Below are 63,517 nucleotides of genomic sequence, written 5' to 3' on the forward strand. Positions count from 1 at the left end.
TTTATATATAATTAAACAATATTTTTTTAGCTATCATATAGTTATGCCCCCATATAAATACATAGTAAATACATAGAACTGTATCTTACAACCTAACTGAACAGTGAATAAGTAATACTATTCAGGAATATTATTTTTTATTTTTTTAAATTACAGTTGACAAACAATATACTAGTTTCAGGTGTACAACATCAAAATAGTTATTAGAAATTTATATAACTTACCAAATGCTCACCCCATAAGTCTAGCACCCAGCTGACACCATACATAATTATTACAATATTATTGACTATATTCCCTATGCTATACTTTACATTCTCATGACTATTTATAATAACTGGCAATTTGCGTGTCTTAATCCGTTAACTTTTCCACCCACCTCCCAGCCCCCTCCCATCTCACAACCATTGATTTGTTCTCCCTATCTATGAGTTTGTTTCTGTTTTGTTTGTTCTTTTTGTTTGTTTGTTTTTAGAAACATTTTTAAGTAACTTCTCCCTGGAGCTGTTTCTGGCAGTTGAGCTCTCAGTCTAAATTGAATTCTGTTACACAGTGATATAATACAGAGACTAAATTCTCTCTAATAAATGTTTCTAGAATACTCAGTGAGCAGGAGAGGGTTTTTGTAATTTTATTTTTTAACTTAATTTTTTCCTAGGAAGATAAGAAAATGAAGAAGGAAAGGGAAAAAAATAGTACTGCTATGATTAGCACAAAATAATAATAATCTCTTCCAAACTGTTACTGAAAAAAGTTTTAGGTGAATGTGTTCTTGGGTCATAAGTAGACTAGACAGACAATTGCACAGACAAGAAATCCAATCAATTTCCAGAGGACAGCAATTAAACAGAACGAAAGTTCAAATAATTAGAGAGAAAATGGAAAAAACAGTTTCAAGGACAAGTGATAGTTTTGGGGACTACAAGAGTAAGATTCTCCCCTCTCTTTTCAAGAATATTCAAATGAAAAATTGTAGTCCTGGAAAGCAAATGAATCAAATCCAGAATTATAAAAATGTTGATTGCCATATTACTTATTTCCCAAATAAATCTGATTAAAATATACAGAAATTGATGTTTTATATAAGTTAAATTGACCACTAGAAAAATATGAGAGGAAAAACAGAAAAACAAATGGTAGAAGTTAGAATCTCTAAGGGATGAGGATAATTTAAATGAGAGCTGCTGTTTGTACATACTATATAGGATCATTTTGCCCTTAACATTTTTAGCTCTGGAGAGAAAGGAATATTTTAGAGATGGCAAAAAAAAAAAAAAAATTGTGCAAAAAATCTCCTGCTGCTCCTTCAAGTCAGTCAGTATGTCACCAAACCTCTGCAAGAAAGATTCTCTTCCTCCTCCACTCACTCCTGCAACCTATCATCGATTTTAGGATAAATTGCCCCATCCAATACAAGGAGGAGAAAAACAGCAAAATAAGTATATCTGTCCTACTTGGGGAAAATCTCATGAAGGTGGTTCATATTTGTTGTTGTCATCATTGCATAACCTCTACCCAGTACAGTGTCTACACATGATAGAATCACAATAAATCCTTGTTGGATAGTGAATAAATTTGTATAATTTGGCCACCCAAGTTTCCATGGTAGAATTGCATTTTGGTAACTACAGCACACTACTCATTTACCAGAGATGTCTGTTCTACCTGTCACAGCATTAATGTAAATTCTGTCACTGCAACTTGGCTGACAATTCTGCTCCATCCTCATTGCTTTGTCTGTAGGCCCTTTTAGCATGGAACTTCTTGTCTATGAGTGGCTGAGATTGAATTGACCCATTCTTTCTTCACAGATATTGTCGTTACTCTTCTATGCTATCACTTATCAGAACCTATGACAAACAGAATTCTCAGGAGTCCATACTGTCATGCTTTAAATCCCTACGCAAGATAGAGAAGTGGGACCATATCAAACTACAAAGCTTCTGCATAGCAAAGAAAAAAAACAGGAAAAAAAATAAAAAGGAAACTTATGGAATGGGAGAAAATATTTTAAAACCATATATTTAATAAAGAATTAATTTGTAAAATGTGTAAGGAACTCCTACAACTCGATAGTGAAAAAAAAATTAATTTTAAAATATGCAAAGGACTTAGTTTCTCCAAAAAAAGATGTACAAATGGCCAAAGGTATGTGAAAAGTTTCTCAACATCATTAATTAATACGGGAATGCAAATCAGAGCTACAATGAGACTTCACATTATACCTGTTAGGATGATTATTTCGGGAAAAAAAAAAAAAAGGTAAGTATTGGCAAGGGTGTGGAGAAAAGGGAACCCTTGTGCACTGTCAGTGGGAATGTAAATTGGTTCAGCCGCTATGGACAACAGTATGGAGGTTCCTCAAAAATTAAAACTAAAACTACTATTTAATCCAGCGAATCCATTTATAGATATGTTCCTCAAAGAATTGAAATCAAGATCTCAAAGAGATATCTTCACTCCATGATCACTGCGGTATTTATTCACAATAACCAAGATGTGAAAACAACAACCCAAGTTTTCATCCACAGATGAATGGATTAAGAAATGTGGTGTTCGTATACAATAGATTATTAGCCTTAAAAAAGGAAATTCTGCCATTATAGCAACATGAATGAACCTAGAGGGTATTATGTTAAATGAAATAAGGACAAAAATTACATGAGTCCACTTATATGAGGTATTTAAAATAATCATACTCATAGAAGCAGAGAATACAAAGTGGTTGCCAGGGGCTAGAGAGTGGGAGATATGGGGAGTTGTTCAATGGGTATAAAATTTCAGTTATACATAATAAATAAATTCTAGAGATCCGCTATGCTATATAGTGCTTACAGTACATAATACAAAATTGTGCACATCAAAGTTTGCTCAGAAGGTAGTTCTCATGTCAAGTGTTCTTATCACACACACACACACACACGCACGCACATGCCAAAAACAAAAAGACAAAAGAAAAATTTGGGAAGTGTTGGCTATGTCGTATGTCTATTACTTTGATTTTGTTGCTATCACAGGCTTTTGCATATGTCCAAACTCATCAAAGTGTACACATTAAATATGTACAGTTTTTGTATATCAGTTATACCTCAATAACCTGTTTTAAAACTTGTAAAAAAAAAAAAAGCCCTAGAAATCCAGAGATTAATACCTCTATCATCCCCCCTCTACCATGACTTCCACATTTGTACATGAGTGGTTAACAAAAAGATTTCACATAATATTTCCACAGCTATGTTTTTTACAAAATTGTCATTTCTTATATTAACAGCCTTCAGCAAAGTGAGTCCTCCAAAGCCATATAACTAGTACTTGAAAATTTCAATTTATATTTTCTGACTTGCACTTTCAAGTCTCTCTTACTTCACCACTAGTATCTTTGTGCATCTCAAAATCCAGAGAATAAGAACAAACCAAAAGTTTTAAAAAAATAGTCGAAGTAACGGTATCAAAAAAAAACATGAAATAAGATTGGTATTTGTGAAATCAGAAAAGTCACGTAGGCATAAAGGGATACCTGATTCCATCGGTGCGAAGGGACAATGCTGCACATGTGCCTTGTGGACACTGAGAAGCACCCATGGGTACTAAGGAGACAGAATTGTTAGCATATTCTTATGCTAACAAGTGACATTTTAGAGTTACCAATATTTTAAAAGTTGTGACCATGGCTTCATAAATTCCATTACCTATCAAAATACTCACCAGAGTCAATTCTCAAAAAAAGAGCAGAGGGGACTTTAATTTTGAAATTAAGAAATACAGGTAAGTATATCTCAACATTAATTAAAGCATGTGAGTTATATTATTTGCAGATTCTGAAAAAGAATAATCAGTACGTAGGATTGCTGTCAAGATAATACTTGGGGGAGAGATGGAGGAAGCAGGATTGAACAGTCAGGCTGTAATGCATTTTCAAGAAGGCCTTGGCAATTCCTGCAGGAGAGGCTAGAATGGTTCAGCTGGGTGAAGGGTCAGGGCCTACCTACCCTTCCATAGCTGACATTTGATGCAGTATGCTCGTGGGTGGGAGTGTGACCTTGGCTATGGTGCTTCTCTTCAGTCAGGGGCAGTTTTGGAAGAGGGCTGACAACTGAGACCTGTCATCTGGCAGCACTCCCAGGCTGGGGAAACAAATCCTTCTGTCATTGAGGGGGTTCTGGGAAGTGAAACACAGTATCTACTAAATACTGATTTCATTTATTGAACATCTATTAAGTGCCAAGCGATTTTCTTACATTATATCTGATTTTTATAATTTTTCAAGGGAGATATTTGCTCAGTACACTAATTTCCAAGGACATACAATGAATAAGAGTTCAATTAATGCTGGACTTCAGAACTCAGTTTAAACTAGTACCAGTCATGGAAAAATGCCCAATGAGAGGCAACCCATGACTTTGAAAAGAAAGACGATTAGCAGCCAGTGGTTTTTATCATACCTCTCAAAGTCCATGGCTCTTCTCTCACGTTTCATGTGAACCTGTCTTCCCTGTTAACAACCTCCGAAACAGCTCTCCTCCACTCCCTGATATTGCATTAGGAGAAAAGTTAGAATAATAGTCATTATTCAGGAGAGCTCTTTTTCTTTTCTTTTTAGCTCTCTAAACCAGGTCAGTTGAAGAGGGATAATAAGTTGTATCACATAGAGGAAAATTTCATCCAGATAAAATTATGAGGGCCAAAAGTAAACAAAAAATGCTGAAATTGCAAAACAGACAGAAATCATTTTGCCTGATAAGAAATTTCTCAAAGTGAAGGTAAACATTATTTGGAGACCTCCTACATACGTTTTCACAAGATGCCTGTGACACCAGCAAGTATTTTGGAGACAATGGCATCTTCTTCCCTGACATTAAACTCAAATGGTCAGAGATGTGTGTCTAAGATTTTTTTAATGCTCAATAATCTTTTAACTTGCCAAAACATTCTTTACATCTTTATATAGTTTAGCTAATCCAATAGGGGTTGAAAATACATTTCAATCGCATGAAGTGTCATGTTAATCTATATAACAGATGGCAGTGGCTATTTGTTTTTTATTTGTTTGTTTTTTCTCTTTAGACTTTGTTTTAATGGTCTCAAAATTCTGTGACAGCTTTTTGGTCAAGTTGTTTCCACTCAAAAACACTAATTTTAAAAACTAGTAACTTTAAAATTGAAACACACAAAAACCATAGTCCACAGAACATTCTCCTTTCCTTCTGAAGGTTTTGTGATGCACTGCAATCATTAACCAGTCTTTTACTATTAAACTTAAAGGGCCAATTGAGATAAACACTTTTGAGACCATTCTTCCACCACTGATTAAGACTGGGGTGGCAGGTATTGGGGATAATGTTCATTTAGCCTTCTGAGATTCAGGGCAGATTTGATGACTTTGCCAGCTCCAGCTGCCTTCTTGTACATTACATTGATGACACCCGCAGCAACTGTCTGTCTCATGTCACAAACAGCAAAACGGCCCAGAGGAGGATAGTCAGAGAAGCTCTCAACACACATGGGCTTGCCAGGAACCACATCAACAATGGCGGCATCACCAGATTTCAAAAGCTTTGGGCCATCTTCCAATTTTCTCCCAGGATGACTATCAATTTTCTTCAGCTCGGCAACTTAGTAAGCTATGTGAACTGTATGACAGTCCAGCATAGGTGCATATCCAACACTAATTTGGCCTGGATGATTCACAATAATCATCTGAGCTTTGAAGCCAGCTGCTTTCATAGATGTATCATTTTTGTTGTCATCAGCCATGTTGCCACAAGGATCATCTTTGGCAGACACATTCTTGACATTGAAGCTCACATTGCTCCCAGGAATAGATTCACTCAAAGCTTCCTGGTACATTTGAACAGACTTTACTTCAGTTGATTGGAGCAAAGGTGACCACCATGTTGGATTTGAGAATGCCAGTCTCCACTTGGCTCACAGAGATAGCACCAATACCACCAATTTAGTAGGCATGCTGGAAGGGCCAACACAAAGGCTTGTTGGACAAGTTGGGGGCAGGATGCAATCCAGAGCTTCAAGCAGTGTGGTTACACTGGCATTGCCATCTTTATGGGTGGTTTTCCATCCCTTGAACCAAGGCAGGTTAGCACTTGGCTCCAGGATAGTTGTCACCAGTCCAACAAGAAACTGGCACAAATGTTACCATGTCAGGGTTGTAGCCAGTTTTCTTAATGTAGGTGCTGACTTCCTTAACAATTTCTTAGTATCTCCTCTGGCTGTAGGGCAGCGCAATGGAATCCATTTTGTTAACATCAACAATATGCTGTTTCACACCTAGTGTGTAAGCCAGAAGGGCATGCTCACGGGTCTGCCCGTTCTGGAAAATACCTACTTCAAAATCAGCAACACCAGCAACAATGATCTGTACAGCACAGTCAGTTTGAGATGTACTTGTAACATGTTTTTAATAAAGTCTCTGTGTCCTGGGGCATCAATGATGGTAACATAATACTTGCCGGTCTCGAATTTCCACAGGGAGATATCAATGGTGAGACTGTGCTTACATTCAGCTTTCAGTTTATCCAACACGCAGGCATACTTGATGGCGGGCTATCTCATCTCAGCAGCCTTCCTTTCAAATTTTTTGATGGTTCTTTTACTGATATCAACACATTTGTAGATCAGATGGCCAGTAGTGGCAGACTTGCTGGAATCTACATGTCCAATGACGATGATGTTGACATGAGTCTTTGTCTTTCCCATTTTGGCTTAGATTTAGCAGTGGTTTTCACAACATGTGTTCTGGTGGCAAACCCATTGTGGGAAAGAAAGGGCAGTGACTATTCGTAGGCAACCAGGAATGACAGAGGAGAAATCTAATCTCAAATCATGTCACTTTTATTATAGTCCAGACTGTTATTAATTGAATGAGCTGGAGCAGGTATATAGATTTTCTTTTCTTTCTTTTATATTGTCATAATTTTGCCAATTTATCTCATAAGTTTGCTTTATCCAATAAGACAATAGACATGAAAATACAGTGACAATTAGAAGGTTCTTAAAATATCATTTAATAAATGGTAGCCTCAGTGGGTCTATCTATTGCCTATTGTCTAGTCATTGCTTATTGATTTATGAAACTGCCAGTATTGTGTCTTATTCTCATCTGATAGGGAACTTCATGTGGTATTAGAGCATGGGCTCTGGAACAGACTATCAGCATCCAAGTCTTTTTAGTAATACAAACTTGAGCAAGTTACTTAACCTCCTTGTACCTCAGTTTCTCTTGCTGTAAAATGGGGGAACAGCCTCATAGAGTTGTTGTAAGCTTAGTAAATTCAATATGTGTAAAGAAAGTCAATTAAAGTAAATAAATAGGTGTAAAGAAAAATCATGTAAAGTAGCTACCCTCTCATCCAGGAGAAAGGATCTTTTGCAGTCTGGCAAAGTCAGTTTCTCCCAAGACCTAGCAGTATTCAGAACTGTTGTCTACGGAAATAACAGGACAGATAGTGACAACTACAGTGACATCCAGTGGTGTTTAGCAGCAGTGACTTGGTCCTCCTGGCCATGCTTCTTGTGCTAAAAGATGCTCATTCTACTTCCTGGTCTTGACCCTATAGAGTTGCTTTGATTCTTGCAAGATTTACAGAGTCTAGTTCTCCAGGGAGTTATTTTGTAACTCACTGTTTTTCTTCCATATTATTCTACTTAAGATAATAATAGTCAGTTTCTGTTGTTGACAATCACAATTTCTAAATGATATAGTATTAATGACATATCAGAGTGCAGTGGAACAAGGTCCAGATTTGAAGTTAGCTAGGCCTGATGTCTTGCTTGAACTATTTACTACCTATGAATGATATCAGGTTACTTTCTCTCTGTGTACCTTATTCTCCTCATTCATAAAATTGAATTTATATATTTAGCCCATAGAGTTATTCTAGGGATTGAAATAAAGCTAGCATCTAACGCAGACTATGGCAAACAGGGTTTAATAATGGTAACCAAATAGTGATATTCAAACTCTTTTAGATGCTTTCTCTTTGTATGTGACCCTTCGATCACTGGAATATCCTCCAAGAATTCAGCCTGAACTGAATTCTGGAAATGTATTTGACAACATGCATTGCGGTGCAGAATCTAAAGCTTCGCTAAAGAAAAGCTAAATTATTCATATCACTTGTCTTTTTCACACCTTAAGACACCTTGAACTCTCCAAGTATGAATCGGAACTTTAGACTGGGTAAAAATAATCAGCTTACTGTTAGACAAGAATGCCTTTTACTCTATTCCTGGTTTCCATGGGGAGAGTTTCTTTTCTAAGTCTTTTTCCTCCTACTTAATCACTTTGCCTTTCTTCCCCTTGTTTCCTACAGAAATACACTTTCTCCCCCACCCCTACTATCTCCACAGTAAGAGGCCCTCCCAGTTCAGTATCACCTAAAATTAAGTAAGCAAATTTCCCCAGACATGGGACTCATGTAGTAGGTCCATCTATCTCTTGCACTCAGTTGTGTTCTCATACCTAGCTTTATTATTAAAGGTAATGGCTAAGACTCTACGACTCTCCTTTGTTTTATTCCTTAAACTGCTCAGAACTGCAGTAGAGAAGAGAGATGTTACTTATTACAGATCCCTCAGGAGCCTAGCACTTAAAAAGGAGGCTAAAAGTTCTGTTACTTAAAGATTCAATTGCCCTAACGAAATCTATTCAAACTTGATGGGTTGTATTTAGGAGATACTATAGACTCAGAGCTGCTTCTATAACAAAGGGTGAAGATGGCCTTGACTACGGAGTATGACTGGCAGGTGATTTTCTGTGGATACCATCACAAGTGAACCTACAGGAAAACACATTCGGCATGATTTATCAGACACTGAACTTTTAATACTCTCAGACAACATGCCATGAGAAAACAACAAAATTAAAGAAATTGAACTAACTTTTTGAGTACCTAGCATATGACAAGTCCTTAGCAAGAAAAGTATCTGAGAGATGAGAAAACTGAGCCTCAAAGGAATTTAACAACCTGTGCAAAGACAGATATGAAATAATAAGTGAAATGATTAAAACAACATTTTTGATTCCAAAATCTTTTCTCTTTAATGGTACACAGACACTTTTATAAATGAAAAATGGTCACCCTAGTAGGAAAGATAAGATTTACAGTTTCAGAAACGTGTATAATACCCCAATACCCCAAAATAACATTTTTTTAAAAAATGTAAATCAAAATAGTGATAGCCTAAAGCTCAAAATCAAGGAATTCAAGTTATAAAGGAAAACAAAGAATAAGGCTAATCAGGGATTTAGTAATAAAAAAGGAGAAAAATCATGTATATGTATATATGATTCCATTCTCAATAGATATACTTTCCATTAAGTTCAGCAGGCAGCTGCCTGAATTGTACCCATTATCTGTATAAATATATAATGTCCCAAGCGTGCAATTATGTTAGCCCACAGTGAAGAATGCCTTGGTTTTAAAATCCATGTACTGGAAACCTGAATGATTCTGAAGTATTTGCATTTGAAAGGATAGAGACTTCACTGAAACTGTCAGCAGCTCAATGCGCATTTTATACTAAAGAAAGAGTATTATGGCTGGGAAATCTCTTTCTCCCCAGCTAGGGAAATATATACTCCTTATCACAGTTTGTTGAATCTGGGGTTAGTTGGCTCATTGCCTAATCCTTAAATGCAAAACATCCTTGCCATGTACATTTGGGCTTGTGATATGTACAAGAAGTCCACATGAGAAACATAATATGGGCAGTCCATTTACTACTCAATCAATACTACCATTCAAAGAGCTAAATATACATGTTTATTATTTTATCATGATTGCATTATCATCATTAAAATTCTTTTATAATCTTTTTCCTAAGTGCTTGACTAGACACAAAATGATTGTGTATTTCCTTAAGAAGTTAACAATTTAAATAAAATTACAAACTTTTTAAGTGCACTGTATGTCTATATACAGAAGAGAAATGATCTGTTTAATTTTAAATTTGGTTAACACATGCTTTTATATAATTTTATCATTAATATTTTCCAGTGGAAAATACATTTTAAATAAAAATAATAAACCGTTTATATCCTCAACACCTACTGAATTCTGCTAAGCAAAACTGAGTAGTTTATTCAAGATATTACGTTATTATGACCTAAGGCAAATTCTAAGACCATTGGAAAGATAGGACACTGGTACACGTGACAATTAACTAATGATATAAAGCATTGTATGATAAACATATTCTTTAAAAGTGCAGTGTAATTGAACTAAGGGAATTGTGAGAAAGAATTGATCAAGTAGATTGATTTGAACATGGACTATTGCATAGGCTATAGGTTTTATAGGAGTTAAACCAGTCATTGAAGGCTAGATAATACTTGAGAACAAGTTTTGAAAAGGAAAGTAACACGTGCAATCCCCAAACCCTAAAGGGAAGATCACATTTGTACCACAAAATAGACTCGAGGACATTAACAAATGAAAAAGGTCTTGCAGAACAAAGAAAGTTGACATCAAGAAGCAAAGAATTTGAAATTGAGTTTCACCTTGGTTTCTAGCATTCACTATTTCTAGTCACACACTTGGATGGAGTTAAAAGAGTAGTAAGAGTGTGGACTGACTCCCAGATATCATGAGGGCATCATACGGCACAGGGCTAAATAACCGAAAGCACAGGGGACTTAGAAAATGAAAGCCAGGCAAAGGTGCCGTTGCGGATGTTCCATCAGATAAAGGGTTTGAGTAGATTTCTTTTAGGGTAAATGAAGTCGTTATTCTACTGAGTTTGAGAGATCATCAGGCATCTGAACAAATATTTATGCACAACCTACTATATGTTTGATATTCTACAAAATACTCAGGAAATAAAAATAAGTGGAATACAATACTGTTTTCTAGGAACTGTAAATTCTAAAAGATATTAAATGGATGAATGGGTAGATAGATAAATATATTAGATGATAGATGATAGATGATAGATAGATGATAGATGATAGATAAAATATCAGCATAATAAGTGGTTTAATAAACTAGGGGAAGATGCTTTGATAGGAGTAGGTGCTTTTTTTTCTGCTAGAGACACTTGACATTTGAACAGATTTAAAGTATTTGAAGGACAAATCCCTATTCACATTCCAATAGGCTACCTCCTATTACCTCTGCTTTGGACTGTTGTTGGACAAGACATCTGTACTGACCACTTTGGGCCATCTTATAATCACTTTGCTATAGAGGTCAAACTCTTCTCAGTTTTTGGCACTCTAAAATATAAATACAAATTCTTCCCCTTAATTCCCTTAAGCAGAACTAACATAAGACCACATTCTTTCTCATTCTTTTCCAAAGACTTGAAAGTAGTAGAGGGAAATTAGAGATAGTAAAGGAAAACATGGGGCTGATTCTCTTGTTTCTAGATCCCAGTAAATATTTAAATTTACTAAATGCCTCATTTTTCCAAACAGAAATTAACTTTTCTGTCCTGCACTTTTCTGCCCCATCCTATTTGTCTTTATACCAGCCAGCAAGAGTTAAAATTAATTTGCAATATATCATTCCTTTCAGACTATAATCACAATAGAGTTAGCCTTTTTCAGGACAGTTTTAGGGTTAATGTGCTGTAGCCAGATTCCCTAGGTTTCTATCCTACCTCTGTCATTTATCAGCTGAGCGATATTTGGAAAATTACTTAACCTTTCTCTGCCTCAATTTATATCAGTAGAATGGGGTTAAAAGTACTACTATTATAAAAGTACTATTATTATAACAGTACTTTTCTCATTGGGTGGTTATGAGAATTAAATAATAATAATGTTAATCATGTGTAGCAGATAATGTTCAACTGACGTTAAAAATATCATTACTATTATGCAAAATAAAGTGTGTTCAACATCCTCATTGATGCATATTTACTCAGATATCTTTCCTGGGTCAAGTCTTCAAAAACAATAATTAGAGCCTACTCTACATTTGTTTAACTAAAGAGTTTATCCTAGAGTAAAGGGTATCTGCTTCAAGTATATGCAGTACCTTAACTCCAGTAGCTAAAAAATCTGGTAAATCACAAGTAGCCAGACATTTGCAATTCTGTCTTTGTTTTGATTTTAATTTGAAGGGTTTCTTTATTAGGCTTTCCACTGCATTAGAAAAGAGAAACAAGGCTACAATCTGAGAACACACAGAAAACTTAATGTAATTTAAATTAGGAGTATGAGGACACTTTTATTAAAATGTTCTCAGAACCTCACAAGTTAATTTTTATGCTTTCAGAATTTATTGCCTGAAAAAAGTGCATGATAACAAAAATGCTACTTTGTAAAGCTTTTAAAGATTTTGCATTTTATTAATTATAACTGTACATCCAAAGTTGTCTCTACATCTGGAACCAAGATGTCAAGTGATGCACAACCAGAAAGTTATAAGTAGATTTGCTGTTGATTGTTGTCATCTGCTTCTGAAGTGCACTCAATCCTACCCAGGGGCCCGATTATAAATCAAAGAATGTCTTACTCTGTCACCTGTCTCACAAACTCTCATGGACTACGGGCAAAGCTCCAGCTCTTCACTACTTCTCCTTCCACTCACGCTTGATGACCTCAAGTTCTAATTTCTGAAGAAAATAGAAGCCACCAAATAGGAAATACCTCATTTTACTAATATGAAGAAATACAAGCCTACCTTAGATCTACTCATTTATCTTCCATCTGTATAGTTTAAAATAAACATGTACTTATTCATTTTGAGGACAGTATCCAACTGTTTTGGATTCTATTCTATTCTCAGTTCTCTAATTCTACAGTATCTGGTAACATAGGTGAGATTTTTTTTTTTCTTTCCCCGCTTTGTATAAAAGTCTCTCTCAACTATTTCCTGTGGCTCCTCTCTCTCTCTCTCTATAAATATATAATTGACATATAACACTATATTGGTTTTATGTGCTACATAATAATTTGATATTTGTATATATTGGGAAATGATCACTGTGAGTCTAGTTAACATCCGTCATCACACAATCTAAATTTTTTCTTGTGATAAAAACTTTTAAGATATACTCTCTCAGCATATTTCAAATATACAACACAGTACTATTAACTATAGTCACCATGGTATACATTATGTCCTCAGGACTGATTTACTTTATAACTAGACATTTATACCCTTTGACCACCTTCACCTGTTTCACTCATCCCCAACTCCCCACCTCTGGCCAATCTGTTCTCCATGTCTATGAGTTTAATTATTTTGTTTGTTTTATGTTTTGTTTCATTTTATTTGCTTTCACATATAAGCGAGATTGTACAGTAATAGTCTTTCCTTGTCTGACTTATTTCACTTAGCATAATGCCCTGCAGGCCCATCCATGTTGTCACAAATGGTGGGATTTCTTTCTTTTTTATGGCTGAATAATGTTCTCCTGTGGCTTTTCAGTATTCTCAAATCTCTCATAGCATAAGAAAAATCCTCATTCAAACCCAACTTCATGCAACCTCTCTTTCTCTTCCCCTTCCTAGGCAGTTTTGAAAAGTTTCGTTGGTATTCATTCTTTCCATTTCACATTCCCCACTCATTCCTCAAGCAATTTTATTTTTTCAATCTATTTTAATATGGCTCCTTGCCTATCATTTAAATTATAATCTTCCTAAATTTTTCTATTATTATTATTTCTTAAAGACTTGTATAGATTTTGAATTATCTATGTTTTAAATATTTTTATAATTTCTTCCTAAAATCTGGACTTAGTGTTATTTACTGAGCAGATTCAAAATTTTTTAACTTAATATTGGACTATATATTATTTATGTCTTCTTAAATAAACTTTCATAGGCTATATAGCTTTAGGTTTTTTCCTTTTGCTTTCTTTGGGTTTATTTTGTTATTTGTTCTAAATTTTTAAGATTAATGTTTATCTCATTGATTTTTAGCCTTATCTTCTTTCATAAATAAGCTTTTAGCTCAGTAGCAATATGGAGTACTTTCATTATTGTTTCATTCATGTTTAAACTTCTATGTTTTCTTCTGCGACCTATTAGTTATTTGTAAGTGTAATATGTAATTTCCAGGAATATTTGGTATTTTAAAATATTTTTATTTTATTTCTAACATTATAGTAATTTTATATAGTTTACTGTGTTATCAATTATTTCAAGTTTGTTTAGATTTCTAGTACAAGTTTATTTCAAAGTCAATTTTGTATATATCTTATATGTGCTTGAAAAAAATGATATCGTCTCTAATTTTGAGATTCGAAGTTCAATGTATGTTCATGAGAGCAAGGTCATTAACTATGTTGTTCAAATCTTCCAAATCTTTACTTAGTTTGAGTTTGGGATCGCATAATAACCAGTTGAAAGACATCTCCCTGTATCATGGTAGATTTATTACATTCTGCCTACTGCCTGTCATTTTTTTAAATATATCTTCGGCTATGTTACTACATGCAAAAAGAAAAAAAAAAAGTAAAATTACCCTATAATCCTCATATGAATTGAAAACTTCTAATCCAAATAAAGGTTTTTGCTCCAAACTCTATTTTATCTAATATTAAAATAACTTTTAAAAGCTTTATCTTAATTAGTGATTCTATGCTTTTTATTTTACCTTCCCTGGGTCCTTATGTTTTATATGACTCTCTTGTGAATTACACATACTATATATAGATTTTTTAAAATACAACCTGATAATTCCTGTTTCTTTTAATCAATTCTGTGCTTTCTTACTATTGCTTTACGTTGTTTTCCTATTTATAAAATATACTTCCTTTTAAATTAATTGACATTTTTCCATTTACCCCATGTGCTTTTTTATATCTAGTGACTTGTATATTTTAATGGTTAAATTTACATTTAAACACACTTAATAAATTCTAAAATAAGACAATATTTCTATGACTCTTGCAAACAAACAGAATTTTAACTATATATTTAACAGTGTATTTTAACTATGAGCACAAAATACCCAACACAGCTAAACATTAGTGTTTTTAAATATATCAGTTCTATTAAGTCTTTTAACCACTTTTTTACTTATTTAACAAACTTTCTAAAATGTTGACCATGTGCAAAATACTATTTGAAACACTTTAAAACTATTATCTTTTAATCCTCAAAATAATCTTATGAGAAAAAAGTAATAACCTTAGGAGGATATTATTGTTTTATATTTCAATATTTTTATTTTGCTTTTTAAGTTTTTGCATATGTTTACCATTTTATTTTGCTTACAATTTATTTCTAGATTGAAGCATTGTTTTCTGTATTCAATTTATGTGTTCTTATAATACAAAACTGAGATGTTCTGCTAGTAAGAAAGCATTGCTGATAAACTTTCTACATTTTCTCTAAAATATGACTTTATTCTGCCCTTGTTCTTGACTGATGGTTTACTTATATAAAAAGATCATATAATTGTTGTTATTTAAACCATCCCTTTCTTTACTTTTTGTACAGTTTTCTAAATTTGTTGCTCAAGAGAGTCTGCTGTTGGTATCATTACTTTTTCTTTATAGATAATTTCTGTTTCACTTTGAATGCTTTTAAGAATTTGTCTTTGGAAATTTAAAACTTTACCAAAATTTGATTAAATGTGGATTATGTTTGTGCTTTATTGTGCTTCCTAAATCTGAGCATTTCTTTTATCTATTCTGGAAAAATTCTAATAAATTATCTTTTTAAATACTGCCTATTCAAAACCTTCTAGAATTCTAATTAAATACATCATACTTTCTTGCTATATCTACCATATCTATAACTATCGCTCTTTCATTCTTTTTTCTTTGTAAATTTCATTGTACATATATATTTTAGACTGTCAGTCCATCTTTTCCTGAATTATTCATAATATAATTTTAACACGTGTTGAGTTTTTAATTGAAATATTTATATTTTGCATTTATAGAAATTTTACTTGGTTCTTTTTTAACATTGCTTTTTAATTTTGCTTTTCTATTGTTTCTTTCTCATGTTTTTAATTCTCTCTTTTAATTTATTACAAATTTCATATAAGTACATTATAGTCTCTATCTAATCATTCTAATATCTTTTGCCCTTAAGGGTTTAATAGTGTTATTTGTTGTTTTTGCTCTATTTCATGGTGGCTTGTTTCCTCATATGTGTTGCAATTTGGAATTATGAGCTAATATTTGAGTAAGTATAATTGTGAGAACACCGAAAGTCTGAAAGTCTTATTTGAGTGCTCTTTTCTCCAAAAGAGGATAAGCATTGATGCTGTCTGTTGTCTCAAGGTGCTTGTGATTCTATTAAATAGAACTTCTTGGCTCGGGATTTTACAGATAAAAAAAAAAAAAAAAAAATGAGTATTCGAACTCCTTACAAGAATGAGAGAAGAACTCTGGTTTTGATTCTCAGAACAGAGTTTGTTTTTCCCAGCAAGATCAGACAGTCAGTCTCTTTTTTCTGGAGAGCAGAATTTTTTGTTCATTTGTTTGTTTTTATTCTTTCTCCACAGATACAGTCATTTGAGGATCTATCCTTTATTAAAGAATCTCAGTTCCAACTCCCCAGTTGAAAAAGACCCAAAGCTTTGTCTCCTGTACTCAGCATAGTTATTAAATCCAAAGTTTTAAGTTCAAAGAAAAATTATCATAAACTGTCATCATTAGCTCAGGTTTACCATTCAAGTTTTAAGCTTTCCAGGTCCCTTTTCAATTTGACCTACTGGCAGTAGTCTTTCTGCACTCAGTTATATATTATTGTTGTTATCCTATAGCTTTAGAATTTATTTTTGTGTGTATGTGTTATTTAATTTCCAATGTTAAGCCTCATGTCTTCGTGTCTTGTGGATAACTGCTTAGTTCTTTCACAGTTCAACTTACCTTTCAGTAGCACTGAACGCTGTGGACTTCCCTCCTTAAAAGACTTTTTCGTCTTGCCTTCCACTAAATTACCACACTCCTGTTTTTCTTCCAGCTCACCAGCTGGTCTTTCTGACTCCTTTAAAATCTCATGATACTTTAGCAGACATTAAATGATAAAATGAGGCTTTATCCTAGGTCCTCTGCTCTTTAACTGTAATGTTTCTATGAGTATTCTTGCTACTTTCATTATGAACAATTACCAACAGATAATCTTTTAAAGTACAGACCTGATTATTTCACTCCACTGCTTTTATTTCAATAATCTAAGAGGAAAGATAAATTTTATTAGCATTACCTACAAAGGCGGTAGAGAAGATCCTTCCCCACTTACCTCCTTCTCCAGCTCCATCTCCATGCTTGCTCTCCTTTTCTCTTCACGTCTGCACTGGCGTGTTTTGCTCTTCAGAGTCACTATGCTTACCCCTGATGCCTGGCTTTGATGTAGCATTTCCCTTTGCCTGACACATTCTTCCATTTTCTTTTCATCTAGATCATCTCTAACTATCCTTCAGAACTCAGCATTCCACTCAAAGTTGCCTTCATAATTGCCTTGAATACCTCAAATCCGTCTTTAATCTACTCTCATTTATTCATTGAAAACATATTATCGATAACTTGCTCTGTGCTGGAAATTGGTCTACACGTTGGAATATATCTGGCGGTAAATAAAATAGACCAAATTTCTTTCCATATAGCTGGATAAGGTAATAGGAAAAAATGATAATCAAATAGACAAACACATAGCATTCCAAAAGACTTAATTGGGAAATGTAGCCCTTAGCATTTGCCACAACTGCTATTTCAAATTTGACTGAGGACTTTGATGACATTTGCAAAATCCCTGCTCTTTGCCATATAACATAACCACATCCATTGTATTCATACCTTCTGCCTACACTCAAGGAAAAGGTATGATACAGAGCATGACTCATTCGGGGTTATCCTAAGATGTGTCTGCGACAGTCAGAATCAGATCTGTGGTCCTCAGTCATTCCTGGACCCACTACTCAGATACTGTCAGTACTTGAGATCCTTTGGCAAAGTTAGTGCATGCAGTTCCTGGTGTGCTTTCTTTCCCAAAAGCCTGTGTCTGTGGGTCTTCATAGGCGGACTACACTCAGACTGACACAGGGAGCCCACTTTACCTGCAGACACAGGGATTCATGACTTCTGCTCTCAGTCCTTAACTGATGATTGACAGCTGTGAGGGAAATGAGAAAGACTTGCTCCAGCTTTCTCAACCTGGCATGGGACAACTATAAGATGTGAGATTTGCTGCATATTATCTCTGTGCAACTTGGTTTGATGGCATACTCTTGCTTGGCTTCCTTCTCGTCTCCTTCTTACTCCACTAATATCCTGCCAGCTTTTTCTTAGGAAAACAAACCTAATAAATTTTCTTTCACTTTCACATAAATCCTCTTCTTAGATCTGATTCTGAAAAATTCAGCCTCAATCATCAATACTGAAAGATCTTTTAAGGATCCTTTCAATCTTAAATTCAGTGATCCTTTAATCTAATTTATTCTAAAGTATTGGAGACTTTTAATGAATTATTACTTCTATATAAGTTATGTGTGCTTGTATAGTTGTATTTTGAAGATAAAATCTCAATATGAAGAAAACTGGGTTATTTCAGGCCCTATAATAAGCAGGCCAAAATAGAAAAAAACTCTTAATGGCAACTTGTTTCTAAAAAATCTTACAGGACAGAATTGCCTTTACTCTTCACTTGTAATTATTTGGTCCTATCTCATATTATCAGCCTTCTCTGACCGCCACTGGATCAAAGAATAGTTATTTCGATTTCATTAAAATGAGTGTAAGATGAGTACTAGAGACAGTAGCAGCGTGGGGATGGGCATATGGAGAACACAGAAGAAACAACAGAATTTTATCCAGTTTCTCAGTGTTGCACCCATTGGACTCCATATACAGGAGACCCAATATAAATGGAGAATACATCCCCAAACCATCCAGTTTTCTCTATCTCTGTGCTGCCAACCTGAACCAATCTAGCACCTCTCTGAAAGAGCCTCCTAACTTGTTTTCTTGTTTCCTCTCTTGAAACATAGCACGCCCTATGCTACATACCAGACAAAGTAAGTTATTTTACCATAAAATAAATTATATATTTCCCTGCTTAGAATCATCTCAAGGGCTTCTCATTGCAGTTAGAAAAAAAAAAAAAATCTGTTTCTTAAAACAATGGTCTGCAAGGTTCCATATCAAGCCTTACTGACCTCCAGTGCTAACCAGTGTAAGGTAAAACACTACAGACATACTGATGTCTTTTCAGATCCTTCATTCTTATTTTAGGACAATCCCCCTGCCCAGTGTTCAGACCTCAGTTCTTCACACATCTGGCTCCCTTATGTTCAGTCTATTCCCATTTCGATTAGAGTGTACTCCACAACATCCTGCTTTATCACGCATAGTACATTTTACTAAATGAAATTATGCATTCATTTAGATGTTTGTCTGTTTATTGCATGTGACCCTCCTACACACACACACAGACATGCGTGTGGGCACGCACGCGCGAGCACACACGCACACACACACACACACGACTATAAGAATGAGAATAGTGACCCTGACAGTCTTGTTCATTGTTATATTCATTGTCTCTTAACAGTAATAAGGAATTTGTAAAAACTAAAAAAATAAATGGATGAAAGCACATATGAAAGAATCAATGGATGGGAATTTTCCATCTCCTCTCTTCCATCAGAGGAAATTACACAATTTATATCCAAGTCCCATTTAAGTCCCACAAGCAGCTTGTGTCACAATTTGACCAGGTTAAATCAGTCAGATAGAATTTTCTTTCAACAAATTAGCAAAGATAAAATGAAATCACATTACCAATATGTACGAAGGTCTGAGAAAATAAGTCCTTTAAGTGAATAATAATTTATACATGCATATTTAAAAATAAATTTTTAAATAAAATGTTCTTCTTTTGACATAATTCAATGATTATTTAACCTAAGAAAGTGGTGTATGTGCCAAATGTAAAAATTCAACATTAAACCACTGGATTAATAAGTAACAAGACATACAAAGGGCATTTGGTTGGTAAAAATACTAGAAGTAAACATTTATTAAAATGAAAGTGAGTATGCTTAATATTATTGAGTCGAGATTAATATTACATACAATAAAATACGTAATACTTCTTTTGATTTTTTATAAAATAAATAAGTGTAGGCATGCATGTACCTAACAAATAATCAGAAAATACATTAATGGTGATATCTTCAGGTGGTAGAATTAGAGATTATTTAATTTCTTTCATTTTATTGATATATATCTATATGTCATTGATTTTCTAAAAAATAAAATGTTCCTTTTTTCAATCTAGTCACGAACATTCTAGTATTGCAACCTTTATGTACAGACAGAATTAGTCCCCCTCCGCCTCAAGATGCCCAAGGCCTAATCCCCAGAAATTGTGAAGATGTCACATTACATGAGAAAAAAGACATTGCTGATGTGATTAAGTTAAAAAAATCCTGAGATGTCAAGACATCATTTGTCTGGGTGGGCCCAATGTAACAACAAGGGTCCTTATAAGAGGGAAGTGAGAGGGACAAAATCAAAGGAGATGTGATGAAAAAAGCAGAGATTAGAATGTTGCTGGACCATAAATCAATGAATAAGGACAGTTCTCAGAAGCTGGGAAAGGCAGGGAAATTGATTGTCTCCTAGAGCTTCCAGAGCACACAGACTTACTGACCCATTTTAGACTTCTGATCTCCAGAACTGTAAGATAATACATTTGTGTTTTTAAGCCACTAAATTTCTGATAATCTGTTAGTGCATTGATAGTAAACTATTACTGTCATACAAAACTAAACTGTCGTACAAAAATTAAAACAAAGTAAGAAGATATTTAGTACCATACGATATTCATAGAGATGCATACAGATAAGCATATCAAAGTTACATTTTCTTTAATGTTCAAATACAAATTTTTGAGCTTGTTTCTTCAGGGATTCAATACTCATAGATTCTGGAAATAGTACTGAAGTACCCCAATAACAAAAAATAAACACTTACTCTACTCAGACAGATATGAACACTCCAGAATGCCATCTACCTCATCAGCAAAGTTGTTCCCTTCCAAACTTTCTCTTTCATGTTTGCCTTACTGGCTCATTTTAATCATTATTTTTAGTTTGAATAAAAATGATAAGGGGAACAAGTGAGTGTAATTTACTCTCAGACCTGCCAAGTATAAAATGGGGTTCATTACCTGCTTTTTTAAAAACACAAAGACACAAGTTTGTGATTTGGTAACATTTGTCTCCACCAAGATATGAAAATTGAATTGTAAGTAAGTGGAAATATTTTTAGCCTACTTTAGAAATATGATTGTTTAGAAGCATTCTTTTCCAAAACCTATCATCATGGAGAACTTAGAGATTTTTTCTTCCCACTGGTTTTGAGCTGCCAGTGTGCAGAAACAGCATGCCAAGTTGTTGAAGCAGGAGAAAGTATACATTTTTCATACTTTTTTTTCCCCAAAAAATCATTCCACTGATTACAGTTTGATGGCATATAAGAAATTCTACCTTTGGGTTAAAGTCAAACATTTTAAACTTAAAAGGATTAATTTTTGAGTGACTAAAAGGGCTTTGTGTAAAGTTCTGGTTAATAATTAACCAGTTTGGGGTCATTGTTATTGCTTTCTTTTATTTTATCATCTGTGCTGTCATTCTGGATTCGAAGCTGTGGCAGCTGATGGGAATGTGGTCCAACTTGCTGACTCATGCAAAGTGCCTTGAATGAAACCAAAAGGCCAAAGATAGTCCTAAACTAAATTATGAAATCGACAAACATGTTTTGCTTCCTCCCTGTGCTCCCCTTGATCTGGCTATCCCTAAGCAGCCTAGAAACTGAGATTAGAAAGAATTAGCACTATACAAAAACAAAACAGTATCTCTGTAGATATGAAGAGGAAGACACACAGAGGAGCAGGCTGGGATGAAGATATAAGGCTGTTGTACCCGGATCCAGAATCAGATGCAGGCAGATAGGAATCGTTTTCTCCAAGTTTCCCAATCTATGAGGTAAACATTTTAACCACACACATTACAGAAAAACAGTTGATAGACATCGGGCTTCTACAAACTAGAAGTCCATCTATACACTTTTAGTTTATGGTTAGGTTAGTGTTTTGTTTTTTGTTTTTTGTTTTTGGCCCTGTCTAGGAAGTCTTAGTTTATCCCAAGATGGCAAAGACTTACTCTTAGGTTTAATTCATAAATTTTAGTTTTTATATATAGGTCTATGGCCCTTCAGAAATTAATTTTTCTCTTTTGTGTGAGCTTTAGCTTGAAACTAATTTCATCCCATGTGTTCATCTAGTCTTTGTAGCACCATTTGTTGAAGAGTCTATACTATCATTTTTAATTACCATAGTGACTTTGTTAAAAATCAACTAAATTCCATATATGTAGTTCTATTTCTAGACTCTCAATTCAGATTTAGTGACTTAGTTGTCTATTTTTACACAAATATCACATTGTCTTGATTAATGTAGCTTTGTAAGTCTTAAAATCGGGTAGTCTAAATCCTCAAATTTTATTTTTAATCAAAAGTATTTAGGCTACTTTAAGTCTTTGCATTTCTATTCATATTTTAGAATCGATTTATTCACTTTCACAAAAATAGTTTCTGAGATTTTGATTGGATTTTTTAAGCTATGGACCAATTTGAGGAGAATTGATATTTTAACTATATTGAGTCTTCTAATCCATGCGATATATATATCAATTTACTTAGGCTTTTAATTTTAACAATAGCATATGTTTTTATAATGGGAAAGTTTTTTTCTTAGTGTAAAATATACTGTTTTTTATAGTTTGTTTCTATCATAAAAATACAATTGAATTTTGTATATTGACTTTGTGTCCCACAGTCTTGTTAAGTTCACTTAATAGTTCTTGCAATTTAGTTCCAGTATTACAGTTAGATTACTTAAAATTTTCTATATAGACTCTCATATGATCTACAAATAAAGAGAATTTTTAATTTTATTTTCTTTCTTTCCTTATAGTACTGGCTGGGTCCTCCAATCTAATGCTGTACAAAAGTGGTAAGAATTAATATCCCTGACTCTTTTTCTGATTTTAGAGGCAACATATTCAGTACATCACCATCTGGTATAAGCTTATCTGCATATTTTGATAGATGCTGCATTAGTTAACTTGGGCTACCATTAGTTAAGTTTGGTTTCCATAAGCTGGATGTTCAAGGACAAGGTGCCAGCAGTGTTGGTTCCTGTAAAGCATCTCTTCTTGACTTATAGTCACCTTCTCGCAATATCCGCAAATGGCCTTTTCTCTGTGTGCATGCAGAGAGACAGATCTCTTTCTATTCTTACAAGGTGTTTCTTTCTCTTCTTAGAAGGCCCTCAGTCCTCTCTGATTAGGGCTTTACTCTTATGACCTCATTTAACCTTAATCACTTTCTAATGGCCAGCTCTATCTCCAATTACAGTCACATTAGGGTTTAGGGCTTCAACATATGAATTGAGTGGAGGTACAATCCAGCCCATAACAAAGGCCCTTTAATACATTTAGAAAGATTTCATCAATTTCTGTTTAGCTAGAACATCTGATGATGAATGAGTGAATTTTTCAAATAGTTTTTTTGCATCTACTGAGATGCAAATTACATTGAGATTATAAATTATACTGTTCAAATTATGAATACTGAAAGAACTTTGCATTTCTGGGATAAATCCAATTTGCTCATGATGTATTTATTATTTTTTATGACATATTTATTCTTTGATATATTTTATTGAGTATTTTTCCATCTATATGGTTGAGAAATACTGATTTGTAATTTTCTTCTAATGTCAAGAAATATCTGGTTTTGTAATATCAGGTTTAGGTATCATTGTGTAGACTTTATACAATAAATGAGAAAAGAGTTTCCTTCCAAATTTTTCAAAAACCTTTTTATAAGGTTGGTATTCCTTGTTCCTTAAATTTTTGATAGAACTTATCTGTGAAATCGTCTTGGCCTACAGTTGTCTTTGTAAGAAACTCTGGTAACAATTTCAGTTAGATATGGGACTTTAGGTATCCATATTCTCTATTTCTTCTTGAATCAACTTTGACATAGGTAGATACTGATAACAAAAACTCTGAAAAAGTAACACAGAAACATTGAAATTAAGTGTAATTTAAAACAGTATTTCAGGCAGGACATTTTTTTTTTAACCTAGTATAACCATGTTAGTATCAAACAGTAAGAATTAAAGAAGATACTAATACAAATCAAGAGATTCAACTCATTAGAGAAATATAACAATTTGAAAGTTTATAAACCTAATAAAACATCAAAATATATAGCAAATATTAACAGAACCACAAAAAAAATTTGACACAGTTATCATTGTAAAGTTTTGGCACACCTCTCAGCTTCTCGCAGAAGCTGATTCATCAATTAAACAAAGAAACAAACAAGTAGAAAGAATTTGAATAACAAAGTTAGCAAGCTTAATCTAATAAATGTATAGGAAATTATTTCCAAAAATATAATAGAAAATGAGTTTTATCATACTTTTATATATTCTCTAAAGCAGGGGTCCTCAACCCCCTGCCATGGACCAGTAACTGTGGCCTGTTAGGAACTGGGCCACACAGCAGGTGGTGAGCGGCGGGTGAGAGCAGAGCTTCATCTGTATTTGCAACCACTTCTCACCAGCATCACTGCTTCAGCTCCTCCTCAGACCATCAAGCATTAGATTCTCATAGGAGCACCAGTCCCTGGTGCCAAAAAGGTTGGGGACTGCTGCTCTACAGCCTTGATTTTATGTTCAGATCCTAAAATTATGAAATATTCTTCTACTATACCTTCGCCATAATATTCAGCTTACTAGCAGTCACTATTTTATGTTTTCTACTTCTTATGAAGCAATAAAAACACCACTGGTAAGAACTGTATGTAAATTTAATAGCATATTTATAAGTGAAACGTTAATGTAGAGAAAAAGTACTCAGATATTAAAGTTTCATAGTTCATCTAGATTTTGATGAAGTTGTTATTATCAAAATGTATTTTCTTAAAAATCAAATAAAACTCTAATACAGCTCAACAGCAGCATGTAAAAATAAAACTAGACCTGAGTATATGGCATGACACTAGAGTTATTAAAATTTAGTTAAGAAAAGAACAATTTTATTCCATAGTAATATTGAGTGTGTTTGGAGAGAAAACAATTTATAAAGCACTCTAAGCAGTGCAATCCAGGAAGAGACAGCATGCTCTATTTGTTTTTAAACAGTTTTCAAAAATGTTATAAAGATATTGCTTTATATTGATGAAGTATCTTAGCTGCTGTATGAATAGAAAATGCTTCTAATAATGCCCAAAATGATGCACAGGACAGCATATTTATTGGTTGTAAAAGTATGTAGGTAGGATTAACATCAAAACCTTAATGGAGCAATAATTTAGAAGCTGCTGAAACCTGAAAAATAACTCATGGTTTAAACCAGATTAAAGACACAATTGATACTAAAAACTGCTGGCTAATTCCCCAAGCCATTACTGTTTACAGATCTTGAAGGGTTATTGCCAATATTTGTTGTAAGGGAGATGAAAAATATATAGTGCGGTGTTAGTTGTATTTTTTGATGTCTGTTCATTGAACAAACGTTTAGAATATAGGATTGATGTTAACTGAGAAAGAGTACATTAGTTTAGAGCTCGAGATTTAAGTAAGATTTAATTAATCAGAATAGTATAACAAAATCTTTACGATTCCAAAATGTTACCCATTAACATTAGTTCCTACCTACATAGATAGTATAGGACCCTGCAAAGTTTATGTCTGTGCATTTTCTGTTTCACTTACCCAACAATTTATTTCAAATTTCCAAGCTTTATACTGCAGAAATGACTTAACTTTGAAACAAGAAGCTGGCACTTCTCTGCTACACTGCCTCAACTTCACTAGATCTCTTTGTTGAGGCAGGGTTTATTTGTATTACAATCTTCTGTTTTGTTCATTTTATTTATTTATATATTGTTTTCACATGGTCTTTTGTTTGGTTGCATTGCTCTCAGTTTTTTTTAAGAAATTAAACTACAGCCAATTCTAAGCATTCTTTGTACGTTTTCCTGATTTATCTCCAAACATAAATTTGGAATAACTTTAATGATAAATTGTCGTGATTGTTTAATCTCCAGCTTTTGAACACTTCTCACATGTTTGTAAAGTATCTTATGTTATATTTTCATGACTCATCCATAGGTAGAAGTTAAAACTCACTTGCCCCGCCCCCTTGTCTTTAGGCTCTGTCAGTCAAAAGCAATCATGTGAGACTTGTGTTTGGAAGCATGCTGAAATAGGTGTTGCAAGGAATCCATTCTGGAAAGGTGCTTCACAAGATCCAGCTTCCGGAAGCTGCAGTAGGAGAGGTTCCAACATGAGTAACCAAATCTGAAATTCAGAAAGTCAGAAACAGTAGATTTTCCCAGTAGTGGTGGCAGTGGGCTCTTCACTACACTGTCCTAGATGGTGATGTAGGCTCTAGTCCCAACAGCAAGGTCTGAACAGCTAGGCCTTTCAAATTTTTTCATGAGTTTCCTAATTGTCCAAACTAGGCTGTTTTTCAGTGAAACAGGTAAAATCAGGTCTTGGGAAAATTGATACATATGGTCCCCCTATACAGAAAGTAGTTGTGAATAAAGCAGAATATAGGAGAAAGAGCGAAACACAGATTTTTGAAAGTCATTGTTGTAATTCTGATAATTAAAGACTAGGAGAAGCTTAAAAAATTAAAGAAAAATCACCGGTAACTAAACTGACTAAAAACAGTGATAGAGGAAACAAGAAATAAGCATGTTGTGAAACAGAGAAAAAAGAAAATTTCAAAAAAAGACAGCAGCTAGATACAGTTAAACACATCCATAATAAGGACAAATCTGTGATTATATGAAGCCGTTGGAACAGACACCTTTTTTAAAAACAATTTCATTTGGTTATTGGAGAAAGAAGTGAGAACATGCCCATAAAATTGATTCAATTTTCTGGAAAACAATTCATATAAATATGTTATTATTCTTAATGATTTTTTTTTTAATTTTTTTATTTTACTTTTTAGGCGAGGCAAACCTTGGTTGACCTCACAGATTACAAGGACCTTATCAGCTTACAATCTCTTATTTATTTTTTTTATTTTTCATTCCTACAGCACCTGGTCTTCCTAGGTGGTCTCCCATCCAAGTACTAACCAGGCCCGACCCTGTTTAGTTTCCAAGATCAGACGGGATCCAGTTTGTTCAGGGTAGCATGGCCGTAGACTATTAATGATGTATTTTATTGTTCATTCTTGCTCAACAGACTCTCTTGTAGCCTGAAGTATGAGGAAAAGAGAAGTAATTAAATATATGTTGAGAATGTGTCTCCACAAATAACACTGATCTTGAGTACAGAGTTAACATAGCCTCACACATGTCTACCGTTAAATAAACATGATTGTGAAAAGGAACATTGTAAATAGTCTCTTTAAAATGAAAAACTATTGTCAGAAAGTGACAGGGAAATGATGACTATATAATTTACTGAGGGAGCGATTGTAACCAGGAGCGATCTTTGTCTGATGTTTTGTTTTTTTTGTTTGTTTGTTTGTTTTTCCTTTAAGGAGAGTAATGAGTCTGGCCACTACTTACTCATCTACACTGAATTCAATTCATCAGTCTATGGACCAAGACTCAGTTTACTAGCTTGAGCCATCACTACCTAAAATATTAAGTGGCTTAAAAACCATTGATTTTGTGTGTTACATGAAGAAGAACCAAGGGAGCTGAGCAACGAAATAAAGACAAAAGCCACGAGACAACATCTCCTTAAGGTGTGTAACCCCATCCTCCCTGTGTGACAGAAATAGTCTAGTGTGGCAAATGGTGACCGCCGTTTCTCACAGCTTTAAAAGAGCTGACAAACACTTCTCACTGCTATTCTCCTTTCAAATGATAAATGTTCATATTGTGAATTATGATGAGTATTTGGAGAATTAGATATTCAGCAGAAAACATCTATATGACAGGGCAACATTTTAGTGTGTGGCCAATGTACAAGTAATTCAGAGTTACTGAACAAAACCCTTCAAATTAATCACTGTTTTAGGATTCCAATATTTTTTAAATCCTAAATTAGGGTGTGAGGGAAAAGAATTAATAGCCTAAAAAGTGAGGCAACAGCCATGCTGTCAGGAATATTGGAAGGTTGGGTTAGTACCTAAAATCGATAGCAGGTACATAAAGCAGGTACAGACATTTAAAACCTCCAGGTAACTCGAGACTGGCACTAATCTATGGCAATATCTAAAATCTTGGAACAATGCCAAAGTTCAAGGTTATTTTCATCAATGCTAAAGCAAGAATGGGACATCCAATGTGTTTTTCTCTCATCTGTTGACTGTGTAGATACTTTGCTTCTTAAGGGCCTTGTGATCACTGGCTGAGGTTGAACTAGATGGTCTCTGAAGAACTTAGTACATAAATGGAATCTTTCTGTGGTAACTGTCAACTTTGTGTCCTGCCAGATAATGGAATAACTCAATCTAACTCTTGTTTTGAAGAAGTAGTTGAAATCTATTCGAACTTTTTTTTCCTACTCATGTTTAAGGATACAATTAGTGTCATGATGTTGCCCTCGACTCTGTGTCTCACATTACTTTCTCATAAATTTCCCTTTGGTCATATCACCCAAGCCTTGCTGGTTTCTTCGTTTCCTGAAATCACTGTTCCCCTTCCTACCTTGGGGCCATCATACATATTTCCTCAGCTTAGAATATTCTTCTCTTCTCTCATCCACAGTCCCCAGTCCCAAATCCATTCACCTGGCTGCTCCCTAATCAACTTACAGATTTTTACATAAAATTAACATAGTCCCTTCATTACATATTCTCATAGCATTCTATATTTCTTCAATGATACATGCAATAATTTTATTTTATGTTATGGATATGATTCTCTTTAAAGAGTGACTTCAGTAACATTTAATATCTATGAATATAGAGAAATCTTTATTGCTATCTTCTATACCTAAATTGTGCCAGGCTAATAGTAGGTATGCCACAAAATATCCTTGAGAGGGTAAATGATGTAAGAAATTCTTTCCCTCATGTATAAATGTCTGTAGAAAGGCTCCCAAGTGTTGACAATATTGACAATGACAATGTTGTTCGTTGATATATTAGCATGTTCCAGAAATAATGAGAGAAAAATTGGACCAATTTGCAGTTCAATAATGTTCTTGAACTTGAAGTCTGCTGTTTCTTGCTATCAAGGCTGGCACTGAGTAAAAAGATTATTAACTAAAGCCCTTTATTTAAAATCAGTTAAAGATTCAAATCACCAAACTAGAATAAGACTTGAGTTTTAGCTCTACTATCCAGGAGTCTTAAGGTTTAGAACAAATTATATAACTTCTGCTAACCTTAAGCTTTCCATGTGCAAGTTAGAGAAATCTTGGCAAACCAGTTTCTCTGGAGGTCAAGCACTTGAAGGTCACTAATGCTAGACATGATACAAAGGTGAAGATCATTACTGGCTTAATGTCTAATGAATATACAACTAGAAGGAAAATATATGTATTTCAGATTTATTTGTAGTTGGAAAAGTTCACAAAGACTTATGTTGCACACTGTGTAGAAATGTAGATTAAAATGTAGTTATAATTTTTATATTTAATCTTCATATAAGCCTGTACTCTTATTTTCACCCTGCAAAGTAGTTAAAAGTATTAATGTGGTGTCCTGAAAAGAAGCCAAACCCAGATTAATACCTGTATCTCTGACAAGCAGTATAAATTTTACATATATTTGAAGTTTTTAGGCATAACAATTAAATATGCAAACATGATTTAGATATACTGCTTTAATCAAGTCAATTAAAGATTAAATAAGCTTAGGTGATTGAGATAAAATTTTTGTCAAAGGTCTTACTAGTGTCATTTTCCAAAATTATAAAGTTTATTACCATACAAAAAAAGTGTGTTTGTTTTCTGAAATAAAACATATTGCATGCCAAATTAGCTTTAAATAGAAAATAATGTGACTATCTCATATAAGATGGGCAAAGAAAGCAGTACATTTGGCTGAGTCAAACTGGAATAATTCAAAATTAACACTTATTTTATATTTTATTTTAGGTTTGTTTACAATAAGCAATCCTAAAACAGGCACGTCCTGCTAAAAGCAGTCCATAGATAAGTACTAGCCTCCTAAGAAACATCATTTGTCTATTTGTTAAGAGGCTCACTTATCAAGACACTTAGAAGAAAATTATACAAGCCATCTGCTTGCTTTCTTTCCCTAGAAATGGTCACAAGCCAACTTTTCAAATTATTTTCCTCCCAGTTAGTAACTTTGTGCATACCTAAATAAAATTCCTATTAAAAAAAACATTATAAGTTTTGACATTGATCTCTGAGTTTCAACCTTTTGGAAAGGTTTTCTTATTCCTTTTTGACTATAGAGTAACTAGATGTTGGCAGTAAAACTAATTCATCTGTTGACTTACTGGAATACAAATGTGTAGATTATACATAGCAATCAAATATCTCCAAATTCAGTAATGCTTATGTTTAGCGGTATGATACGTGATTGAAAAATAATAGAATATTTAAATTAGCTGACAGCTGCCCTTTTATGTGGACAAATTTCCCTGGATGAGGAAAGCAACAAATATGTAGAGATCTGTAATTCTAGAATTGTTTTTTCACAAATGCATACTTTCAGTGTTTGATTTCTTTTTTCATGGTCGTGTATGAGATGTGTGTCAATGTACAGACAAAGATCTTCAACACATGATACTTTATCAACCACACTACCTAATTCTAAATAAAATCTTTAACTACAGAATAAATTCTGTAGAGATAAATGAATTATATCTCAATATCCCCAAACTTCAGAGCCAATGACTATATGTATATGGAATTCAAGTTGCCTGAGCAGTTTGTGCTTTTACTAGACAATTTTAAAAGTAATAATATTGTATTTATAAAAAGTCAAAGCTCTTGATATATGAGCCTTCTGTTAATCAAAATGATTTAACAACTAACCTAAACTTCTGGCTCTCTTAAGAAAAAATGTCATTAATTTGAGTCCTCTACCTTGTTCCCCTCTTTTATTTCACACAAGTATATAGGTTTAGGTTCAAATCTGGATAATTAAAATCGATGTAAGGATTTTTTAATCAACCTGTCATAATGCATCATTGGTAAGTAATTATGCTATAAAAAGTAATTGTGTATTTATCCAACCTATATTCCTTAAGCAAAGATTCTCCAAATGTACAATGGTGAAACAGGTAAGCATTCTACCTGAGCTATCATTTGCTCTTTATTTTTGAAGGTTATAATGAGTATATGTCATCTTGTAAAAGTGGCTTTTTTCATCTGAGTGGTTAGAATATGAATATTTGAAATTTGATTATTATGAACATGTAGTTTCTCCAATCTTTCCTATCACTTCTGCTCTCACAACTGAGAAGCTCCACATGATTTTTATTGTATTTAGATATGTGGCATTCCCTCACAGTGATGCCAGGTTTTTCTTTCCTACCCAAGAATCTGAAGTCATGTAGGTATGACCTAAAAAAAGTTTGTTAATAGAATGTAAAACTGAATTGGAGCCCCAATTCATAAGAAGTATGACTATAGCCATTTATAGGAAAGAAAATTATTTATTTCAGAAAACAATATCATACTAATACATATAAAACTTATTTATTTCAGAAATCTACCTTCAAGTAATAGCAGCACACATATCTTTTTTTTTTTAAAGAATGTAACCAAATAAATAAGGTAGATAGTGAATCCTTTTTAAGGTGAATGTCAGCAATGATTTCTGGGCCACCTACATGAAAAGCTTATTGTAAAAAAATCTCGACTTATTGTAGAGTAGCACATTGTCACTTCTGTGAGTCCAACCAAAGCTCTATGGAAATCAGTGCATTCAGTACATTCCTCTGTGAAATATTAAATTACTTAGTTCTGAAGTGCCATTCTTGAGTAGCAAAGCTATTTCCTAGAAGCATTTCTAAATGTGTTACAGATTGCTTTAAAAAAGAAGCTGATGACAATGAAAAAAGAAATAACAGTATCAGTGGTAGTTTTAACAAATCTGGACTAACAAATTCAGGGCTAGAAGAGCAGCTGTCTCACATAAATAAATGACACTCAGCTACACATGAGAGAGTATACATGCATGAGGAAAGGAAGAAATTTTTTCTCCTTGCATTTTCAGTGTTTATAAAAGTGGTAATATCATGGCATGGTTAAAATGAAATTTCAATCCATACAGACCTGATGTTGACTGAGCTACACCACTGTGCAAGTTGCTTAAGCCTGATCAAGTTAATCTTGGAAACTTCAGTTATCTTATTCATAGACACCTATAACATAGTTAAGTATCAAACTGAATTATGTAAAAGAATCCCTAGGCACCTAGAAAAACACTATCAACAATAGTGATAATATTTGTTCTCTGTAATCCTACTCATAAGGTGTTTTTGCGGGGATGAGGGCTAAGAAAGGAAAACAGAGCCAATCTGAGAGTTTAGATTTATTGTATTTGGGATATTTAACAGATATCTAAGTGAAAATATCAAATAGTTGATAAACAAGTCTAAGGTTCAAGAGAGAAGTCTGAGTTGGAGATATACATTTGACAGCCATCAACACATAACTGGTGTTACAAGTCATTAGATGAAAGAAAAAAAATTACCATGTGAGTGAATTAGATAGAGACCAACATCTAAGCCCTGTGACATTAAGACACAGAGAAGAAGAGTGTGAAAGAAATTTTAAAGAGTGTCCATTGAGTCGGGTGGTAAAATAAGATTGTGTAATTATGATAACTGCTGCTAAAAGATAAAAGACAATGAGCATAGGGAATTGGCCTTTAGAAATAACAACATAAAGGTTATTCATAAACTTGAGAGAGCTATTTCATTATAGTGGTGGGTGAGAAAACCTGACTGAAATTAAAGAGAGAATGAGAACAGTGAGTTTTTGAAACTTGCTTTTCAAGGTTCTTGCAAGAAAGAAGACAGGAAATTATGAAAGAGGAGAGCTGGGGTGAAAAGCTGGAAAGGCAATCTTTAACATTCTTTGGCAGCTGCATAACTCTACTTTGCCTCTGTCGTCTCAGAGCCTTCACTCTTCTGAGTCTTGTGTCTTCATGTGGCTTTTTTAGAAGGATGCCACTCATAGGATTTAGAGCTCATCCTAACCCAGTATGACTTTTTGTTAACTTGATTTTCTTCTCCTTCATAAGACTTATAACATGGATCCTAGAAGCTATATTCCATCAATGAGAGTATATTGATGGAAAATAAAAATTTTAAAATAAACTAAGATTATTGGTCACATATACCTTCGTAGAGTTGAATTTCAGATTGTGTCTTATTGATAGAATACCAAAAATAGAAAGAACACCAAGAGTAACCTGAAATGACAGTGAAAGGAACCCTGAGATCACTAAAGATAAATGAGTATAATTCATTATGACCCCATTCAATACTAGTTTCAAAACTTAGACTGATCTTCTAACTAGCTTAAGTGCTCTATCAAGTTAGATGTGCACTTTGTGCCGGCCATGCACTGAGATCCTCATGTCTCTCCTAGTCCTGGAGAAGATTAGCAGGGCTAAAGAGTGTAGTTGATCATTCCAACTATGCCCTACAAAAGGGGATAGTGGCTGAAATCTATCTCACCTATCTATACTCTAAAAGAGGGATACTTCTTTTTTTTTTTTAATTTTCACATATGTACCATTCCTACTAGCAGGAATTACTGGGTTTAGTTCCATAGTAATTGATTATAATGTCTACACTTACTTAACAAAGATTGATTGTACCTACAGTATGTTAAAAAAAAAAAAAAATTCCAGATGATATAATTGTCAATAGAGAGAGAAGAACAAAGTTCTACAGAACTTTTTAGCAGTTCCAAGAGAAGCAATTTAGGTTCTTAAAGGAGTTACTCTTTAAGTTAAAACCTCAAGAGTAAGAATTAGCCATGTTTAATAATAATGCACATTTCAGTTAAAGCAAAAATCATATGCAAAGTCCAAGGAGTCAGAGAGGGTATGTTTATGTGTGAGACTGAAAAAATTTCATTTTAGCTGGCCCTTAGAGTAGGTGGGGAGGACAGCAGCTAAAATTATAAATATAAGCAGGAGCCAAATCATGAAACATCTAGAATGCATGTTGGAGATAACAAAGCCAATTACATGTTTAAAAGCAAGGGAAATAATCAGATTAAATATTAGAATGATTATTTAAAATATAGTGGGAGAAATAAGTTGGAAAGAAAAACTAGAGCCTATTGAAGAGGTGAATATAAAAATCCAGGAGAGAATATGTGGCTTGAATCACAATTTTGGAAGGAAAGAAACAGATGTATTTGAGAAACAACAGAAGTGGTTGATTACATCTGGGATGGAAAATAAAGAAATCAGGGAAAATTCAATATTTGAGATGACAAAATAGAGACTAATAAAGAAAGATGAGGTAAAAGATAAGGAGAAAATGGGTTTGGTTTGGGATAAGTTGGGTTTGAGGTCATTATATTTTGGGTTAGCATGTTTAATGATAAATTGTATATGCAAGTTCAGAAGTGAAATTAAGCAGGAACAAGTTATCGTCTGTACATACATATCAGCTGAGGAAAAGCAGATGGAGTAGGTGAAATTCACAGAATTTACAGGAAAGTATTAGAATAAAGCTCAATACAATCTTGAAAAACAACTGAAACTTATGGCATGAATAGAAAAGATGAGACTATGAAAGGAACTTAGAAGTAGGCCAAAAATGCATGCTAGTGTACAGAGACCAATGGAAGGAAGTGTTCCAAGTAGAATGAGGTCACCACTTTCAAATGATGCAGAGGAATATAGTAGATGAAGACTGAAAATAATTTAGAATTGGCCACAGTGGGAGAACTGTTGAATGCAGTTACTGATTCAAAAGAATGACTAAATCTTTGACCTGGTCCACATTTTAATTTTAAATTGTTTTAATTGATGATATAAGGTCACAAATAGTATTATTAAATACTAAGAAAAATTAGTTGATTGATCAATTATCATTCATGATCACAATCAATTAGGATTATGTACATGAGCGGTGTGCATTGGATATAAACCCAGAACCTTGTGAACAAATTGAAAGGGGCATTTTCCTAATGCCAGAAATTCTCTCCTAATTAAGGCCATTTTCTAAATATAACTGAAGGCCACCACTTGACTATATCCAGGGGCCTGAAATCCAGAGAATTCATGTTTCCTTATTTTGTAGTTCTATTAGAAAACAAAGTCGAGCTTAGTATTCTAGATAAATAATAATTCTAGACGCTGGAGAATTATTTGGCGACATTATGGGGTTTAGATTTGTCCCAAGAGGAACCGTTTCTCGTTTATGTTTGCACTACCTCTGCAATAAGTCCTCCATGGATGATTGCTCGTGGAAAAATAATGCAATGAATGACATGCAGATGAATGAAAAAAAAAAATAGTACCATTATATATTGGAAAGCAGATTGGGAAAGGCTAATGGGGTTAACCTGGACTGTCTCAAAGAAAAATATTAGACCATAGTTCATAAGTAAATAAATGCTTTCATGGAACAAAGAAAAATTACAATAGGCAGTTAGCCTCTGTAGAAAATGTCTTGTTTGATCTTCCTGTGTTTTCAGCACCCTCCATTTGTAAGATTTCCACTAACAAATCTCTCTCATCTTCACAGTTCTGTTTTGAGATTTGCTCTCTAAACTGTATCCATAAATCAAATACTATTTTCTTCCCTCTCTCACCAATTCAAGGGAATCTGTCCCTTGTTCTTGGTTTAGCAGGCTAGCTACGCAGATGAATTACTCCGAACTGTGGTGTATTGGAAATGTCCCAAATCCCCTCAGGCTAAACATGAACTTCATAGGCATTTAATAAAGTATTTGTAGACAGTTTCAATTTCTCCCCATCCTTAGTAGCACGGAAATGCACTGTGTTGTTGAACTAATGCCTACCAGAAAAAGGCACCCTTAATTTCTTAAATACTAATTATGACGATTTCTTTATAATTTGATTTTTGTTACAATGTTTCATTGATTCAAAACAAGGTTGATGAGAAAAGCAATGTTAATCGGGTTTTTAAAAATGATGTTCCCAATGTCACCATATTTCTATTCAAGGCAACAGTTGGTATGACTGTAAAAGTTAAGATATACACACGTATACACATATACACACTATGCTCAAAAAATAAAAATACTGCAAAATTTCATAAACTCAGCAATCGTATAGGCCTTACCTCAAGTGAAAGGTTACTAAATGATTATGAAACATATGCAGAATATTCAGATTCAGTTAAAAATATTCTGATAATTCCATTCAAATTTATGCTTTGATTCAGAGCTTTAAATAAAAGAAGATAGTTTGAGGAAAAATAAATCAATCTCTCGATCTCTGATTTTGAATCTTTTTTTTGGTTGAAATCTTATCAAAGGATATAAAAATCCTCAGGAATGATATTCTTCTCTCCTCTTAAATAACCCTTCAAAGTATTGCTTTATGTTAGCTTTTCCAGCACTTTTGACTTTCAAATAAAGCATTGTGAAGCTCTCCTCCTGACAACAGGGCTGGGAACTAGTCTTCCCACACTTAATGATCCTTGATTATTAGTTGCATTTTTCTCTTTGCATTACCTACCACAGAATGTTAAAGTAAATGTGGCATTTAAATTGACTTGGGCGATGAAAAGACATATAATTTATAAGTATCTTTGAGATGAACATAATTATGGTATACTGTATTATATTCTAAATTTGACCTCATAACCCCTTTGTGAACTTTTATGATTTCCTTATGACTTTTGGTGTTTTGTTTTCAATTGACACTATTCATTGCATGTTGTAAGGAGAGCTTTTCTGTGGTAATAGTAATCCCAGGGTAGTGGATTTTTCCATGTGAGTAGAATACTTCTATTTAATCTTCAAAAGAAGAACACCAGCAGTAAATATTTGACTTCCCATGAAAGACCTTTATTTGGAATGTTAAGGCTTTCAAGTTGCCTAGCCAACAAATCAACCTAGATAAGTAACAGACTACTCCATCCCTGCCTAAGGCGAGCCCTATCTCCTAGATTGATCAGCGATGCAACAGACTATATGAAATATTGAACGAAGTTCACCTGGTAGTCTTGGAACTATATCATCAGAATGTCTATCAATATCAAGCATATAGTGTTTTGAAGTACATGTTAGTGACATAACATGAAATGTCCTAGTAATTTTTGAAGATTCACAGCAACTTCACCCCTTCCAATCCCCTAAAACCTAATCTTAGAAAGCATTCAAAACAAAAAAATAAAACGAAATCTCTCTTCTGAAGTTGTTTTATCTAATATTCACTCCATATACAAAGCTATATATTTTTAAATATTTTAAGTGGCTAAAACAAAGCAAATTAAAGGAAAGAAAGAAACCTACCTAATCCCTATAATTATTATTTCAAGTTTCAGAAGCTTGAAATAATTTATAAGTGTAAAAAAAAATTTTTTTAATCAATTAAACATTTAATTGAAAGACTTTAATGAAACATCTTAAAAGCTTCTCCTTGACCACAGAATAAAATACAAAGCCAATTAAATGTTATAAAAGGCTCTGTGAAAATTGATTCTTAATAAACTTCTAAATTTCACTTTCTTAGCATTTACCTCTTTGCTCTCATTTGCCTTTGGACCTTTCCACTTTTTTTTTTTTTTTTTTTCTGAATCTGGAACACTATTCCTTCCAGGTTTCAGATCTCATTCTTTAGATCTCACTTAAGGCATGACTCCAGGAAGCAACCTCTTTCCATCCTTTGATCTTCACACACATATATTCAAGTTTGTATTACTGTTCTCTCATATGTGGTGTCACAGCACATGGGATGTCTTCCATCACAGCCCCAATTACATTACACTCTAATTTTCTGTTTGAACTATTACCTTTATCATGCCCATCATAATCACATTGTCTCTCAAGCTTAGCCCAGTGACTAGCATACAATAGGTGCTCAATACTATTTATTTGGAGATGGATGAATGATTAAAGTAGTATAAGAATTAATGAAAATACGCAACATCAAAATAAAAGAGAACACATTTATTTAAATAGGAGTGTTAAACTAAAAAGCCTATGCTGAAAATAAAAAGGGAAAGACAACAGAATATATTCCATACATTTGTCCTGAAAACTTAAATTAAAAACTATTTTCACCTGATTCTGAGAAAATATTGTAGCAAAATAAATTTTGAAATAAATTACTTTAAAAGTACATGCATTTGGCCACTCTAAATTTATACTTATAACTTTCTCATTTTTTCTGCAGTTAATTCCTTCTTATGTAGGGTAATGTGTATTTTAGTCGCTCTGCACATCATTATTATGACTTATTATTCTACATTTATAAAATAACTCTTTCATCTTTAACCAAGGTGTCCAAGTCTTCAAGTTAAAGGAAAAATAATAAATTTACTCTTTTAAAAGAGGTCCGAGACAGAATTAACCCTTAAGAATGTCATGAGTTCTTTTTTATTTCTTGGTGCCTCTAAAAGTTATTTTGATTTAAAAACAGCAATTTTACAATTTTAACAGGAACTTAATTTTACCTGTCAACAGTAGATTTTCTCTGAAAGACTTTACAAAGTAGGACTCCATATAAACACAATAGATATATTTCTACACATCATATTTATTTATATGGATATCTATTCATTATTCACCATTATGATTACATGAAATTTCACAATATAACAATGAAATTAATCATCATCATAATATTAAGTTATTTACTACTCTTAAGCGTATTATGTGTGAGGTTTATTTTAATTCCCACCAGCAATGGATTATATTATAGGTACTTTAAACGTGTACTTAGGGCATTACCAATGCCTGAATAACCTCCTCCCAACAGAGAATGGGGATATTATTTGATATTTTTAAAGTAGCGTAAAATTATTTATCATAGAAAAAATAAAAACCCTTTGGACTTTCTTGCAATTAATTTATGGCTTAGAAATATTTGGATTTTGAATTGCATATGAGAAAAATTCAATAAACAGGTCACTGCTTGGGGCTTTTAAAATTCTTAATTTATCTCATTTGTTACAACAGTTCTGTAAGATAACTAATACCATAATCTCTATCATACTAAGGTTTAAAGGTATTTTGTAATTAATTCCAGATCATATGGTACATAAGATTCAGGATCAAGATTGGAATTCAGGTAACTGCTTGGGGTGGAGGTTTTTCTCCATCTCTGTTTTTATTTTCTCAAAGAGCTGGAAAATGATCCAGTAGTAAAGAAACTATACATGATACACTCTAAATGTAGCCAACACGTTAAAATTTGGGGATAGGTAAGAGTCACGTCACCTATGCACACAGAAACCTACAAAGATATCATTGATTCATTGTACCTTCCCTATAGCATAGCCAAATTAAAACTGAGTGTTTTTTGATAGCTTCTCAATCATTCAACACAGTGCTGAGAGACTATGCAAACAAACAATGGCTAGACCATACATAAACATAGAACTCTGATCCATAACCTGCAGCAATCTGCTGGGGAAACCAACCCCTTATCTATAATAAGCAACCCAGGAAGGCAGTTTGATATCTCTAGTGAAAAACCAGGAAGCTAAACAATAACTTCTCCAAAAGTCAGCCTCAAATATCCACAACTCGATTAATAGCTAAAAGATTTCCTAATTTTTATCTAGTCTATGCTTCCAAATTGGGACCAACCACAGAGAGACAAATATGCACCCCTAACCAATCACACAGCATGCTCACTTCTAGTTGCCTGCCTGCAGCTTCCTCCATATCATCAGCCTCCAATCGGGGCACACCTGAAGTATTCCATGTTTTTCACTCTAAAGCTTTCTCATTCCTCTGTCTTCCTTTGACTCTGCCAAAACTCTAGTGGTGGTGGCTGACTCCTTTGCTATAGTAAGCTCTATATAAACAGACTTTGCTTTTTTCATTTGGTTACTTTCCACATATTTCTCCAGTGCTCCATAGAATAGTGCTATAAAACAAGTCAAAGATATGTCCCTGGTTTTAACATGCTTATAATCTATTTGGGAAAAGAAGATGTGCATATGAAAAGGATTTAAAGGAAGATAAGAATCCGTATTTGGGTAAAATGGTAGACTATAAAAAGAATCTAGGAATTAGTATAATGTTTAATCTAGTTTGGGCATTACACAGGCCCGGAATTCAATCCAGCTATATGACACGACCTCCACAAATTTGGGTTTTTGCTCGGATTCTAAGCTTTTTCTCTTCTCAAATGAAAATATAAATATTCATATCAAAGATAATATTTATAGTTGTTAATATATTATAATCTAATTCATTGAAGTCCTTTTTGTTTCATCGTTGTTGTTATTAATTTAATGAGGAAATATACTGAGGTAATATGGAAAATATTTCCTGGATAAAGTGGAGTATGAATGGATTCACTTTATGGATTAGTAAAGTGGAAAAATGAGTATTCCAGAAGGAGAACATTAGAAAAGAGCTATTAATGAACATGTTTTGTTATGTTGCTAAGATAAGGTAACCAACTCCTTAGGTGTACAATAAATGGTGCATAAATAAATTTAAATAATTTAAATAATCAATGTACTAGGCTCTTGGACACAGACTAAACAATTGATCCAAAAAGGCAACCAAACATAATTATTGCTCTTAAGCATAAAAGTGATTAAAATAATTTTAGAAAAATGAAATTATTAGTGAATGTTTTAGAGAAGGATATTAGATTCAAGGAGATCACTTAAGAAGCTATTAAAGCAACACGGAAGCAAATACCGTATCCTGAATGAAGTCCTTTGTTAGCAGTGTTTTTCAAACAGTCCTAGGCTTTTAATCCTGGTAATATTCGATTCAAATGGGAAGAAGACAATCACATAGGCCTCTACAGTATGTGGTGATAGCAGTTTAGACAGATGGTTTGAACTGATCTTGAGTTCTCTGAGTTCACCATAATCATTTAGTATTCATCCAATGGTTCAATAAGGTAGTTTTTAATTTTTGCATTAAGTAAAAGACTTTTTTTTTTTTAATCATTACCCTTGGGAACTAGGACCCATAGTTTTATTTTCATTATTTATTTTTAGTGATTCACTTGATTGAATTTATGCATTCATCAATTTATGCCCTAGGTTTTTTGTTTCTCTGTACTTCCTCGTAGCATCTTTGTATTTCTTCTCTTGCCCAAATTCTAGCTATTTTTTAAGTATTTAAATGCTATCCAAAATCTTTCACAATCATTCAGGTCAATGACAGTGTGTTATCAGTCCTATTCACCAGTATATCCAGTTTTATTCCTTCTAGGCACATAACAGGCGTATGATAAAATTATACTTTCACTCCTTCCTGAAGTTGGGTAAGTCCATATATTTTGATTTAGCCAATAAAATGTGTCACAATAGGGTAAATTTCTTTAAAAGATAAAATGAAGTGCTCCATAATTTTTACATTTCTATAGACTGCAAGCATCAATATACTGTGCGATGTATTTAAGAACTTTAATAAATAATTAATAACCTTCCAAAAGAGAAAACCAAAGCCTCAGTGGGTTCCCTGGTGAATTCTACCAAATTTTTAAGAATTAAACCAATTCTGTCTATAAACAAACTCTTCTTCCCTTTCTTAGAGTTGAGCAATTCACAATTTACATGACCATTTGTGGTGACTCACTTACCCTTTGAATTCCAAAAATAAACAACATAATCCCATACAAATAGTAAATGTTTAACAAACATTTCTTTCCTAAGTGACTAACATGTTCCACCAGCAGGTGAGAACTTGGAACTAGGACTTGATAGATAAGTTATTAGTACTAAGAATTTCTTTTCCAATGTTGCAAGTATTAGCTCTTCATTCACTGTACATCAAATTTTCTGGTAGTGCCCTACCCATATCCCATAATCATTTAGTATTCATCCAATGGTTCAATAAGGTAGTTTTTAATTTTTGCATTAAGTAAAAGACTTTTTTTTTTTTAATCATTACCCTTGGGAACTAGGACCCATAGTTTTATTTTCATTATTTATTTTTAGTGATTCACTTGATTGAATTTATGCATTCATCAAGCACTTTCTGAAGAATATGTGCACTCATGGTATTAAGTGTGGGGAGAGACCACACTTAAGAATATGACATAGGCAGTTAGTTATAAGGTATTGCTGGGATGGAAGGATATGGGATAAGGGTAAAAGAAGACTATATTAAAACAGTGGCATCTGGAATAATATAAAAAAATGTATTATGAGAGTGTAGAGATAAGAAAAATAAATTTTCACAAGGAGAATTGGAAATTAAGTTTAGCTAAATCAAATTGTTCAATTTTCAACAGATACCTTACAGAGACTTCTAAAAACAAAACAAAGATTTTATTGTAATTCTAAGTACTAGAAATCAGTTACAACCTAAAATGTATCAAGGAAAGATGAGCAGATGTATTGTCCCTTTACAAAATTCTGATTGCAAGCAAGCTGATCATCTCCATATGCCTGCAATTATCCATAATAATTTCACATTTCATTTGATTAATTCTTCCACTTCCCTACATGCAAACACATAATGATATGGACCTCCCTTACCTTGAACATTGTTCTAATTATTGTTTCATTTTATTTAGTAATGTAATGAAAGTGGAGCGTTCAATCAAGAGATTATCGCTCATACTTTGAAGAGAACATTTTTAATTATGTAGTATCAAGACTGCCAACTCAGGGCCATGCAGAAGGTTGCCTAATTACCCAGTGATTTCAGGACAATTTACATTGTCAATCTGAGTAAAAATAATAATAATAAGGCTGTGTTTCCACTCCTTCCTCTTTTTTTTTTTTTTTTACTCTATCTTCCTCATTGATACACTTGGTTTACAGATGCAAATAAGTTTATTTCGGTAATTCTATTAATTTGGTACCCTAGGCCTCAATTTGTTTCTGTTTATTTTTTTTCGCCCTTCAGTCCACCTCATTCCTAGAAAGACTAAACTGAAATAATGTTTAATGCTTTATTTTAGAATTTTCATAACACTCTGAACTCACAATTTGTTACTTAAAATCTGTATTTGCTAAAGCTAATGTTAAGAAGGAAAACAAGGGCATCGAGTTCTAAAAAAAAAAAAGTATCTAAAAGTTATATAATTGTATTAACCAATGTTACCCAAATAAACTTAATTGGAAAAAAAAAAAAAAGGCAGGATATAAAGCTTACTGGAAACTTTGCTGATATGCGACATTAGCACCATGGTTCCAATCTTAATACATTACTTTATACAACCAGAGCTAAAATTCTCACACTTGGTGCAATAATTCTTTATGAGATAAAAATTCTGCCAAAAGCATCTAAGGTAACCACTTAATGTAAATGTGTATCTTAGAGAGTTAGATGACAATCCAAAGATTAAAGTTTACTAATCTCTATCTAATTAAATGAATAATCTAATATATTCTTGGTTTAATTTGTGAACTACCTGTATCATAATTAACTGGGATGACCAAAGAAAGATAAATATCTAAAAGAAGACCAATGACATCAGTATTTTTTAACAAAACTCCACAGGTAATACTTGTGTTCACAAAACTCAAAAAATGTAGAGAGGGATACCAGCGCTCTGCACTAGACCAATTAAATCAGAATCTGTAAAGATGAGGCTCAGATATTAGGATTCCAATGTAGCCAGTTTGAGAACAATTTGGCTGGAGGATAGATGAAAAGAATGCTTTCCAACAAGTGGTATTTTGTCTATCTATAGCACTGAACTAAATTATAAAGATGATTGAAACACAGCCCTTAAGGCCTAGTTTTTGTTTGTTTGTTTGTTGGTTGGTTGGTTTGTTTGTTTCACTGGGACAAGTCCTTGTGCTTTTCTGCCTTAAGTTTAGCTTTCCATTTATTTATTTCACTTGTCATTAATAAATTGAGAATATATAGCATCAGTCTCACTCCCCTAACAATGACATTCTCTCCCATTTCACTTTGTCCCTGTTTTGTCGAAAACATAAAATTCTGGTTCCAAGTGCTTTGTCCTTAGATCATAAAAAAAGGCAATCCTTTCAGTGATGGTGGGAAAGAGGATGCAGAGACAGACAGAAAAGAGGGAGAGGGAGAAAATGACAAATTGGCAGGGTGGCATAAACAATTAGCTCCAATAACAGTTGAAAGCATAAGAATATAAGAAAAATATAAAACTTTGTCATCTTCCTTTTATGTTGAAAATTCTTCAATTAACAGATAAAAATCATATTGTTAAGAAAAAACAATAGAAACATAAAAATACAGTAATTTCTATGGATGATTGGTAATATTAGAAAAATTAGTGTTTTATAGCATAAAAGATAGTTTTCCTTCATGCTTTCTTCCTGCTTTTAATATTATGTTAGAGCATGGAGTCTATGATCTAATAATAATAAAAACAGAACAGAAGGGCAGAAAAGGCAAATCTGTCACACTATGAAGCTAATTAAGAAGAAAGAAGATGATGAATATCTTTGTTCATTAACATCAGCTTTCTCCATAAAGCAGTATTATTTAATGTTCTTAAAGTATGAGTAAGTTTCATTGTCACTGTCTTTGTATGGACATTTATATTTATGCCTTTTCCACAAAGGTCATTATTATTATTCTGACTCAAATTTAACTTCTGTGAAAATAACAAAAATGTTTAATTTATTAGTGACCAAAGTTGTACAGAGCATAACTTGACTATTCCATTCTATTCTTTCTTAGGAATATAAAATACATTTTATTCAAGGTAGCATGTGCCCAGCTAAATGACTGAGTCCCCAGCTTTCCTCTCAACTAGATATGACCAAAAAGATTTATGAGAAGTTGTTGGATGGCACTCCAGAGAAGGCTCCTATAACGATGTGCAGTTTTGGCTTTTCTTATTTTTACCTCACTGGTATTCCCCAAAGGGATAGGAAAGCTAGACACCCATCAGGCATTTGTTTTACAAGACAATCTTAAGGATGAAGCTGCTCTAGAAGGAAGATGGGGCAGATAAGGATAATGTAGAGCAACGATATTATCCCAGATCACCTGTAGCCTGACTTTTTATATGATACACATATACATCTGCACCTTTCCAAAGAGTACTTTCAAAAACTTTTTATTATGAAAAATTTTAAATATACAGAATTATAGAGAAAATATACTTACCTATCATCTAGATTTAACAGTGAATAACAGTATATACTTCACATATTTTTTCTGTAGTATTTAAGATCAATTATAAACTTTGACATTCCCTTCACAGTATTTCTGTATATATCTCTAAGAATAAAAACATTTTCTTACATAACCACAATAACATCATTATTTCTATAATTCCATTTTAATAATTTTAATAATTCCATATCAATTTCTATTACTCTGACTATATATCAATTTCTCCAAATGTTCCCCAAATTTCTTTTTTACAACAAGAAGCACTTTTACTACAGATGAAGTATAAACTAAGTACCATAAGAAGAAAACTTTGAGGTATGAAAGAATACATGAAGAAGAATCTAAACAAAGGATGAAAGGGGACAGAGCAAGGAGAGCGCCTGAGGAATGGCAATAAAAGATGAATAAAAGAGTATATTTAGAAAGTGAGTAAAGCACAGGAGAGTTTTAGGAAATGTAGATGGTATCTAGAGCAGTTGGGTACAAATTTTATAAGCCTTGAAAGAGATGAAAATGCTAGTTGGAAATAAGCTTTTCAATAATAGGACATCAAGTAATCAGCCGAGAAGGCATTTACACAAGCAGCTGCTTGGTTAACTTAAACTAGTTTCTATGTGCAATTTATAAGTATTTTGATTTTTTTAATTTTATTTTGTATTTTTACATTGCAATTTAGTCTAAGATCAGAAGTGTTTTAAAGATGATTTGTCGCAAATGATTTGCCCCAGCATAATACAGACAATTGTACAAGTGCAATGGTAAAGGGCACTTACACCACTCCTGCACTGGGTTGACAGTGAGAATCACTGGAAAACAAAAGTGAATAAGCCTGTCTAAAAGACGCAGTTGCTGCTCAGATACAACTGATTGTTCCACCGTGAAAATGGAAAATCAAAGCACTTCTTTTGTTTTTGTTTTTTGTTTTTTTTTTTCTTCCAAGTAAAGGTCTATCTGGATTTTGTAAAATGCAAAAATCTCATGATTAAAGGCTGGCAATCAACACTCATTTTAAAACTGGTGCAGGCAAATATTGCATCAAACAAAACAACACCTCTGTGGGCAGGATCTGGTTCTTGTGCTGCAGCTTGTTATCTTTTATCCAGCAACAATGAGAAAGGAAAGACTTTTAACTGGGAGCAAATATGTAAGACACTCTTTCAAAGTGTTAGTAATCTCCTTAATTTACTTAATGGTGCTTAGTTTCCTTCCTGCTTCACTTTGTCCCACCTGAATAAAAAGATAGTCATTGTCCGATAATGACTGCTCCATAAGTATACAAGATGAGAATGTCACTAATTCAATAATTTCTTGAACAAAGACCTTTTTTGGTAGTCAGCCTCCTTTAGAGAAAAGGAAATGTGGTCAATTCTTCAAATTATACCTCTGTACCTGAAAAGAATAAGCCAATTGCACATAGTTAGCTGATCAGGGAGCATCTCATTCCTAATTTCTGCCTGAAGAGTCAGACCCAGTCTAATCACACTATTAATAGAATGGTACCTATGGTACCTAGATTTAAAGTTTTCATTGAATCAGGTTAAAATTTTTATTAGGCTTTAAATCTGATCCTGCGAGGATGAACATGATTTGCTGTGAACTTTGAATTGATTTTATGCACATTAATATTTATCTACTAGTAATATAACATTTGATATCATTTGTAAAATCAGTGGATCATGAAAAAAACTTAGGCACACATTCTTTATTTTCACCTCATTAGTATGTTTGCTACACAAACCATCATAATCTTCTTTGCCATACTTTTTTTTTTTTTTTTTGCTTTGCCTTTATATCCGTCTACCTCTCATCAACTAGACAGTGGACTATTTGATAGAGAATAATACTAAATTTTATTCGGCTTTATTCCATCCCATCACAGAACACTGTAACATCACAGACTCAATAAAAGCTTGTTTAAATTGAAGTGGCTCAAAAAGTAAGTTTGGATTTAAGAAAATTTTAAAAAATTGAACATAAATATGAATATTTTAATATAACAGTTAACTTATAGAGATCTGCAGGACAAATGTCATTCTAATGCATAACAATAATTATTAAACAATAAAACTCAATTCTTACTTCCTTTCTAAAAGTATTTGAAGAAATAATTCTCTCAAAAATATACATTGTATTTTTCTCACTACATATGTATATATATTATATATATTACTATGTACTCTAATGACATTTTAATCAGGAATTTTGTAATGCTTAGAAATGAGAAAATATGTAAACTTTTTGCTTGAGCAGAGTAAGTGGTGACTTGCTGTAAGGACTGATGGGTACAGCTCCCATGGGTGGAAATTCACACCAATTTTCCTAACCTGAGTCATGGACAGCAAAACACACTCTTACTCAGTAGCATTTTACTGCTACATAATTATTTTGCATTCAAGAATATGTAAAATACCTGAATTTAGGGAGATGAAAATTAGACTATATATTTAGCATTACTATCATTTGTCCTTTCATAAGCATATAAATGGAAGAAATTGTTTCCTACTTTCTGCCTTTGGCTTCTTATTTCCAAAGTGGCCAAAAGAAACTTCCTCTTAATGGCTAGTGTGCCCTGAAGAACCTAAATTTGAAGACTGCTCTGACAGTAAAAGTCCTTATCTTTCTAAGACATGGTATATATACACTGTTTTAAATGTTAAGACTAAAATAATTAACATGATATATTTTCCCTAAGGCTTAAATCACAGTAGCAAAATGAGTAAAAAGTAAGGAAATGAGAAGATAATTAGAGCAAAACTTAACTTTTGCTTGGCATGTGTAGGTATACGGTGGCAGCAATGCCTCCCAGGAATCAAGGTTAAAGCACTCCACAGTGTTAAAAACCCATTCCCTCCTTCTTTTGTCCATTCTCTGTTATAGTTATCCCAGTGTGCTTAGACCTACAGTAGCTAAGTGAAAATTCATGATGTCAAGCATTCTCTACTGACTGTTCATTCATTGATTAACTCATACTTTAGCTGACTGTGTATGCTAAAAACCATGTAATATACTGGGGCTACAAAAAGAGCACACACCCTCTGCCCTTTGTGATGCCAAATATGATTATCATTCTCATAGATCATTGGTAACAATGGTCAAAATACCAGATGTGTCATCTTCCGAGGACACAAATTCTCACACCCAAGTAGAAAGTATATAAAGATTAACATTTTCTGATGGTCTCTGGTTTGTTGTAAGACTTCTAATATACTTGAATTCATATTAGTCTTTCTAGACACAAAATAATAATAATGTTAACACAGAGTATGAGAAATACATATAAGCTCTAAAATTTCATATAAATACAAATTATGAAGAGACTAGATTTATGGAATCATAACTATCACAGGTCATAGAACATGTACTCTAAAATGTCTTGATCCTTTGAGTATAAAAATATGTGCATTTCAAAAACATTCTCTTCACCTTTTGATGTCAAATAAAAGCATAAAAAATGAAAAATCCCAAAAATGTATTACGGAAGGAATATAATCCTCCATCTCCAACATATGAATAAAAACAAAGAGTAAGCTAAGTTCAGGCAACTGCCACATAGAAGGAAGTAAATAGTGTTTGCATCATCAATAATAAGAGGGCCCAGTGGTAAGAAAACACCAGCAAAACATGTTCTTGAAGGAAAAGAGCATGTTCTAAAGGGCAAAATTCTACTTCTTGGTTACAGCAAAAATTGCAAAATTGTTGATCAGGACAAATGATATAAGTTGTTCTCATCCTGTCTTGATTCAGAAATGTAGATGAGCAGAAATATAGATTCAACACAAAGAATTCCCCCAGGTCAGTCATATCTGCAGAATATAATCCCTTTGAAACTGCAGAGGAGAATTTTAGATGGCAAAAACCACCTAGCATGAAAGAGTAACTTGGTTATGCAACACGGTCCCTTTCCATATAACATACAGAAATTTTAGAGACACCTAGGAAACCCTAATTCATTAAGAGCAATAAAGAAGAAAACTACACAGTCACAATACAAACATTTACTAAAAATAAGAGAAAAAGCAAATAATGATAAAGTAGTCAAAATATAAATTAAAAACTGGAAAAAAAAAACAAAAAAACAATTGTAACAATGTGAGGGACTGGACGTTAATTTATTGGGCTAATTATTTTGCAACATATACATGTATCAAATCACTGTGTTGTACAACTAAATCTAATACGATGTTATATATCAATTATATCTCAATAAAACTAGAAAAGTTGGAAAAATATTATCATTTCATAACATGGGCAAAAGGCTAATCACTTCCATATATGAAGAGCTCCTAGAAATTATGTCCAAAGGATACAAAGTAAAAATATACAATGCTAATTGGTTTTAAATATATTAAAAATATGCTCAAACTTACTACTTATAATAATATAAATGAAAATTAAAAGCCACATCAAGACATCAGTTTTACCTTTCAGACTGGCAAAAATCCAAAATTTGATGCCTCACTCTTACCAATATGACTATAAAGAAACAGGTGCTCTCATGCATTGCTGGTGGGAATGTAAATAGGTACAACCTCTGTGAGGGTCAATTTGGTAATTATCTATCAATATTTATCTTACTTATGTATAGATGTGTGTACAAAATGATGTACTTGAAAAGTTTTTAGAAAATATTTTGAAGATTTACTAATGGTTTGATACCCACATAAAACCGAATGAAGTACAGCTGTATGAAAATATAGGAATTTTCTCTATGTACTGATATACATGGAAAGATCACCAAGATATATTTCTTAATTTAAAAATATAGGACATCCAGGACATTGTTTTTGACACACTACCAATTTTTCAATAAGCAAGGGATAAATTTGTTCTTTAAAAAAAGTCAGAATAGACTTTCAGTTTCTGGTTCTGCATTTAAAAACATAGGACATCCATAAGAAGCTTAAAAGTCACCACTTTATCAAAATAAATAAAAAGATAAACAAATTGAAAAGTCAACAACACTTCTTGGATACTTAAGAGAGGTGAAGACATAGAACAAACCACTACCCCCAAGATAAGAAAGACAGGCAAACACCAGGAGTCACTGCTTGCCTGAGCAGAGACCCACGTACAGAAACCTGTGCAAGACACAGTGCTGGGGCAGGAAAACTTGGGCAACAATTGAGGAGAATCTTTGGCCCATTTCATAATTGAGCTGTTTGTTTTCTTAATATTGTTTTAAGAATTGTTTGTATATTTTAGATAACAATCTTTTATCAGATGTCTTTTGCAAATATTTTTCCCAAAGTGTCATTTGTATTCAAATGCTCTGAATAATGTCTTTTGCAGAACAAAAACTTTTAATGTTATTAAAGGTCAGCTTATCAATTATTTCTTTCGAGGATCATGGTGTTATATCTAAAAAGTCATTGCCATATACAAGGTCATCTAGGTTGTATCCTATGTTATATTCTAGGGGTTTTATAGTTTTGTTTTACATGTAGGTCTATAATCCATTTTGAATTAATTTTTATAAAAGGGGTAAAGTCTGTGTCTAGATTCGTATTTGTTTATTTGTTTGTTTTGTTTTTTGTTTTTGTTGTTTTTTGCAGGTGGATATCTAGTTATTGCAGCATCATTTATTGAAAACCTATCTTTTTTCCATTGCAATGGGCCAAAGACCCATTGCAGATGGCAAAAAAAAAAAAAAAAAAAAAAGCATATGAAAGATGATCCACATATATGGTATCAGGGAAATACAAATTAAAACTATAATGAAATACCACTAAACACCTATTGGAATGGCCAAAATCCAAAACACTGGCAACACCAAAAGCTGGTGAGGATGTGGAGAAGTAGGAACTCTCCTTCATTGCTTGTGGGACTGTAAAAGGTACAAGCCACTTTGGAAGACGGTAGTGGTTTCTTACAAAACTAAACATACTCTTACTATGTGATCTAGCAGTCAGGCTCCATGGTATTTACCTAAACAAGCTGAAAACTTATGTTTACACAAAAACCTGCATGTAAATGTTTATAGCAGCTTTATTCATAATTGACAAAATTTGGAAACAACCAAGATGTCATTCACTAGGTGAACAGATAAAGTATGGTACATCCAGATAATGCAATGTTATTTGGCACTAAAAATAAATGAGCTGTCAAGACATAAAAAGACATGGAGAAAACTTAAATGATTATGTCTAATGGAAAGAAGCCAATCTGAAAAGGGTACATATTACATGATTCCAACTATATGGCATTCTGGAAAAGGCAAAACTATGGAAATAGTGAAAAGATCAGTGGTTGCCAGGGCTTTGGGGGGGATGAAGAAATCAACAGGTGGAGCACAGAAGCTTTTTAGGACAGTGAAAATTCTTTGTCTGACACTATAATGATGGATATATGTCATTATAAACTTGTCCACACCCCTAGATTGTACAACACCCAAAGTGAAGCCTGATATAAACTATGGACTTTGATAATGATAAACTATGGACTTTGATAATCTGAGTGATAATGATGTGTCAAGGTAGGTTCATCATCTCTAACAGATGTACCACACTGGTAGGAAATGGTGATAAAAATGGGTGAGTTATGCGCATATGGTAGGAAGGGATATATTGGAAATCACTGTATCTTTCTCTCAATTCTTATGTAAACCTGAAACTACTATGAAAACATAAAGTCTTTAATTTGAAAAAAATCACATTTTGATTTTTAAAAAGTAGGTCCTGTTTGATCAATACCACAGAATTTTGGAATACCTTTGAGGCTCGATCCAGCACCGTATGTGAACCACATGGAGAATAAGGAGAAAATAAGTCATTGGATTTATTATTTGTGGAAAATATATCTTTTGTGATGACAATTTTATAATATTCATCTGTATTTGCAATACTGTTTTTTAGAGAGAGTGTGCCAAGAGGAAAAACATCTCCAAGAGAGATAGCCTTCACACAACTAAAACTTTTTATTGACATCAAGCTACATATATTATCATAAAACACAGTACCAGCATTGTCAGTTTCCAATTTAAGTTTTAGTGTTGAAAGGTATTGGTGTGGGATCAGCAAGATACAGCAAAGCACAGAAAAAGGAGAAAGAATATAATTGAAGTAAATTTATGAACCAATTCTCCAGAAGAATAGGAATATATGCATGTAAATAAAAGCTTGTGTGTATATTTGGGGTAGTTACAAAGAAACCTGAATCCTTCATATGGACTCTCCGGGCTCACATGAATCCCCAGTGAAAACTCTCTGAGTTAGAAGAAATAATTTTGGACAGAATAAATAGGAATAAAGCCCCAAATTTTAAATTTGAGACAGAAGTCTAGACACAATTACATAGACCTAACTGGGAAAAGTCCTCATTTTAAAAACAAGTATGTGAATCTGAATTATGTAGAAAATCAGGATATATGTGTTCATTTCATAAGTATTTATTTAATGCCAATTATCTACCAGAACTTTGGATAATGTTGAATATCTAACATGAAGACAAAAATCCACATCTTCTAAAAATTCGCAATTTGGGATGGTCCATTTGTTAGAATCAAGCTAATTTCAGATCAATAACAGGAAGAGACAGAAATTAGAAAATGTACATTCAGCAGGCCAGAGCACTGGGCAAATGTATGATGTCCTAAAAGATATCCAGGCACCAAGACCAGAGGGAAGAACGACAGGATTTAATGAAAGATTATCGCACATACTTCAGAAAGCGTTTTTATCAGAAATGGGTATTAATTTTTATCAACTGATTTTTAAGCATCTGTACAAACTTTTCAATTATATTTTTCCTTTGATCAATTTGTTGATAAATTTAAATAGTAGATTTCTAATTATAAACTACATTTTATTACTAAAATCTATCCACACAATGGTTTTTATTTTAATGTATTTCAGATTTCCATTTGTTAGTATTTTAAAGCACTTTTGCATTGTTTCAAAAGTGAGAATAGTGTATGGTAATTTTTATTTGCACATTATTGTGAAATGTGATGTAGTGATATAATATTATATTTGCTTTGTAAGTATTTTCCTTCTTCTCAACTCTGAAACTCTTTAAGTAGCAATGGGATTTTGTATTTCTGGAAGATTTGAAAGGATTGACATGGGGGCATAGAGTTTGGTGCACTTTGTGTTCTATTATTTTTTACAGAATATTTGGTCAATTTTTTACTTTTCTAGCACATCTGGAGACCATCCTCGCAATTTACATTTGGTATAAATTATTTCATTATCTCTATTTTTTCAGAGTTTAGCATTTTATTACTTTTTAATTTTAACATATGAGTTGGTAATATTCCCCCCCCTTTTATTTCTCAATAGGCTTAGCTGTTTTTCATTTTCAAGGAACCAATGATATTTAAACTGTGATTGTTTTTCAATACATTTATATCTGCTTTTATCTTCCTTCACTGTACTCTTCAGGTTTTCTTTGGTTTATTTTGTTGATTATTTTTCTAAACCTTTAGATGATTAAAAATTCAATTAATCAATTTATTTACTGTTTATTAATATAGATATCCCTCTGAGTGCTGTTTTAGTTAACTTTCAAAGGTTTAGATATAAAGTATTTAATTGTTATTATTTACAAATAATGCATATATATGGTAATTTAGAATTTGTATTTTTATGCCACAAAATAATCATTAGGGGTAATTTGTGTTTTTTAATGTTCCGATTTATGAAGTTCTTGTTTTCTAGGTTTCTATTAATTTTAAGATTCTATTAATTTTAAGATTTAGTTATTAAAATTTCTATTCTATTGAAGTTTTTTTTTATGCTGACATTGGTCAACAAAATCCAATAAGTTTCAGCTGTACATTTTAACAGTAAAACATATATATATTTAGACTGTGTGTTCACCTCCATAGTTAGATTTCTTTCTGTCACCACATATTTGACCCCCGTTTTATAATGTTCCATGAGCCCTTCCAAAGATTTACTCCCTGTTTTTCAGATGTGAATTGCCAACATAAGAAACACCCAAACCTGTAGAATATTTTTATGTATTTATTTGAGCAAAACTGATGACAACTGCCGAGAAGCAAAATCTCAATAGATTGAGAAAATATTTTGGAGAATGCCAGTTTTGCAGCTAATTTTATACATTAAAAGAAAAGGAGGGGACATAAGGAGGATTACATAAATCATTAGTGGTAGATTAAGGGGACGGGAGAAAGCAAAGCAGGGAAGTCTCTAGGATTAGATAAAAAAGTAAAAGAAAGAGATACATACTTCTTTTACATTGATCGGTACAAGATAATTAGAAACTAACATTTACTGCATATAGAGATGGTATTTGGGGAACAAGATAACAATGAAGGGTTCTTCTCTCCTGCCTGAGTGTGTGCCTTGAGGGGTCTGTAAAGATCAGTCTGACATTTCAAAGGTATGTTATCTTAGATGCAAAAAGACAATAGACGGGCTCACTCAAGGAAAAGATGGACCTTTGTCAAGAAAGCTACATGCCTAGGATGTGACTACTCACCATGCCCCATTTTTAGTTAGAAATTTTTATGTTCAAACCATTCCATGTGGTTACTTTTGATCTCTGAGTCTGTAAGGCCTGCCATGCACGTCTCCCTTGAGCTTGTCAGGTTTAGTATGTGGCCCCTTTTTGTACTCACAGAATTCAATATATGTCTATAGGATTTATTCATTTTTGTTTACTTTAACTCTTATTTTCCAATCTCTCTTTAAAATGATTTTATTAATTATTGATATATACTATATAAATTGTCATGAATATTTGAACCTTAATGACAATTGTATTCTCAATATAAGAAATTTAGCACAAACCGTACTTCCTTTATATCGCTTCCATATTCATTTTATTTTTCTTTAGCACTGGACAGTCCTAATTCCTTCAAGTCTGCCTTATCTGAGTTTCCAATCCTGCTGTCCTGAATATTTTCTTCCATATATAGTCTTATTTGATAATGCTCTTATAAAACATGATATTAAAAATGAAGTAGAATCTCACACATTATCTGATCAATATAGATTACTATGTAGAACGTTGCCTCTCTCAGTTTAGCCACCATAATTTTGCCGTATCAGGCTAAGACTGAGAAGAAGCGGCTGAATTTCATAAGTGGCTCTCATGAGCATGAATTCGACATGAATTCTGTTGGGAAAGGCAGTCTCCTACACAGTCTTTGGACTCCCATTTGGCTGTGTAAGAATATGTCTTGGGTCTGAAACACTTCCTTGCCAAGACATATTCTTACACAGCCAAATGGGAGTCCAAAGACTGTGTAGGAGACTGCCTATCCCAACAGAATTCATGTCGAATTCATGCTGAATTTACCACCTTGTGAGAAAATACCTTCCCCTATTTAGATTCAATGTGTACTTCTTTGTCTTGCTTAAGCACTGTCATGTGGCACCTGGTCAACTCCATTACTATATCTGCCTTTCCTTGCATGTACTAGGTACTTTAAAAGTATTCATTGAACAGAAGAATACAGGAGGTACGAATTTAAAAGTTTATATAATTGAGGTCTTCTTCAAAGGGCAATATTTATTAATTTCATGTTTGAAGAAAAAAAATTGTTCCTAATTTACTTCAATTAAGTCAATAAACGTCATTCTTGAAAGTTATGTGTTTATAATTACAGTCACTTACTGTAATTATGCCATACTTGCTTTGAAAAAGGACAAGCAGTTTTGAACCGTGTGGCAAATGATACCTGATGTAATGTAAGCAATTTCTAACTGGGTAACTCTTTAACAGTCTAAGAGCTATAATAAATACTTCAAGTAATGTTTTACCAGTATGAAAATAATCGTCTAATTAGTAATGCACCACTACAGAATGACAAGAGCTTTATAAAAAAGAAGTATATGCTCCACAATTTGGAGGATAAATTATAGAGGTTAGAGGAGAGGAAAAGTTACATTATTAATGCAAAACTTTATAAAATAATACACTAAAATGGCTTTTAAAAATATTCTTCAAAGTCTCCAGTATGTGGTACTAAAACATTGTTTCTAAATGTTGATCAAAACACATAGATTTGATTTTTAATTTAGTTGTAAAGATTATCACAAAAATATGTATATCATCTCCTTTTACTACTTTTTTGGAAGCACATATCTTCAAGACAAAAGTGATTATCACAATCTATGTTGTTGAATTATCAACATATATTATTAATCTTAGATGTTGCCACTAACGGAAGTAACCCAAGGATGACAAGTACTACAATGATCTGTTTTATATCTCTTTATGATTTATTATCATTTTCTGAAATTTTAATATTTGTTACTTTAACTGCCTTTCTCCTCCCCAAATAAAGCAGGTCAGGGATTGTGTTTTCATTACTACTCTATCCTTGGTAAATAGAATAACCCTTGAGTGCACTTAGCATTCAAAAAATATTGTGACATGCATGCACGAACACACAGTCACATCAGTTAATTGTTTTTATGCCTGGCCGCTTAGCTGAGTACATGTTCAGAGAGTCCTTAGAGGATCATTTTGGCTAGGATGATTGGAGAAGTTATCCTTGAAATGATTATCTTTGAGTAAATCAGAAAAATAAAAAGAAGCTAGCCATACAAAGATATAGATGAATGGAATTTCAAACAAAAAAAAAAAATGTAAAAGCCCTAACTTGGGAATTAATTCAGTGTGTATTATTTTCCCAGTAGAATGGCAAAGATAAATGCAAGTTTAACTGTACGACATGGTTCTCAACCAAAAGAAACTTAAAATGTCCTAAGGAGATGGAGTAACATGTGAATAAAGCAGATTATTTTTTTAATTCACAGATATGTGTGATATATTCTAAAGGCTCTTGTATAAGAATCATTATCATCTTATTAAATTTCTCCTCTACTCCTAGTTTCCAACAATTTTTTATGACTAGGTATTAGATTACATCAAATGATTTTTCTGAATATTTTATGATAATTATATCATTTTCTTCTTATTATTATTACTATTATTAGTTTGTTAACATACTGAACTACACTGATATATTTTCAAATAGTAAGCCATTCTAAAATTCTTGAAATATATACTCCTCAGTTCTTGATATCATTGAATTTAGCTGGCTGATATTTGTTTAGGATTTTTGCTTCTAAATTCATGAATGAGATTGGCTTGTACTTTTATTTTCATGACCTTATCAAGTTTTCATATCAAAGCGATGATAATTTCATAAAAAGAGTTGAGAAATATTTCTTCTCTTCTTATTTGCTATCAATGTTTATGTAAAGAGAGATGTAATTTCCTCCTTAAATATATAGTATAATTCATTAGTGAAGCAATCTGGGCCTGGAGTTATACGAGTTTACTAACAGTAATATTAAATGTATATCAACAATTTTAATGTTCTGTTTTATCTTGTATGAGCTTTGATAAGTACATTTTTCTAGAATTTATACTTTTAGTTTTCCAAAATTATTGACTTAGCTCATTCATAATAACCCCCATAATTTTTAAATTAAAAAAAATTAAAGATAAATTTAATAATATTTTCCCATCTATGATTTTGGTTAGTTACTAGTCACTCTCTTTCTTGATCCATCTTGTCAGGTGTTTCAGGCATTTGTCACTTGTATTGGTCTTTGCAAAGAACAAACTTCTGCCTTAGTTAATCACTTCTATCATAGGTTTATTTTCTATTTTAACAACATCTGTTTATCTCTCTATTTTTTTAACTTTGTTATCTTTGGGTATAATTTACTAATTTTTTCTAACTTAATTTGGTATAGTCTTGAATCACTGATGTTCAGTCTTACTTCTTTTTAATGTATGCATTTATGGCTCTATATTTCCTGTTAGTAAAATATAGCTCCATCCCTCAACTTTTGATATGTCATATTTATTCATTCCCATTTGATGTTTGCTTTAAATCTAAAAGTTATAAGAAATGTGTTATATGGATTCAAATTATTTGTGGGATTTTTAGCTTTCTTTTTCTTATGATTTTCATCTTAATTCTACTGGGTTTGAAACTCTATGACTTCATTCATTTGAAATTGATGATAGGAGGTTTATGCATCAGCATATGTTCAATTTTAGCAAATTATCTTTGAGCAATCTAAAGAGATCTTTATTCTTTATTTGTTGAGTGCAATGTCATTTATATGATAATTAGATCATGTTTGTTGACTTCATTTTTGTAAAATTTTTCTACATTTATCTTAAGTTTCAGTCTGTTTGTTCTATAGGTAACTGAAAGAATTATCTGAAAATCCCCAAATATGATTGTGGATGTATTTATTTATCCTTGTAACTCTTCTTATATATTTGAAATTATATTAATGGGTCTTAAAATTTAAAATTGTTGTATATTCTTAGTATACCAAAACTTATATCATTATGAAATATCACTCTTGAATAAAATGTTATACCTTATTCTGCTATTAAATTTTATAAAAATTTTAAAAAAGTTTTAAAAAAGTTTAAAAAAAATTTAAACTTTTAATTTTAAATTTTAAATTTTAAAATTTTAAAATTTTAAAAAAGTTTTACTAACTTTCTGTTATATAGCATTTGCATGACATATATATTTTCCATCAGTGTAATATTTTTTTTAAGCATGTCTCTTTTAAACAGGATATATTTTATTTTTTAATGCATTCTGATGGTCTTGGTCATTTAGTCATAGTATTTACTATAATAACTGATACATTTGAGTTTAAAAGTACCATTTTTACTATTAGCATTTGTCTCTATGTTTATTTCATTTCTTGGCAACTTTCTATGGATTGTTTTTATTCCACATCTGCACCTCATTTAGCTTTTGGATATATAACCTTGCAGTATTATTATAGTGATTACTCTAGAGACTACAGCACAGATCCTTAACTTATTCAAGTCTCATATCATTTGTTGGACAATGCAGGATGTAACATTAATCCCATATATTTCTCAGGCTGTATTTAAGATTTCTTTTTGTCTTTGATTTCTAGTAGTATTATCATGATTTATCGAAGTTTCATGGAACATCCAGTGTAATTTCTTGCAGACATTGGTGAGTATTAAATTTGAATAGATTTTTAAAAATCAACTTCATTGAAGTATAATTTATTTAAAATAAAGTATATCTGTTTAAGTTATGTAATTGCAATAGTTATCACTTTCAGTACATTTTGGTTAGAATTATGGATAAAAGGCATCCTTGCCTTTTTCTCCACTCTCAGAAAAAAAACTTATAAAAATAAATCTCTTTTGATGTTACCTGAAAGTTTTCTGTACATGCCATTCTTTAGGTTAATGAAGTTCTCTAATGTTCCTTATTTGCCTATTTTTTTTAAATTATGAATGTGTGTTGAATTTTTCAACACACAAAAGCATTGTCAAATGCTTTCTCTGCATATATTAAAATGATCATCTTTTCTTCTGTTTTAATATGTTTTCTATGTTGAAAAATTTGGATTTTTTTTTTACTCATTACAAATCTCATTGCTGCAACACCAGCCTCTTTGGAATTGGAAAGCTGAAGCACAGAAAAATGCAAGAGCAGCCACAGCACCATTGATGCAGCCTAGGTTTGTGTTGGGAAGGTGGCTCCACCATCATTCTGGCTACCACTCACTCTCCATGACCTTGGACGGAGTGCTCATATTGCTCTAGGTTCTGTTATACAGCTTCGAAAAATGTTTTTATTTTAGCTGACAATTAACTTGGTAAGACTCAAACTGCAAATTCTGTCAAGTCTGAAAGGTACGACAGTTTGGATCTCAGTTTAGTATGCTTTTTCTTTATCTAACATGCACACAAGCAGAAATAAGTCAGGTAGAACAATGGCAGAGATTATTCACTAAACTTGGGATATATTCTCTCTGTTTTTCTCTTTTCTAAGGTTCACTCTCCACTGTCCTGTGGCCCATGCCTGAGCCTCTTTTCTCCAGCCAGAAAGATGGCAGGCTTTCTTTGCAGAATTTAGCCACCAAAAAAATATGAAACACACTATGATAGTCACTTGCAACAAAATCTACATTATTTCACTTAGATAGTTGTTTTTGTATCTTAGAGTGCATAGATATCTATTTGAATGATTTATTTCTTAGAAGTTGATTCCTTCATACCAAAATAACTTCATAGTCTTGAAGGGCTTTCAATGGTTTGTTATCTTTCATCAATTTTGGAAAATTCTGTACTATTATCTCTACAAACATTTAGTCTCTCTGTTTTCTCAATTATCCCTGTCTGTGACTTGAATTAGACTTTCAAAAATGTTTGGCCTTTAAACTATATCCTCTGTGTAGAGGGACCATATGCCTTCATTTGATCAATCAGTCCAAGTTTACATCTATGGACATTAATTAACATCTATTAATGGAATGACAAACTTTTACTCTCAAAACTGTCACAGTTTAAAAATAAATTATATTGTCATCTAATCCATATCTCTATTTTAACTTTTCGTGTTTTCCATCTTTTTGTCTCTTCAAACTTGTCTTGATGTTTTCCTCTGACTCATCTCCCTGTTCACAGACTTTCTTTACCTGTGCCGATTATATTGTTTAACTCGCTGATTTAGTTTTTAAATTCTTTTACAGTAATTGTCATTATATACTCATCAGGAATGTATATTTATTTCTTAAAAAATTTTCTAGTACTCTACTTATCTCAGTAATATTTCCTATTATTTTTCTCTGGATTATCTCTGTTACTTGGATTCTCTCTAGGGCTCTTTTTTAATTGTCTATTGTTTGTCTTCCTTTTCAGTGATATAGCATTGCTTCCTGGAATGTCTCGTTATTTTTAATTGCACAATAGAAAATGTATATAAATGTTGTGATGATAATTTAATACTCTATTTTTTTTCAGAAAAAAGAATTTACATCATCTGCCTTTTATGCGTGACTGTATTTAAAAAAAATAACAATCTCAGAACATCTTAATTCAATTAGTTTAAGAAAATTTTTCTTGATTCTTTCAGAAAACATCCTAAATTCTCTTCAACATGGTGCACTATTTTCATATTCTTAAGTACTTCCATGTAAAGTAGATAAAAACAATCAGATTTTTATTAAAGAATGAAGATTTACAACATTTGATTCACACAGTTGACTTTAAAAGGTAAATTTGTGATCAAAGGGACTATGTGATTCAGTAGATCCAACTGTAGAAAAATGAGACTCCTAGAATTTGTTCCTGTTACGTCTTGTACATGATCGCCAGTTGACAAAATAATTTTAAATATGTAATTAATCCTTCAAAATTAAAAAAAAGTAGTAATAAAAAGGAGTCTTACTTATTATGGTGCTTTTATTAATCAATAAGACTTCAAAGAGAAAAATATCGCTCTAAGAAAATTAAATTTAAAACATTCAGTGATTTAAAAGACTTATAGGTTTGATTGTTTTAATATTAACCAATCTCTTTTCATATTATTTGTAATAGGACTATGTGAATCATAGAAAATTATTTATTCTCACATGTTCTATAAATAATCCTATCAACCGAATTTGAAAGTAGACCCCTGATTTTCCAAAAAGATATTCAGGTATCCCTTGGGTGACAACATAGACACAAACAACAATCACATAAAACTGGTTCTGATTTCCAAAACACTATTGTCAATATGCAGTTAGAAAAAAGCAAAACTGATTATCAGATCCAGATGAAGATGACACCTCAACTCCTCCAGTACATTTCATTATCTACGTATTTCATTCAGCAATTACCATACTTAATCAACCATGCAAGCTTCTTTCTATTGGAAGAGACTTTACAATTCTGCTGATCTTATAAAAAAGTTGCTGCTGCTAGTCATTGTAGTATCAAGAACAAGAGGAACTTTGATGGGAGTTTTGTGACTGTATTTGAATCATAAGATATGCCAAAGACTGTATTTTCTATTACTAACATTATGGAGTTATAGTGTAGAAAGTCACTCCTCCATCTTCCACACTATAGCTTAGAAGATAGTATTGATTCTTTAAATAATCTAACAAAATAATAGTTTTAGTAATCAAGTGTAGTTTATAAACTGACATTAATTGTTGAATTATATATGTCATGGAATACCATTTAAAACTAGAATCAGAGAATTAAAGGGAAGAAAAATGGACTGAGAACTAATAGGTTTGCACAGAGAATGATATGCCAGCTATTTCATATAATATTATCTCATTTAATTTTTATAATCACTATCTAAAATATTTAATACCTATTTCATATATGAATGTTATGAGGCTTATCACATTTAAATAACATGATAGAAAGTAAAGGTAATTCATGGCATATCCAATATTCCAACTCAGGTCTTAATCGACTCAAAGCTGTGAAGGTTTCCATTCCAAAGAACTCTGCTTCACTGAATGATCTGTTTCAGCATTGATATAAATAATCCATGTATCACACATTTTCAAATTATTAGCATTCAGTAGAATATGAATATACTGATTACTTCAAATGCATACTGATAAATTCAATAGGCAATTTAGGATTTTACAGAACCTCAGGTTCATCTTTTTAAACAGAAGTAATTAAGGTACATACATACATGTAGAAAAAATTATGAGAAAGGTTTCTAATTATGTGTACTCTATTTAATAGGATTCTGCTTTACAAAGAAATGAATATCACTATATAAACCTCATTTTGAACATCGCAAAAGCTTCATGGTTTTGGGTACAAAGCTTTGAGGCAACGACCCATAGTCCAAAGAAGAAATGTCATTGAAACAATGGAATTGATTGACCAAATATATTTTAAATTCCCTATTATTCCTACTAGGCCCTAATCATCCTGAGAATAAGTGGATGTAGGATACTCTCTGGGCTGATAGCCTTGAACATAGGAATTAAAGTCACTCATGTGCTTTTTGTTTGGTAAATTAAAACTTGCTGCAAATCAGTACTGATTCTATACATCTTGTTCAACATCTGTTCAGACTATATTTACTTTTCAATATTATTAATTTTTCTGGTTCTTTTATTATATATACAAAAAAGAAAAAATGATTTTAAAATATTTTCCTCAATTTAAATAATCTGATAACAAAATTACTACTATATCTGTTGATCTATGCAATGATCTTTTAGTGAGGCTGAAAAGCAGATTGTGTATTCTGTTTTTAACAAAGGATTAACCAGTGTCTCTATGGATTGACTATGACTTTGGCCAATTTGTAGCAGCTCCTGACTGATAGGTATCACCCATCAGACTCTGTCTCTGGTATTTTAGTGTGGGGGGTGATTCCCATCTGTTCTCTTGAGGATATTTATACAGTTCATCTTCTTATATTTACTCACTCAATATTAACAGTTTATTACATATTACATATGAAGACTGGGAAAAAATAAACCTAAGAATCAGGGCAAATTCCAAGTTAAATGATAAAAGTGAACTTATCCTGGCCCCTGTTTTTTTTTTTTCCATTTTTTTTTTTTTTATTTTTCCTATCAAATAGCTCCATGGCTTATCTAGAAGCATACTCATGTCTTTTTACCTACCCCCAGAACATTCTTACCCAGACATGGC

At 32.7% G+C, this 63,517-nt stretch overlaps 2 pseudogenes; both read right to left on the bottom strand.

The window, feature by feature from the left end:
* Positions 1–5,274: 5,274 nt before the first annotated feature.
* Positions 5,275–6,765, bottom strand: LOC105296038 (annotated as a pseudogene).
* A 20,291-nt stretch (positions 6,766–27,056) lies between these two features.
* LOC111744190 lies at positions 27,057–27,175 on the bottom strand (annotated as a pseudogene).
* Positions 27,176–63,517: the final 36,342 nt, after the last annotated feature.

Source organism: Pteropus vampyrus, unplaced genomic scaffold (genome assembly GCF_000151845.1).
Source record: "Pteropus vampyrus isolate Shadow unplaced genomic scaffold, Pvam_2.0 Scaffold5, whole genome shotgun sequence".
Classification (NCBI taxonomy): Eukaryota; Metazoa; Chordata; class Mammalia; order Chiroptera; family Pteropodidae; genus Pteropus; species Pteropus vampyrus.